The sequence below is a fragment of the Prosopis cineraria genome, unplaced genomic scaffold (assembly GCF_029017545.1).
Source record: "Prosopis cineraria cultivar Desert tree isolate PC_DT_omini unplaced genomic scaffold, ASM2901754v1 PC8, whole genome shotgun sequence".
Taxonomy (NCBI): Eukaryota; Viridiplantae; Streptophyta; class Magnoliopsida; order Fabales; family Fabaceae; genus Prosopis; species Prosopis cineraria.
This window is the reverse complement of record NW_026555339.1, coordinates 29,926,199-29,998,287: the sequence shown is the minus strand read 5'-3', so window position 1 is coordinate 29,998,287 and position 72,089 is coordinate 29,926,199. Positions and strand designations below refer to the sequence as shown.

The window sequence follows — 72,089 nt, the reverse complement described above, 5'->3', positions numbered from 1 at the left end:
AAATTACTTATAAGACAGCCACTAAATGTTTTGTCTTACCTCCAATATAATTAGAGAAAATGATATTTGTTTTTTTTTAATTTTGAATTTTAGTTTTATGCAATTTTTAAAAAGATCTCAAGCCAGAGTTTAAAAATAAAAACTTTATTTTCAAAAATGTTAGTTTTTGTGTAAATTGATTTTAAGTTATAAAAATTATAAAATCAGTTCTAAATAAAATATAAAAGTGTTTATTTCATTTTTTTAAAGAGAAAATTTAAATATTTCAATTTTTAGGGATTAACATAGCTAATCATTAATTTAACAGGTCAAACTATAAGAGTTCAATTCAAGCAAAATAAATAACAAAGACCTAATTTAAAATTGAGAAAACATTATAAAGACTTGCAGATTAATTTTTTTTCTATATATTAATCCTACATGTTTTCTTTGCCACAAATTAATATAATAATAAATAAGAAATTTAGGATTGTATTTTCAAAAGAAATATAGTGTTTAGAAAGTTAATTCTATTCGTGACAAATAAATTAAAAAAAATAGTTGACTGAAACTTAAAACAAAAGAGGTATTACATGATGGCAAAGCAAAATAAATATTGATCAATAGGCGCAAGTGGCAATTAAAATTAAGGAAAAATTACATATAGTTTTTGCAGAGCAAACTTATTTACAAATAAATTCTATAAAATTCAAAAACCATGGCCAAATCCTTTGGGACCTGATTGTAATTTGAAATTAAGGTTAAAAGACAATAATGCCCATATTAAAAATATATTATATTAATCAAATAATTTACAACTATTTCATCAGTAATTTACAACTATCACTTCAACTTTTTACAACTATAACTTCATATATTTAATAATTAAACTAATTATGTATTATTAACAAAGTTTAATATTAATTGTTTACAATCACTGGTTTACAACTATCACATCACATATCCAACAGTTAAAAGGTTTGGATATTTAACGTAAAAAGTTAAAATTATAATTGTAAAAAGGTAAAGTGATAGTTGTAAATTATTTGATTGATGTAATGCATTTTTAATAGGGGCTTTATTGTCTCTACACTCTAATTTCAAATTGCATTCAAGTCCAAGGACTTGGCTGTAATTTTTAAATTTTACAGAACTTATTTATAAATAAATCTACTCTAAGAGACCTAACATAAATTTCCCATTAATTAAAGCCGTTAATAATGACCACAAGGAGATGAAAAAAAAAAAAAAAAGACAAAACAAAATGAAAAGCCGTTCGAAACGGAACTCCGCGCATGGTGAAACTCGATTAGCGCAAGTAGGATTTTATTGTATATTTGGATTCAAATATCAGAAATATATTTTTATTTTTTTTAGGTTAAAGTGTGCTATTAAAACTTTGAAGTTTATACAGTTTCATTTTGGTCTTTTAATTCTATAAAGTGTATTTCCAATTATTTAATCCTAATACTGTGAATTTCATTGAAAAAATTATATTGAAGTTTTAAAAATTGACAGATTAAACATTCTCAAATGTTGATTTATTAAATTTAATTTTTTAAAATAATAATAATTAGCACACAAAATAATCATTTCACACTAATGGTGTTTGGTTTAAAGGACTAAAAATATATTTTATAAAATTAACAGAGCAAATTAAGACCTCATATAAGATTAGAGGACTAAAAGTATATTTTATTTTTTTCTATATTTAATGATTTGCATGAAATATAAAGAGAAACATTTCAAATATAAGATTTTCTCCGGGCAAAGACCCTACGCAAGGATCCCTACATATTATAATTTATTTAGTTAAAAATATAGAAAAATATTTAATTGGGAAGAATATGCAATGGATGAAATTTATACTGAAAATATGAAGAAGGCTTAAAAACCTCTAAGAACAAACGATGAATGCTATAAGAATAACAAAAGAGAGGTGTAGAAAAGTTAAAATCATATATATATATATATATATAGACGTGAGTGGCTTGAAGAGTATGGTAGAAATGAAGTATGAAAGAAGACTATACTTGAGGAGGTGGAGGAGGAGATCATAGTTGTGACTATATCTCTTTGTTAACTTAAAAAAACACGTCATCTCATTCACTAGTATAAAATAAATGAATAAATAACCGTTTCTACACTGCTAATCTATGTCAGTTATGGGCAAAAAAAAAAAAAAACAATTTAGAAAAAAAGATGGGTGGCAAACGCGTGTGTATGATGTGTCTTAACTGATGTAAAAAAAAACATATTCTTCATTATTTTTAAAATTCTTAAAAACTGACATAGAATATCAATGAAACCACATCTTTTGTTAATAAATTAAGCAACGAGGGATGATATATTCTGTGTTGGTTCTCAAGGGTTAATGAGAGCATCCTGGATTCTAAACTATTAGTTAAATAGTATCTTGAAACCTGAACTTTTAAAATGAGCAAAACCTCTCTTTAATTTGTAAATTCCTAACAAATTATCCCCTATCGTTTATCCATACAATGTTGACCGTTACGTAACTCAATTGGCATGCCACATGTCAAGAGGAGATTAATACCACATCAGCCTTTGACTGAGCCACACAAAGTTAAAAATAATGGCAGTTATATGTAAATTAACGGTGGAGGGTAATTTGCTCGAAATATGTAAGTTGAAGAGAGTTTTTACTCATTTTAAAAGTTTAAGGTTTAAGATGCTATTCGAGTAATAATTTAAGATGCTCATCAACCCTCTAAAGAACACCGACATAGAAGAGTTTTATTTCTTCCTCCCGCTTGTTGGTCTCCCTTCATTTTGTAATTTAAAAATGACCATATTTACCCATTTGGTCTATCTTCTTAGTTCTTTTCCATTTTCATCTCTCTTTCCATCGCATTAATTCTCTTCTTCATGTCCCTTATCAAATGACTATTTACAAATAAGGATTAATAACAAGTCCTATTTAAGAAAAAACAAGCCATGTTTCCATTTTAACAACAATTTATTTTATATTGGTCCTTCTCTGTGAATAATTTTTGAGGGGTTCTTGAATGCGATTCTTCCAAAAAAAACACCATATCTTGTGATTTTGGAAACTTGCATGACTACAAGTTGAAACTTGAGAGTATATATCAAAGAAAGTTAATTTGAGCAAGGACAGACAGACAGACACACACCCACACAGAGGGAGGGAGGGAGGGAGGGAAAGAGAGGGAGGGAGGGAGAGAGGGAGTACCCAATGTCTTCCACCTTTCCTGCTAAATGATGTGGTGGGATGACTCTTTATTAACACACATGTAACATCTATCCTTCTTCTTTTTTTAATTTAATTTATGTTTGAAATATTAATTTTTCCATCTTATACGTTTAAAGCTTAAAAGTGTACTATTTAAAGTAGTATATATAACTAAAACTTTAAAATGAGATTAAAAAAATTAAAAATATATGCATTATACATAATTATCGTTTGAAAACTTGAATGACTCTTAAATAATACTTATGTTAAAGAGAGGTATTTAACTTTAATCCAAAATATGTTATTTAGTTGTCAATTATTACGTGGATAGATGGGAATGAAATTTTAAAAATAGAAAGTAGATATGTGCATGTTATGAAAATGTTAATTTCAAGGGAGGTTTATATATATATTTATATAAAATAAAGAAAGATCTTTGTAATTAAGATAAAATAGAGGAAAGACTAGTGTATTTTACTCTAAATATATTTCAATTGACGAAAATATATAACACACACAACGAAAAAGAGAATATAATAGTCAAAATATATACTAACCTTCCTTGCCAGATTCCTGTACTGTTGACTGATGCCTTTTTTTTTCCCCCCTCTTCTTTTTATAGAAGAACAATCCACCAAATAGAAAACTAAAATGAACAATCCAAGCACGAATCTATATATAGTACAAACTGCGACCAAAAAAGAAGGGAACTTCAATAATCATCGCATACATAACAAGTATAAGAAAATGAGCATATATAAGATAATGATATTGCCAATCTCCCCTTTTTTAATTTTAAAGAAGATCAAATCAATTAGAGAAGAAAAATGAAATTAAGAATTTTGATTAAATGGGGTCTTTTAAGAAATACTTTAGGGTTAATATAAAACAAAATAAAGTTAAAAGACTAAAATTAGTCTTGCTGTAAAGTTAAATGATCGAAGATATATTTTTTCTAAGACTTTATTATACATACTGCATTTTTATTAATTTAACCTTAGAATCTGTCATGCTTTGTCTTTGACAATAGAAAGTTGTATAGATATGACATTAAAAAAATATGTTTTTTAATTTTTTAATTTTTTTGAAAAAAATAGTAGAGATAAATTAAAATGAAAATTGATGGTAAATAAAAGGATAAATTTAGCAATAATGAATCGTAAAATTCGCAGATTCAAAATTAATCATTATGAGATTTACAACTAACTAGATGGATGACATATTTTTTTTTTAAAACAAAACATGCATGTACTTGTTCACCAAATTTTTTTATTTTTTTAAAATATATACTTTTAGATTTGTTTTTAAGTTTTTATTTGAAAAAATAGTAGAGATAAATTAAACTGAAGAACGATATAAGAATAATAACTAAATGAAAATGAGTTACAGGTAGTTTTATTTATTTTTTAAAAGAAAAGGATTTGAATTTTCGACGATTGATGACACCCCATACCCACTCTTGTGGGCTTAAGCTGGATTCAAGTGGCTGATTTTGGCCATTTCAAATTATGAATCTTATTCTCAAAATATTTGTATATCACATAATTTTGTCAATTTATTAATAGACAAACATTTGGTTATAACACACACACAAATGAATTTTTAGAATAGACAAATAAAAAATAAAATCGTCAGTGAAATTTACTTTCTAATTTTGAATTTTAGTTCTCACACCCTAAAATATAAGAGTGACTAGCATGAGATATATGCAGAAACATACTTCCTTAAAACCTCAGTTAAGAAAAATTCTAAATTAATACATCTAACACACTATTGGCATGCTTATATGTATGTAATTTTACTTTTCCGATAGATCAAAATTTCAAACTTCTTGTAAAAATTTCTACAACAGCTCCCTAAAAGTAGGATCTCTTGAAATCTCTATAACAAAAATTCTTACAATATGCATCCAGCATTATGGAGCTTTGCTCCTCTATAACAGATAGGCAATAAAACAAAAAAATTATAATCTTAACTATAGTTGTCACACTCGAAAATGCAACTAGGACGTCGGGCGAGAGCGGGGGTTTTTGACCTTCAGAAAGAAGACCAGATTAAATGAGTCACCACTAAAATTTTAAGAAAAAAATCTTGGAAAACCGTTTAAAGGAGATAATGATGGTTTGCGAAATCAAAAAATAAGTTCAAGAGTCGATTGAGTATGGGAAAGATGTTAGGCACCCCACAACAACCTGTTCGTGAGAATAGTTACTTGAAGTTTGTTGTACTAAATTAATATGGCTTTACAATTATTTTAATTATCCCTTTCTTATTCACGTGTTTTAAAAACATATATGATTATAATTAAGTGAGAAATATTCATTTATTTACAAGGGACGACTTGACTTAGAATTAAATTTTAAAGCCTACATACCCTATGATGGAGATCAAAGTCTATATAGTTGGGGATAAAGATTAGTGTCAATAGTTTTCTTTATGATTTTTATGAAAAGAGAAAGTTAAATGAAAATAATTTATCAATTGCAAACAAAACAATTTTCTAAAATGTGGGTTGGTGTGTTTTAATTTGCAAAAATAATTTAGCTTCACTTTCTTACTCCCATTTTATATTTTGAAAATGTTTTCGTTGTTATACTTTCTCTTACTTTGGAGATTTCCTTTGTCAACATAAAAAAAAAGTAATTTTAAAATATTTTTTTATTTAATATGCCTATGGAGACTTATTGTCACTTGTGGACATACAATGGACCTTAATGCCTTTTAAAATGATGTTTCCCTTATAATACGAAGTCTTAAATTATTTACTAAATGTTTTATTTTAACATTTTTCTCATGTTATATATTAAAAAATTATTCAATAGACATTCAATATACCTATGGAGACTTATTGTCACTCATGACAGTAGAATGAATTTGATGTATATGGTGACTCAACATTACTCATGGTAGAAAAAGGTGAGGTAAAAATAAATAAATAATTATTTATTATTTAATTGCATATCATGATTTAATTTATTTATTATTATATTTATTTCCTGTGAGTATGATCATTGTTATTGTTAAAAGATAAAAAACATAGATAAATAATAACAATAGTTTATTATTATTTTTTAAAAAAGATTTTATTATATTTTAAAAAGAATTATCATTTGATTACTATTTAATCCATTTGATTCACTATTAGCCAAAAAAAAAGGGTTTGAAATAAACTATTTTTTAGATAGTAAATCCTTGAAGATGATTTTAAACCAACTCCTATGCCAGTTTATTATTAGTCACAGTTTATTGATTAGTATCTAAATATCTATAATGACTTGGTGCCCTCGTAGAAAGGAAAAATGAAGAACTTGCATTCCCACTTCTCAAATTTTTTTTTTGACGTTCATTTTTTAAAAAAATTATGATAAATAAAGAATCAAAAATATTCTTGATATACAAACGTAAAATATAATCAATATTAGTACACGTGAAGATTTAATATCTCTCATAGCCCATTAAGTATAGACCTAAATGCTCATGGGGACTTAATGTCCCTCATGGCAAAAATCTAAAATAAATAAGTAAATGACCACTAAGATATAGTTAAAAGATAAAATAATTACCCTAAAAAAAGAAATTATCATCTCTACAATGTTCAAGAGAAGGAAAAGATTATGACTTTTGACAAAATGGTCAAATTATTTCATTCATCCTTATATGTTAGCTTGTCCAATATTTTTTATGATTTTAGTTTTCATACTAGACATAGTCACAATAGAGTTAATAGTTACTTAAGAGAAACTCAACCATTTAGAAATAACAAAAGGTCAAGATTTTGAATCTTTCCACTAGGTTACACATTTTTTCACACCATGAAGAAAATCTGAAAATTCTTTAACCATGATCACAAAGAGGATTCCATCACACCATTTACCAAATGAAAGAGAAAAGAAAACAAAACAAAACAAAATAAGCTTTCATGTTCAGCAAATTCGTGCAAGAGTATCATATAATCAGTCACAACAAGAAACGTCCTTATGAGGCTAAAACATGGATAGGTCCCATGGCTCTCAAGTTCATAAAATCAAGACCTGGGTTCAAGAAAATCACATTCCCTTGTAACATAAAGCAGAGTAAGAGGATTTCCAGAATTAATTCTGTATTCTTGATCAAAATAAGACTGTTGCTTTAAGATGGTAAACCAAAACATGATTTTAACAAGGCAATATCCACAACATAATCTCAAAATTTCCTCATACAGCAACCCAATGTGTAGCAAGAAGCAAGTTTATATATGATTAAATTACAAAGGGAAAAATTTATTGCGAGCAAAAAATAGAAAACCAACCAGAAATCATGAACCCAAAAATTTCCCACTCTATCTGTTTTTTTTTTTTTTCTCCTTTGCTAAGACAACCCCCAAAATTCAAGTTCTTAAGAATAAATGGCAACAGAGAGACAGAGGAGCCACAGAACAAATGAAAAAAAAAATGTAATCTTACTAGCCACAGAACAAATTTCCCTATCTACACTTGATTTCTACCTCTCCTTCCCTTAGCCTTCCAATCCTCGCCTACTCTCTTAAATCGCTCCTTCTCTCTGAATCGTCTCCTCTTTTTTTTCTTTTTTTGACCTCTCACCATCTCTACTGGTGATCCCTCCTAAAAATTTGCCAGATCTCCCCCCTAAAAAATCCTCTCCTCAAACTCTTGGTCCAGTCCTTTTATAGATGTTGAGTGTGATTAATAAATCTAAAATCTTACCAGATTCAGCTTTAGAAGTTTGTGTGGGAAATGGAAAAACTGATTGCATGCTCTGCTCTTCCTCGTGTGGCCGAAAGGCTTTAAGGCTGCTTTCCGCGTTTCTGGGTTTCTCCTTCTGCTTTTCATGCGTGTGCCTTCGTATCTTTTGCTCTCTGCTTCCATTGCTTCTGACTTTTCTTTCTTCTCTACTTTGTTTCTTGTCTGTTGTGTGCTCAGACGAGTCTGCTCTCTCTATCACTTTTGCTCTGCATTTCGTGACTGGCGTGTGTTCTTCTCCTTCTTCTTTTCTGCTGGGTTTTCGTCTGGTCTTCCCTTCTCGCGTGTCTGGCCAAAAGTTGTTGTCTCCTTTTTGTTCCTCTGTTCCCTCTCTGTGCACGCGAGTGATCTCCTTTTCTTCTTCTTGCCGTGAAAGGCAATTTAGGGCTGGCTGATTCATCATTTCACCCGCCCATTTATTTTTTATTTTTTATCTTTTTTATTAATCAAATTAAGAGAGAGAGAGAGAAATTTAATTTTGAAATATATATTTATTATTATTTTTTATGAAAAAAAATAAAAGTTAAAAAGTTAACTCTCAAAAGTTGATTCCCAATATTTTTGGATAGATGGGATAATTTAGGAGAGATTTTTTAAAGATTTAAGCAAGATTTTTTTTTAGATTTTGTTAGATTATTATTATTATTATTATTATTAAAAATATAATTCTAAAAAGGATTAAATTTTGTTTTTATATTTTTATATATTTTTTTGGTTATTTTAATGAACTAAAAGAAATAAAATCTTAACCAACAAAATATTATCTAGGTTAAATTAAAATTAAACCCTATTAATTAAATTTTTTTTATTTTGAAAATATAACCCTAAAAAGAATAGCATTCATTTTTGTATTTTTATATTTTTTTTGAATTTATTATTATTTTTGTTAAATTTAAAAAATGTTTGGACAACATACAGTGTTTACAATAGTCAATGTGGAGTACTCTAAATCATATTTCCAAACATACTACATGAATTTTAGAATTTACATAAAAAGAAAAATATTCTCATAACTAGTCTACTAGTCAATTCAACAATGAACCGATCAAAGGTCAACAAGGGGTACCATGTTAGCTATGCTATTTGAGACTAACAAAATACTTTTCAGTCAATAACGTTCCAACAATAACATTTTGTAAAATTAAAATGAATAAAATATAACTACATAAATTAAATGAGAAGGCAATTCAATGTAAACAAATTCATAAACTTGGAATAAAAGTTCTCTATAACCTCAATAACAAGAACATTTAAATCTAAAATGACAAAACAGCTTTAATTTTTGATCTTAATATTTCAAAATGATTAAATAAATAAATAAGAATAACAATATTTACTAAATTAAAAACCATTACGTATGAAATCACCAATTAATTAAAATTCATCTAGTTTTGGGGAATTTATCAAAACAATTTACAAACAAGAACACATGGTCCATGAGAGTAAATAACTAAATATGACTTATGCCACCAAGACAAATGTGGATGCATAGTCTACAATGGTAAGTGACTAAATGCAGCATGAGCTATGAAAATGAACGTGGGCACATATTTCACAAGAGTAATACTAGCCAAACACAGCTTAAGCTACAAAACAAGCATAAACACATAGTCTATGAGGGTAATGCTAACCAAACACGACCTGAAGCCACAAAATCAAACGTACATACAAGACCCACAAATAACAAACGTGAATGTGATACACACGAATATCAAACATGAGTACTATGCCCACGAACACCAAACTAGCTAGGTTTTAGTCATGGCGTACTAAGGGCTAATGAAACTGCTATTAGAAACTAACATTATATATAAAGTCCCCTTCAAATACATTTTCAACGATGTGAGAAATTCATCACTATAAAAATATAGTTCTCATTGTCAAAGTCAAACTCGCATGAATTATTTTGAACATTAAAAACTTGCCAAAATAAAATTTCATAACTAATGTCCATGGTTGGCATTTACTGAGTAACCCAAAAATAACTAGAGTTGATAAAAATAATCTCATAAATTTTGAAAGTATCCTTCATAAGGAAAAACACATACACATGCCATAATTCAAATATCCTTCAACATCTCTTTATAATTTTTCAAGATAAAAATAATTTAATTAATAGAGTATTAAATATGTAATATAATTGTTATTAAATGATCTATGTAAAACAAAATATTTTGGGAAAAGAATGTTATTTATAAATTAGTTGAGACACTATCCACTTACCTGAAGGGTTTCAAAATATAACTTGCTTTCAAACCAATCTTCTTGCAACATACTTGGCCTTTAATTTCCTAATGCCCAAATAATTCTATAGTCATTTTCCTATGTACACTTTACAACCCAAAATCTATAGTCCAAATTAATTCAAAGGAGCATAAAAAATAAATTTTAACTCCAGCATTTTTTTTAAACATTGCATCAATTATTACATAGATATTTTAAAGACTAACATATTAATAGCAATTTAGCTCATGAATTATCAATCAAGATACCTATTCCAAAAATCTTTACTTTCAGCCTCAATTTCCATTATAAAGTGTGTTTTATAATATTTTAACTAACAATAATACAACCATCACAAGCATCTTGCCATTATATGTTAGATTCCTCTAATAAGTATTTCAACAAACAATTTGCAAGCACTGTTGTTTAAACCATGATACCAAGCCCTCTTCTCTTCTAATCTCCTTATCATATATAAAAGGGTTTTATTAGATTTTCTACACTTTCAATAAACTTCCTTCTAATCTTAACACAACATAGTCAATCCAAATAATTCAAAGCTTCCCCAAACATCATATTGTATATCAGAGTTTTTCATATGACTTTCTCCATAACTAAATACTCCATTAAAATGCAATTTCTTATTAAACTTTTTGTCAAGATATCAAATGTACATTATTTCCAAATCCTACAATAAAGCTTTTTAGCATTCGAATTCTTGTCCAATAATTTATCAACAGCCATACCATCCTCAAGAATTTAAATAGTTACATATTAACTTCATAATCAAACTCCTTTGCAACCTTCAAGTTAAGTTCATGGACCAATAATACCCAAAATAAACATACTTCTCAAAAAAAAATTAATGAAATTTTAGAAGAATACAAAATCAAACAAAGCTTCTTCTAACCAGAATTTTGTCAAACACCTTTCTTGCATTAATCCTTAAACTCAAGCCAAACTTCTTCCTCCTCAATTCCAGCCCCAAGAATTTTTACAATAAAGTTATTTGAAGTAATGAAACATCCCAAATCTCATTTCTTCAACTAAAAATCTGTTTTAAGCTCAATGAAAAGCCATATTCACATTTATCTTCGTCAGTAACAGCCCCAAACAATCATACTAAAATTACCTAAAAGAAATGTTCTCATACACTCCAATCTTCGGCCACTTGAACACAGATAGATTCAACACTAGCAAATAAGAGAGGAAAATCAACTTACCAACTGAGCACTCGAAGAATGGAGGAAGAGAATACAGCCACGCTAGAATAATGGCGTCGCAGATTGGAAAGACTTGGGGCGGCAAGCTCGAACTGCACAAAGAGATGAGAGGAAAATCGGTGCAAAAGTGCAGAACAGGGGAAGATGATGGATTGTACCTTGTCTGAACCCCTTTGCGACGGCAAACTCACGGCATCACGACTCCCACGCCAGCGACCGACTAGGAACAGAGAAGGAAAGAGAAGAAATCAGAGATGACAGAGGGAGAGGGCGGAGGATGATTTTTCAGATCGGGGGTGCAAAACTATAGGGCAACGAACTTCTCTTGCTCCCATACAGTCCAGGTCGAGGAAGGAAGAAGGAGATTCCGAAAATCTCATGGCTACCGGCGACGCACAGAAAGGAAGGCGGAGAAGGCACGATCTTTGTCTCACTCTCTCTCTCTTTCAACCATGAACGAAGTGAAGGAGGGAAAAGAAAATCTTAAGCCGTTGGTTTAAGATTAAAAAATAAATAATTTTTAAATAGTTTAAAAATTTTATAAAAAAATATTATTTTATGCTTGATTATAATAATAATAAATAATTATTAGTTTATCTTTTTAAATTTTATGATATTTTTCTTAATTTTTGTTTTATAAAAATGATATATTATTATATCATTTTAAAATTTTATAATATCTTTACATACCATGTATTTTTAAAATAGTTTTTTCATTCATCGCATTAAATTATTTTTAAAAGTTATTTAAAGTAACTTCTTAAAGTAATTAAAAATTTAATTTTTTTTATTTTTGATTATTTTCAAAAGTTTAAACAAATATAATAAAAATTTACAAAAGAGATTCTTTTCAAAAAATAAGTGATTTTTTTTTTCTAAAATAAGTTAAAACAGACGAGCCCTAAATCTACCTCTCTCTCTTTTCTTTGTTTTTTTTTTTTGTTACAGGAGGGCAAAAATGGAAATTTTGCGTGGATGAAGCAAAAATCATAATGTTCATTTTGGCACCACTAGAATTCGAATACAGCACCTGTTAAGCAAGGACCAAGAAGAAGTCCACTAAACCACCAACACATCCGGTGTTTTTTTATTTTCGCTAGCATTTAATAAAATATAAAATAAATCTATGTCATTATTCATTCTAACTTTATAATTATATTTCAGGGTTATTACACCAGTTTTGTGAAACTTCCATCTATATATGTCATACAAGTTATAACCATTTTATCATTCTTCATGGGTGGAGCTATTGAAATTAATCAAAGTACAATAAGGGTGCAAAGTTTGGAGATGGAGTTCATGCGAGAGGTATTGATTCTACAGTTTGGAAAGATATTTTTCTGTGTGGCATCATAGGTAGGGTATATGGATTAGAAATGTGAAGAGTAGAATCATTAGGTTAAGATTAGGAATGGTTGGCGAGTGGTTTGGTTTTAGCCAATGAAGCAACCAAGGAGATTCCTGATGAATTAAGAAGATGGAAAGTTAGGGATGCTGTGGTTGATAATGAATGGTGGAATTGGGATGTGCTAAAGGAATTTTTGTCGGATGAAGTTTGAACATGCTATACTCCATTTTTCCGCCTGTGAGGAGCATTTAGCAGATTTAGCGTATAGGTGTGAAAGGGTATGCAGACTATGACTAAGGGTTAGAGGATGTTGAGTGAGGATTCTTAGGGGTAGAAGGACTTATTTTGGAGATGTATTTAGCTGTGGCCAGTAATTGAAAGAATTAATTTTTTTTTTGTGGCTTGTAGTGTTGGAATATTTATGAAATATATATATATATATATTATGAATTTGCATTAATTAGATATTAAGCTTAAACACATTGGTCTTTATGATCTTGTGTAGATCGTGATAGGTGGAACACACAAGTAAGTTCAATGGGTAAAGGTTCAACTTACAACCCTATAGTAGTTAGTTATTATCTATCTCTTAACTAACTGAGTCAAGGATAATGTGAGATTTTATTAATTAATTAATTAATTATTAAGGTAGTTATTGATGTGATCCATATAAAGTGATTAGTCGATAACTAATACACACAACTCTTTTTCATTCTCTCCATTATCTTTGCACTCATTGGAAAACTACAGGAAAATCTAGTAGGTTTGAGTTTTGATTTGGGCCTGGGCATGCATGTGTGGAATGATTCGTTTGGGAAAGTGGATAGGGTTTATTAGGCTAATATTATGGGTGTTTAAGTTTGAGAGGGGTTATAAGTAGGCTTCTGTTGGGTTTTTGTTTGTTTCTTTTTGGGCTTCGGCCCCATATTCTACCAAAAGAGTTTTTTTTTTCTTTTCAAATTATATTTATGGTTGAAATATAATTTGAAATTTGTTGGATGAGATCTCCATGATCCAAAAAATTTTAAATTATGTGTACACACACACACATATATGTTAATAACTGTTTGGACTAAAATGTGAATTTTGCAACAAGTCCTACTATTTTGATTAAAAATAGAAATTTTGGCCTGAGCCCACCTAGACTTCTAGAAGAGAGGTGATTGCTAAGGTAGACCTATTATGTGGAAGACTGGAAATGGAGGAAGTTATGAAGGAAACTATAGGTATTGGCCATAAAAAAGTGGAAGGTTGAATCATGGAAAAGCTAACACTTTGTGCCTATAAAAGGGAAGTAAGCCACGCTCTTTGGACCTCTTCAATCTCTTCAACAACTCCAATTCCAATCAACTAAGAAATATTCCAATTGCCTCAAACTTTAGTTTGACCACACTAGACACTTCCTTTTCAGCAAGATCAACAAAGTTCCCTCAGATCACCATGCATTTAATAGAGAGTAGTGAGTTCTCCAATAATCAATAGAGTGCCAGCTAATATCAGAACAGTAGTTACAGCACTTAAGTGATTTTCTACCACCATGTAAGTCTCGCATTTTGCTCCATGTTTATTTCTTCACTTCCATTATTTGTAAGCATTTGCATATGGGGAAATTGTAGTAAAGGATCTCAGGAAATCACCATTTGATTTAGAGGTAAGTTTTTTTCATTATTTGAGGACACACTCCTCTGTCATGTCTACACACCACAAACAATAACTTTTTCATTTTCAATGAAGAGTAACACAAAATAGTTTTAAATTTATATTAAATTATAGAAAAATATTTTAATTAACTTCAAAAATATAAAAATAAAATAACAAAAGTTGAATATTTTAGATAAGACATGCACGCCCAAATGCCCCAGTATTGGCAGAGGTCAAGAACAAGAAACAAGAAGTGTAAATTAAATATATTGCATATGACAAATATATAACATATATATGCACAACAAAAAAGAAATATAGCAGCGAAAACATATATATACTAACCTTTCTTGCAAGATTTCAATACTTTTGAATGAAGTCCTTTCCCCCCTTAGAAGAACAATCCACCAAATGGAAAACTAATTATAAAATAAAGAATCCAAACACAAACCAATCAGGTTATGGTACAAACTGCAAACAAAGCAAAAGAAAAAATTAAGAAGGGACTTCAATAATAATCATACTACATATGCATAACAAGTATTAGAAGATTAAATCCATTAGCGGAGGAAAAAATGAAATTAAGAATGCTTGATTTTGAAGCATATTTTAGGAAAATGTCAATTTGTCCTATTCACCATGTTTCATAACTAATTTTTCACAAAATGATTCATCTTTTTCTTGTTCTTTGTGTGCACAGAGTAAACTCTGCTAATTTTGGGATTCAAATCTTCAACCACTTAGTTAAGTGACAAAAGCCTTTATCACTCACATCAACTTGAATTGATATTATTCCATCGATCATCTTTTATGAAAAATGAAACAGATTGTTGAATTGATTTATATGCTAGTTGAGACCCTAAACATGTATTTTTTCAAACCATGCCAACTGCTCTTCGAAAAGAAGTATTAAATTTGAGGATTATTACTTATTATCAAGTCATGTCAACTAGCAGAAGAGTATTCAACCACCATGGCACCGTGTGATGAGATTAAACTGGTCCACTCTTCAACTTTCTTCAAAACTAAATATAAATTGCAAATGAAAGATGAAATTAACAGTAAGATGGACAAAATCAAAACATATAATAATTACCTTCTTTTGTATACCAAAAAAAAAATAATTACCTTCCTTTTTTTTCTTTGAGTTTCAACATCGTTTGATAGTATCTTGGATGGTGAAGTCTCCCTTTTGTTTTTGTTTTCCTTTAAATTTTTTGTTAATTTGCAAGAGGTCGACACAAAGCAATCAGAGGAGCAAAAGCAACAATGAAGACTCTAAATCTAAACAAATCAAAGCACATAAACTGCAATGTAAAAGGATAAACTTGGCAATAAGATAGCGTAATTTGGATTCAAAACAACTATGACATATAGTTACAGCAAATTTTTACAAGTATGATAAATAAATTATTTATCATACAGTACCATATATAGTGGAATTAATATTTCCCTTTATCTCTCTAAATATTGGTATATATAGAGAGAGATCAAGAATAAGAGTGAAAGCAAAAGAAAGATAAAACAATGTATTTCACAATGTGTTTAATACTATGATGAATGTGAAAGATAAACCAAAATAATGAGAAAGCTAGGTTAGATTTTCCTTTATATTGTCAACATCCTTATAATGGAGCTACATATAGATTTAATATGGAACAAAAGCGAGCAGTGTGTGAGTGGGTAAAAAGTCTACAGCTTCCTGATGGTTATGGATCAAACTTGGGATGTTGTGTTGACTTGAAAAGTTGCATGTTGGTTGGAATGAAGAGTCATGATTGTCATGTTTTCATGGAAAGACTATTACCAATAGTGTGCACTGGGTTGCTACCCTTAGTATGTGATCCTATAATAGAGTTAAGTCATTTTTTTTCATGATCTTTACGTGCCTACATTACATATAAATAACCTAAAAATAATGAGGAAAACATTCCCATTATTTTGTGCAAACTTGAGAATATATTTCTTCCAGGTTTTTTTGATGTCATTGAGCATTTACCTGTTCACTTGAGTTATAAAGCTATAGTCGGTGGCCCTATACAATACAGGTGAATGTATCCATTTGGAAGGTTTTTATACACATTAAAGAGAAAGGTAAAGAATAAGGCTCATGTTGAAGGTTCTATTTGTGAAGCGTACATTCTTGAAGAAACTTCTACATTTTGCTCTTATTATTTTGAGGAACATGTTCAATCAAGAACTAAGAGAGTTCCTTGTAATGATGATGGTGGGGAGCATGATAATTATCCTCTTATCTCCATCTTCAATTATCCTGGCCAACCACATGGAAAAACAACACTCTTACCCTAGAGGAGGAATATGCAATAATCTTGTATGTTCTTCTTAATTGTCTTGAAGTTAAACCTATATCACATTGTAATTTCCTATTTGACTCAACATATAATTTTTCTAAGGCTAATCTTATTTTTTGTGTTATATAGCATTTATGTCAACAAATTGCTTTATATGGATCATACTTTATCAAATGAGAAGGTGGATAAGTGTATATCTTCCAAATTTCCTACGTGGTTCAAAGATTATGTAAGTTTGTGTCAATGACTTTCTATGAGATCATATTTTATAAAATCATACTAATTTAGATATTTTATTTGAAATAGATTTTCAATCCTCAAAATAATATACAAGATGAGTTATTGATTTCTTTGGCTTGGGGTCTTATGAGGCCAGCAAAAATATTTCATCAATGGTCAGTAAATGGATACAAGTTTCGTACTAATGTATGGGCAAAAGGGAGAAAGACCACTAATAGTGGAGTTATGGTTAAGGGAAGTAATCATGGTCAACTTGAATCCTCTTACTTTGGTGTCTTAAAGGAGACAATACAATTACAGTTCATTGGAAAACCATTCAAGTTTTTAACAATCTTTAAATGTAAATGGTTTGATTCTAGTTCAAGAGGAACTCGAGTTTCTCCTAAATATGGTACTGTTGAGGTAAATGCGAAAAGAACATACAAAGGGGATGATCCGTTTATTCTTGCATAACAAGCTCAACAAGTGTATTTTACATCACATCCAAAATTAATTATTGCTAAGAAAAATTGGCTTGTTGTTATTAGAACCAAAGCGAGGAATAGAGTTGATAATATTGATAATAAAAATGAAGATACACCATTTATTTCAAGATGACACCAATTGACAAGTCCAATTAATTGAGTATGAACATGATAAATAATATTTATAAGATAATATAGGTGAGAGTGAAGAATTTGATAATGCACTATCATGTGAGAATGAAGAGGATATTGATGATCATTCACAATCAAGTGATGAAAATTTGAATGAACATATACTGCTTACTGATTTATCTGAGATAGAAGAAGATCCTCCTTCTGATTATTATTTAGCTAGTGATTGATTATAATTAGTAAATAAATTGTTATTATGTTGTTTATTATGCTTGTTAGTTAGTTTGTTATTATAAAATTTTATTTTATTTAGTTATCTACTTATTTATTTATTTAATTAACTTTAGATGATGTCTTCTCAAAAAGACATAGCGGTATCTAAGAAGAAGAAGAAGGCAAAGACAATGAAATCATCACAATCTCAATCACTTGCTGGTTTTTTAATACCTCAGACACAGCCATTGATAGAACACATTTGTTACCCACTTTTATTTGTCAATTAGGACCATTTTATTAATGATTTATCACCTTCAAGTGCACACATTACATTAGATTTGGAACTTTGCCTAAGTTTCTAAGATCAGTGCACTAGGGGCATTTTGGTCCAAAAAATGAACTTTTGAGAAAATGTACAAGAAAAATTGACAAAGTGAATTTTATGTCCAGTTGATGAATGGTGAAATTATATTTTTAAAATTCATTTTAGTTTGGGAGTAATTAAATAAAAAAGTTAACACTTTCTTAAGTGTCTTAGTTTGTCCTAGTTTTTGGTTTACCTTTGTGTGAAAATTTTTATATAATTTTGTGCAGCCTGAAACTTGGTTGATTTAATAAATTCTCCCTTCTAAATATGAATTTAATTCTGGACATGAATTAGATTTTATTATATCATATGCTATTTAATTGAATTATGTGATTTATGTGACATAGGTGGCATGTGACTTGTGCATCAATTGGGCAATTGAGGTCAACACTCCTTGAGGTCAATGGCTGATGGTTTGCACGTGAATTATGATTATTTTGAGGGATTAAATTAGCTAAAATGATGTGGATGACACATGGGAAATTAGGCACACATTGGAATCATCAACAAACCAATAGAAAGTTGCCACCTTGCAAGTGTGACAAGGCTCCCATTTACATTTTAATTTCTTTTTCCTTATTTTAATTAAGCTTCAGCTGATGGGAGACACCAAGGAGCACGCCATTTTAAGTCCCAAATGGGATCCAACACATATCTCATTCATCTTCCACATTCTCTCTCTCTTGTTCATAGTGTTCTTCATTTTCTCTCTTTTGTTCTTCATTTTCCAGCACCCTAACCTCCATTTTCAGCCACCAAACCTCCACAAAACTCATACCATTCTTCTCCTCTCTTCATTTTTGTTCCATCCCTTCCATTTTCACAAGGATTGAAGCTCATTTCCATCATTCAAGAGCTATGGAGTTTGGCCTTCACAAGCAATCACTAGGGTTCTTGAAGATGAAGATTGGCTAAGTTTCTTTATGGAATCCTAGAGAGATGAAGATGGAGGATGAGTCTTGAGCTTCAAATTGGCTAAGTTCTTTTGTTTCCTATCCTCTTCTCTTTTTACTAGATGGTTAGATTCCTTAATCTAGGGTTTAATCATCTTAGCTTATAAATTCTAATTTGAATTTGATGTTGATGTAAAGAGAGAGGATTGTTTCATTTAATTTCTTCCTTGGACAGCCATGACTGAATTTTGCCACTCTTTGTTTGGCACATAATCTTGTGTTTTTCAATTAGTGAATATCTTGTGTTAATATTGCATAATCTTGTGGTGTTAATGCTTGTGTTGTTGAGTAGCTTGACATAATCTTGTGGTTGCTCAATTTATGTGTTTCACCATGGCTGTTGAGAGAGAATTTTGAGTGAATCACTTGGCTAATGTCATCACCAATTGGTTAATTGAACTAGGGACTTTAATCTAAGACCTAGGGAGGTTAGCTAATTAGGTTAATTGACTTAGGATAATTTTCTTAAGTCATGACAGCTTTAGTCAAGAGGAAAGGGAAGCTAAACTTAGCCTAATCATGAGAAGATAATGAGTCCAAAATCAACTAATCTCTAGGGTTCCATTATTGTGAAAAGGGAAGTTCATTTCACTCACTTTCACTAGCATTTTAATTACTTGCACATTAGGTAATTAGTTTAGATAATTAGCTAGGTAACTAAATTCCTACAAACTTTAGTTGATTTATTTCACTAGATAACTTTCAATTAGACTTAAAACCATTCCTTGGGAGATAACCTAGGGTTGGCCCTATATTGCATTAGGGTTAGCTTTAGTGTAATTTTGAGGATAAGCGACTAATTTCCTATCAGCCATCACTACCTAATATACAGCCATCACTACCTTATACACGACCATCACTACTTGAGACACATCCTTTGCCACCCCAATCACCATTGGTCACACAATTACCACGAACTCAGTCGTAAGTTGCTAGCAATCGATCACTAAGATCCGAGGTTGATTCTTCTAGATTGAGTACAGATATAGCTAGCTTGTCCAATCAAACATATGATGCTGGGTCTAGATTAAGTAATGGTTGCCTGGTGAATCGTCCTGAGGGTAATGAGGTGTAAGTATCTTTTATTGAAATTTTTATGTTATCATTTGTTACTTGTTATATACTAATTCTTATTTTTTTTGTAGGTTACTTCCTTCAGTTGAATCAGTGTCAATCTTATCTAGAATAATCCATTCAAAGTATGAGAGTAGATGGCCTACATTTAGTAAAGTCCCAAAAAATGTTAAAAAAATTATGGTTTAATGAATTCAAAGTGAGCTAATTTACTAATTCTTTACAACTTATTAATACAAATATTTTATTTTATAGTACTGGACATTTTCATGTTTTTATATGTAGCTAAGATGTACTTGGGACCCAACTTTAGATAGTGATGTTCATAAAATATGGAAGAAGAAATGTAGTGGGGTGATCCACTCCTCTTTAAGGGACATTCGAATTGGTAAAACAAAAGGTGAATGGTTAATGCCTGGACCTCGAAAGGAGCTTGAAAAATATTAGGAAAGTGATGAATTTAAAGCCAAATTTTAGAAAAAAAAATCAAGTAGCTAACACAGGAGGATGTGTGCATAGAGGTGGACGAATAACATTTGCAGAGCATAGAAGAAGAATGGTGAGAATTATTCAAATATGTATGTATTTTTTCATTCTTTAATTATTGAGTTAATCCTATCATTTTTTATAAATCATATAGGATGTTGAATTGGGAAGGCCTTGTGAATATCCTGAGGTTTTCAGGAAAATTCGATATGATGAGGAAAAAGGTTGGGTTGGAAAGAGAGCTATTGACACTTACGTAAGTTATTTAAGTCTTTATTATTTTCTTTTTTTTTATTTTTAGGCATACATTTTAACATTATTTTGTTTTAATGCAAAATGAGTTTGAGCGATTAAAAGAATGTCAAGAATCTGATGCTAGTATTTTTGATTCTACTTTATGGCTTTAGGTGGTTAGGGGAAAAATAAGAGGAGTCGAGTTTATGGGCTTGGAACACAAGCAGGGCTTCTTAATTCTAATGGAACTCAATGTGCCAATACATATGGTGAGATTGCACTCTTAAAGAAACAACTAGAAGAACAGAAAAATTTTTATGAGGATAGATTTGAAAAGTGATAGACCCCATGGCACGGGTGACATAGCATTAATGGCAACGAAACTTGAGGATGGTAATCATGAGCATGGTGACATAGAAGGAGCCCAATACTTCCAATCCAACGTACCTAAAGACCCATTACAACATATTGGAGGTCCAATGATAAGAGCCCAAACTAAAGCCATAAAGCAAGCCTTGTTCAGTCTTGTGCAAGAAGTTTAAGAGCTTGGAGAGCATTGGGGCACTCCTCTCAAGCCCAAAGGAGAGCATCTATACATGTATAATGTATTTAAGATCCAAACTCATAAAGAGTCAAGCCCAAGAGATGCAGACCTTAGCCCAATGCAAGGAAGACTACAAGTTGAGCCTCTTGCAAGCAAGGAGGCATGAAACCCTAGTGAAGAAGTCAAGGGTGGTGTGATTTTAAATACTTTATGATCCCTTGATTGTCTCCTAAATTATTTCCTATTTTAATGGTCCTTTGATTTGATTTCCTATTTTGAGTCTAGTCAAAGGTTAGAATTAATTATAGTATTAATTTCTAAATTTTATAATCTCATAATTTTAGGATCACATCTCTTAAATTATATGGCTGAATATTTTATCATTATTTTATATTATTTTTCCTTTTAGTATTAGGAAATTAGGGTTTTAATTTTAGGAAATATTCTTTTCTATGAGCCTATATAAATTAGGCATGCTCCCTCTTGTAAACAACACAGAAGTTGAATGAAATTATTTATTTTAGAGTTTATAACTCTTGTGAGCCTTAGTGATTTGTGATGGCATCCCGTGTGAGAAACAGACGTGATCAAGAGCGTGATCAACTCTTTTGGTGTCTTTGAAGGTTGAGGTTCTTAGAGGCAGGTGCTCTAGAGGATCTTCTCCTTGATCATTATACTATTGTTTACTTCATATCTTTCTTTATTTTCGTCATAAATTTCGTCTCTTTCTTTTTGTTCTTGTGTTTTTGTTGTGTCAGGGTTCTGTCCCTAAACTAGCATGATTCTGCTTCCGCGTCCCTTATCAAAAAGGTTGTTGAATCTTTGCAAGTAAGGGAGGAAGAATTTCAAGCTAGGGAAGAAAGAAGGGAGGAAGAATTTCAAGCTAGGGAAGAAAGAATGGATCAAAAATAGGCAATGATTATGGCACGGATAAGCAAATTTGAAAAAGGTGGTCCTTCTAAAACCAATGATGAGGAGGGTTTTGGTGATTTGGAGAATGACTCACAAGAAGATGGTTCTAATGATAAAGAGGATGATGAGTTTAGTAAGAATGAATTTATGTGATTTCATGTTTTATGTGTTATGACTTTTATTGCATAGTATTATGACTTTTATTGCATAGTATTATGAACTTTGCTATAAACATTATAATATAATACAATTTTTTGATGGTTCAATTGTGACATATGTGCTTATATGTCAACTTTTTTTAGTTGTTGTCTGTTATTTGAGAAATATTTTAACAGGTTTATAATAGAATTTTTAAATCATCAAATAAACAATGATAATTATAGAGTTCTCACAAAATTTCTTGTAATAAAACTCTGTGAGAATAAATTTCTCACAAAAATTAATTCATCAAATTAGTGAGAAAAACAATTAAACAAACTATTAGCATTTTTCACGATGTATTGTTATGAGAGTAGTTCTCATGGATGTTGTATATAAGAATTTGTCTTACATTTCTCTCAACATTATTTTAAAAGAAATTCTCTCAGCTTTATTATGCATGAGAATTTCTCACAGAATATTATCATAGGAAATTCTCACAACATCCTTATATGAGAGAATTTCTCACGCCAATAATATGTGAGAAGTTGTCACAAATTTATATTAAAATAAATACTCTCACAAAGTTTCCACAAGAACTTCTCACAGATTTCTTCTCAGTAAGAACTTCTTATGGATAAGGACATGACAAATGGTTCTTACGGTTCCATTCGTGTGAAATGTTTTTTCCTTCGATAGGTTTAGTGATGAACCTTTTAGCGTGAGAAATGCTGTGAGAAAATTATTTCTCATGGAAATTTAAGTGATTTCTTACGAATTTATGCCGCAAGAAAAACATTGTTTTGTTGTTGTGGAACCTAATTCAACAGTCTAAGATGAGTTTGGATGGGCTTCACAGGAGTAAGAGGATCCAAAGGCCCACTTGGAAGTTATAGACCCTTGAAGATGAGGATGAGAATATATAAGGCATTATGAGAAAAGAAGGCATGGTTTTTATGATTTGAACTTTTCCTCTGACATTATCTCTCTTCTCTCTAAGTAGATTATTTTTGCAACTTTCTTGCTTTTCTATTACATATTGTGGCTGTGTTAACCTAGTGCATGTACTCACATGAAGTAATACAAAATATAGAAATAATCATTCCTATCTCTTCCATTTCTATTTGTTTATTTTGAGCTTATAATTGTGACTGTGACATCTTTGGTGCTTCCATTGAGAGACGAAAATGACAGAGAACACTAGACTGAAAGAATTACAGGGAGATATAAAGAAAGCTTTCGAGTTCATAGAAGCCACATCAGAGCGCTTTGACAAGATTGAAGGATTCTTGTAAACTTTGGCAAAGTCTATTGAAGGGATGAACAAAAGAGAAGATGGCATGCCATGATCTTCTTTTGTATCACAGATTCCAATTGTTCAACCTATAAATCAGTTTCCTCTTTCATTCTCAAAGTAGGTGAAGGTTGATTTCCCTCACTTTAACAGTACTAAACCCTTGGAATGGATTTTTCATGCAAAGCAGTACTTTAAGTTTTATGATACAACTAAGGAGTAGAAAATGGTTTTGGCTGGGATTCATATGGTAGGTCTAGCTATCCCTTGGTTTCAGATGATGCAAAAATATCTTCAAATCCTAACTTGGAAGGCTCTAGTAAAGGCGGTCAAAGAATATTTTGGGCCAACTAGATATGAGAGTACTAGAGCTCAACTCTTCAAACTCACTTAACGTGAGATGTATAATGACTACGTGAAAGAGTTCATGACTCTCGCTAATAGATCGGAGGACATGACAGAAAGGTCCCTTATTGATTGCTTCATTGGTGGGTTAAAAACGGAGGTACAACGAGACATCACTTCGCAGATTCCAACTTCTCTATTGAAGGCTGTAACTCTAGGTAGATTATTTATAGAAAAGGAGACTATAGTGGCCCTGTCGAGGCTCCAAACAACATATTCTCCATCTCCTACTACTGGAGGCATGAAAACACCACCGTTAATAGGAATTTCAATGAGTTCATCAGTTAAGGGTACTCTACCACCATTGCTACCCACTCCCAGCCGACCACACATTCACTGTATAACTCCAACAGAAATGAAAATTTGAAGGGGAAGGGCCTATGTTATTTTTATGATGATAAATTCACTCCCTCTCACAAGTGTAGCAAGAAACAGTTGATGATGCTAGTCAGAGAAGATGAAATTGATGAAATAGTAAATACTAATCTAGAAACCAATATAGAAGAAATTTCAACTCTGCACCACTTGTCATTATGTGCATATCACGGTTCGACAAGGATAGCTACTATTTAATTCAGTGGATCGATTCATGGAACTAAGGTACAAGTGCTATTAGACGGTGAAAGCTCCAACAATTTCATACATCTATAAATTGTTGAACATCTGAGTATAGTGGTTAAGCCATTTCCAATATTACATGTGTTAGTTGGGACAAGACAGTTAATGACAAGTCAAGGATATATCAGGAAGTTTCCTGTGCAGATTAGCAAACACACTTTGAAGTTTCCAGTATTCATCTTACCCGTCACTGGAGTCAATGTTGTCATTAGAGTTGCTTGGTTGGAGACACTGGGTCTGCATATGGCGAATTATAGCACCTCTACGATCTAATTTGTGGATAAGGGTTAACTCATTACTCTTAATGGGTTCAAAACTACTCCAATGCATTCGGCCTAATTACACCAATTTGCCTATATAGTGAAAATAGAATACATGGCTGAATTATTTTAGGTCCAACCTTTGGATCTAAGTGAAACTGAAGAAAGAAAAAATACATTAAGGAATGACACCCCACATGAGATGGCCCAATTATTAATGCAATTTCAATATGTGTTTGAACAACCTCATGGACTTCCTCCAAAACATGGGCATGCACATCGAATTACCTTATAACAAGGGTAGGGTCTTGTAAAAGTTAGGCCCTATAACTACCTTTTTAGCCAAAAGTCTAAGATCAAGAGACAAGTAAAAGAGCTTCTGCTTGAAGGATTTATTCAACCTAGCAATAGTCTATTTCAACACCTATCTTGTTAGTTAAGAAAAAAGATAGTACCTGGAGATTTTGTGTTGATTATAGAGCACTAAATGCTGTCACTATAAAGGATTCATTTCCTATGCCTACGATTGGTGAATTATTAGATAAACTTAAGGGATCTGTGTATTATTCCAAACTAGACATAAGAGCAAGCTATCATTAGATATTAATAGAACTAGAGGATAGAGAGAAGATGGCTTTTTGAACACAGCAAGGCTTGTATGAATGGTTAGTGATGCCCTTTGGACTTACTAATGCCCCTGTAACATTCCAATCCATTATGAACAAGTTTTTTCAACCATATTTGTGCCACTTTGTACTCATTTTTTAACAACATATTGTTTTATAGTTTATCATGGAAGGAATACTTGCACCATGTTAGATTGGTACTATAAAGGCTAGCCGAATGCTACTTTTATGCTAAATTATCAAAATGCTCCTTTGGACAAACTAAGGTTGATTACTTGGGTCATGTTGTTTCCAAAGCTAGTGTTGAAATTGATTATTTAAAGGTACAAGTCATTCAAGTATGGCCCGTGCCAACAACTGTCACTCAACTATGGGGTTTCTCTGGGCTTGGATATTATAGAAGGTTCATCAAGTAGTATGCTAACGTAGCTGCCCCATTGACTAAATTACTGTAGAAGGATGCTTTTACTTGGTCTCTTGAAGCTCAGAAATCTTTTGAACAATTGAAGCAAGCAGTTTCACAAGCCCCTGTGTTGGCATTACTAGACTTTAATTCACCATTTATCCTGGGGACTGATGCATCTAGAGGTGAAATTGGTGCAATGTTGGGTTAGCATGGACATTCTATTTCCTTCTTTTCAAATAAACTATCTTCAAGGATGCAAGCCAAGTCTGTCTATAATTGTGAACTTTATGCCATTACTGAATCTGTGGTTAAGTTTTGCCATTATTTATTTGGCAATCCTTTATCATATAGACCGATCATACTAGCTTGTGGCATATCTTGGATCAATAAGTTCATACACCTAAACAAGAAGCTTGTCTACTAAAGTTTATGGGGTATAGATTTTCGATAGAGTGCAAACCTGGGATCCACAACTAGGCTGTATATGCATTATTTCATGTCTTTTTATTTACTCTGTCTCAAGTGCAATTTATCTTCATGAATGAAGTATATGAGGCTGTATGTGCCTCTCCTCAGATTCAGGTAGTCAAAGCTTAGCTTCAAAGGGATCCTTTAGGATCAACGCACTATAGAATCATACAGGAAGATGTTCTATGGAAGGAACAACTTGTGATACCCACAACAACACTGAACTTATCACCAAAATTCTCTCCAAGTTTCATGCATTAGTTGTGGGTGGTCATGCAGGTTATTTTCAAACTTTCAAGAGGGTGGCTTCATTATTTTATTGGACTAATATGAGAAGGGACATCAAACATTTTGTGCAGCAATGTAACATATGCTAGTAAGCTAAGGTGAGTCAATTACAACCTGCTGGATTATTGAGCCCTTTACCTATTCCTCACCATGTCTAGGAAGAGATAGCTATAGACTTTATTATAGGTCTTCCACCAAAGAATGGCTACTCGGTGATATTTGTTGTGGTTGATAAACTCTCAAAATATGTACACTTGATCCCTCTTAAGTCTAATTATTCTAGTCGAATAATGGCAGAAGCATTTCTTCAAAATGTCGTCAAACTCTATAGAATTCTGAAGACAATTATCTCAGGTCGTGATCGTGCTTTTACTAGTTCTTTTTGGAGACACCTAGAAAGACTTCAAGGCACTCAAGTACTTATGAATTCAGCATATCACCCTTAAACAAATGGTCAGTCAGAGGCCATGAATTGCTATGTGGAAATGTACCTCTGATGCTTTATTTTAGAACACCTCCAATAATGGTTAGACTATTTAGATTTAGTAGAGCTATGGTACAATACATCATATTACCATTATATCGGTATGATACCATTTAAGATCATTTACGATTGGGATCTTCCTCCCCTACTCCTACACACAACCACAAAGGATACACCTCTTGATTTACATCAGTTATTACAAACCGTGATGCACTTCTAGAAACTCTAAGACATAACTTGGAGAAGGCACAGGCTCGAATTAAGAAGTTTGCTAACTTCAAATGTTCTGAAGTCCACTTTGAAGTTGGTGAAATGGTCTTCGTTAAGCTGCAACCTTACCAACAACACTTCATGGAGTTGCGTTGTTTTCAGAAACTTGCAATGCGTTACTTCAGACGTTTCAAGATTATTGACAAGATTGGATCTGTGGCTTACAAACTTGAGCTTCCTCCCGATGCCAAGATTCATCTAATTTTTCATGTTTCTTTATTGAAAAAATGCTATAGAGAGTGTTAACCAATTTTGAATCCTTTACCCACAATCACTCATCTAAAGGGGATGATCATACAGCCACTTGATGTCCTAGAAACTTGCTTGGTGCAACTATAAGGTGCATGGGTTTTATAAGTTAGACTTGCATGGGAGGGTACTGTAGAACCAACATAGGAATTTTATGATGAGATGCTGTGTATCTACCCACACTTTGACCTTGAGGGCAAGGTCAAACTCAAAAGGGTGGGCAATGTCATGGCCCAACCAATAAATGAGACAAATGGACTTGAGATGCAAAAGGAAACATAAAAAATGAACCCAATTCAACATTCTGAGATGAGTTTGGACAGGCTTTGTAAGAGCAAGAGGATCCGAAGGCCCACTTGGAAGCTACAGACCCTTGAAGATGAGAATATATAAGGCACTATGAGGAGGAGAGAAGGCGTGGTTGTTATGATTTGAACTTTTCCTCTAACATTATCTCTCTTCTCTCTGGGTAGATTATTTCTGCAACTTTCTTGCTTTTCTGTTACATATTGTGGCTGTGTTAACATAGTGCCTGTACTCACATGAAGTAATACAAAATATAGAAATAATCAGTCCCATCTCTTCCATTTCTGTTTGTTTATTTTGAGCTTATAATTGTGACTGTGACATAGATCAGTTGTAATATAGTCTGAGTGAGTGCCAATGAAGTGGATGATGCTGAGTATGGAATCCTAGTGGGATAAGAATATAATACACTTGAATACCATGTAACAAATGAAATATTAGGGTGGATCATATTAATGTTAATACCAGCTAGGATTCAGAATAGAAATTTGTAATTTATGATGAACCTTATAGATAATATATATATATATATATATGATGGAAAAAAGCATGATGCTAGGGTGCATATAGTTCACATGTACAACTACTAAAAATCATTATCAATAATAGTATAGATCATCCATCAAACAAAACGTCAAATTTATCCATACAATAATTAGAGTTTGATAAACTTTGTCCTGTTATTTAGTTGAATATAGGGAAATATTATTGGTCCATATCATATGCATTATGGTTCACTCATTTTAGTCTTTAAAGAGGCAAATGAAATAACAAAGCACAAAGTAAACACACCTAAATTCCATGGGGTCTATCCTTTGAACTTATTATTTCTCTTAATTCCTTCATCTTCATCATCAATTTCTTGCGATCTTCTAATAGACCTAACCATCAAGAATCAATTGCTTCAAACGTACTTTGTGCCATCTCCAACTGTCTTCTTGCCACTGCAAGCCCCTCTTCAGCTTCTACTCTTTGCCTTCGAACTTGCTCTAAGGCAATGTCATGTCTCAAGCTCCACCTTTATGACTTGAATTTTGTATTCAGCTACCAAGACATCGGACATGTCCACACCAAAAACTCTTACCCGAATTGAATCAACCCATTCTTTGTTCAAGCCAAGAAATGTTACTTCACGTAAGTTAGCCTCTAAGGTTGACTTTTCCAATGTTGTAATGCTACATGGAGTCTTAGTAGCTAGCATGACCAAAATGTCAACAAGCACTCTGTAGTAGAGAGATGTTATTCGATTGGTAAGGTGCTTATGAGATAGCACTTGTTGAGGATATTGCTTGAGTGCTTGTGTAAGTAAAGCCATTTCACAAATCCTTGATATAGGAGCAGAAGGGCAAGAATCTTCATTTTGTGTTTCTATTACTATCAAGAAAGTTAGCAGAGTAATGCTTAAAGAAAAAGTGTAAAGTTATCAAGTAAGGAGACACACTTACGATGATAGAGAGAAGGAATAGCAACGGGGATAGTTGTTTTTATGGGATTCTCTGATTTATATTCCTTTTGAGCACTAGAATCTTTTGCTTCTTTAGTATCCTGCATCAAATGAAAAAAAAATTGCAAGTTTCTTCATTTGATTCTCTATTTTAAAATGAATTATTGTTTACAACTATCTTAAGAAAGTTCAAAAGACATACAAGTGCTCCAATGAATTTTGAGTCAAATGGAGTTGTCTCTGGTGATGTGTATGTAGCACTAACATTATCAACAATGTCTTTCACTGCTTCCTTATTACTCCACATCAATAATATGTCATAATCATTTTTCAGAATACTTCAATTTCTATAGATAGAAAAGGGTGACAAACTTAATTGTACATAATCTTTTCCTGAGAGATTACTAATTAAGTGAACTGCTGTCATGACATCATCTTTTGCATAATTCTTTCAAGACCTTGTTTCATTGTATCTTTGGTGCTCTAGGTAATATAAAAGTAGGAAGAAATAAGTTGCAATTTTACATACCGCATTAATGCAAGAATACTACCATTAGATTTTGCAACTTTGTGAAAGAAACTAAAAACAATGTATATTGCGTAGTTCTATTTTTCCATGCATGTTCAAAAACCAAGAATCTAAAGGTATGTTGTTTATTCATTGAATGTTCATGAACCATTAAAAAAACAAATACAAGAGCGTGATGCCATTTTATTCACCTCAGAATTTGTTGAAATTGTAGCCATTGATAACAGTGGAGCATATAATCTAATAGGCCGTTTCTCTGTATTTAAGCACTAAATAACATAAAAAATCATAAAATTTATTTGATGAAAAACTTCAGTGACTCATAGAATATAATTTATCTCCTTATTCAATAATCAATTCTCCTATACCGCTTTACGTGATATTTAAGTCTTTTAGTTTAATAAAAGAAATAATCTCAGCAATTCAAAAATTAAGCCATCTAATATATTTTCTTTGGTGAAACTTCTATAAAAAAATATATATTTGTGACTACTACTAATGTGAAAGTTCATAAACATGGGTAAATTGGAAATCTTGTGGCATTTGTATGCTATTTGCTTACTATTTTAAAGTTATTGATAAGCTCTGTAAAATTTTATGTGATTGTTTTAGCATTATAATTCCCATAATCATAATAAGCACAAGTGACAACCATGCAGCTACATCAGATTCTATATTAATTTTTGTTTTTTTACCAAAAAGATTCTATATTAAGAAGAATAATGCATTTACTTGTGCAATCATGGATGATGCTCTAAATTGCTTCATTAACTTTAGGTCAGTTGATTGAATTGCCATTATAGCTTCGTCTGTTGCAACATTCCTTTTAGAGCCTTGTTCATGTGTTTCTTTCGTACTAGAAACCTAAAAATCAAGACAAAAGTTTCTCATTCACTGATTGTTCTCTTCCAATAATATTATAAAGTTCTACGTACATTGGGATCATAAAGTATACCTTTGTTTGATGAGGAAGATGAATTCTGATTTCACTTTTTCCTTCTCTACAAGTAAATTGATCTGTCAAATTTGGCTTATTCATTGCTTGTTCATCCTCTTCCTATCATACCAAGTAAAAATGTACTTAAAAAGTTACTCAAATCCATTTAAAACTTCATAACAACATGTTCTTCCAAGTTTTTCATATGGTGAGATTCCATTTTGGACACTAAATATGTGAAGATACAACATGCGGCACTATTGTAACTCAATTTCACTTAGTTTAATAATATATTAATGGCAACCATGTAAATTAATGAAAAGAATTATAATTATTTAGGTCTAAAAACTATACTAAAAAATTAAAAAAAATAACAAAATGCATTGTAAAGGACTAGATTAATAAAAAATTTAAAATAAAATTTGAGTGTAAAGTTGTTCTCATTTAGTTTTATATGCATGTCAAATTATCAAAATATTTTACACGTTAGATTAATTTAAGAGTAAATTTGTGTTTTAAAACTTAAAGGACTTATAATATTGTAATTTGAAAAACATAAGGAACCAATTAAATTGATAATATAATACAAACTTGAAGACAAAAAATTTTATCATCCCCAATATCTTAAATCAAATCTTCACTGAATTAAATTAGGTGGTTTTTGTTGGTAATTTTGAAGTAATTACAACTATACTTTGCCAACCTCCTTCGGAATTTCTTTATGAATTGGAGTGATACTTAAGAATATAATAAATAATTGAGTGGTTCACTAGGGCAGCAATTCATTAATTCATTGATCTTACTTATCCAATATTCAATTATTTTCAAAGAAACAATTTAAATGTATAAATAACAAAAATATAGATGTAATTAATGGTTTTAACACGAACACTACAAATAAACTTACATTTGCCGATGGACTTGATGGGGATCCTTCTGCTTGTGAACTAATTGAGGAAGCATCTATTTTATCTTTCATAGGTGTAGTTTCTTTAGGAATACTTTCAATTCTATTCTGTACAAATACAGCAGGGACATGTAAGTTGATCATTTAATTAAAACCCTTTGATCCTTCAATCTTTTTTAAAAAGAGAGAGTATATAACAGTTGTCATTTCTTTCAATATTCCGACAATGCTTGTAGGTCAGCCATTTTGTGGTTGTCATACAAAAAATGTCAGTTTTAACTTTTACAACCTCTAATTTTGATGAAGTTGTAGCCACTGATAAACCTGAAGTAAGGACCATAGGAATAGCTTCTTTTCCTGTTTCTGAGCTCTGGGTAACATAAACAGAATAAAATTTGTGCAATCAAACAAGTTCATGAATTCATGCAATGTAAATTATCTTTGTATACTCTAATTGACTAATTATTCTTCCAACAATGTTTGCATATAGAAATGGTCTCTTCAAAAGAAATTAAAGAATAAACACAAAAATTTCACCTCAAAATCAGATGGGGTTGTTGCTGGTAACTTTGAATTAGGAATTACTTTTCCAACTTCCTTCTCTGTTTCCTTATAACTCTGAATTGCACTAAAAGTAGTCATTCCTCCTAGTTCCTGTTGGTTTGCCATGATTGTGTCTCTTCCTGATTTTTGTCTTCAACAAATCCTAAAACATGCAATGAGTATAGAAAATGGTACAACTTTTAGTCATTTAATTAGTATAATGCTAATCCTTTATTTAGAAAAGGGCATAAGATACACTAGCCAATATATTTTTATGAATGGATATATTTGCAAAATGAGAGTTAGTATTTAAGTTTTCATGTATAAAAACATGCTTTAAGTTTAAATTGTGAGCCCTCACTTTTGAATTGATATTTCCACGAAGTAATGATTTTACAAATATTATATATTACTCATTATAATTTTTATTAATAATTTAAAAAAAAAACTATCCGATTAACTTTGCATAATATCATATGCCAAAACAAAATGAAAGCAAGCTTTCTTGGCGAGAGGTTTAAAGCACCGAAAGAATCAGGACATGAATTACACATATACATAAAAAAAGACAGTTTATCCTCAAATTTAAAGATTGAACTATTTTTAAGCTACTGCTTTGCAGGTTTCCTTCTCTGTTTCTTCATAGTTCCAAGTCACACTCAAAGACATAACTAATTAGTTCACTAAGATAGCATCTTTAAGTCGTACATATTTTCTACATCCACAATTTAATTCCTTTTCAAACGACAATGAGACCTATAAATAACAAAAATAAAGTTCCAACAGGATATAAAGTCTAGAATATTTGTTGTTAGTAAAACAAAGGATGCAGAAAAAGAAAAAGAAAACAAAATAGTTTTTTGAAATTGGACTTTAAGTTCACAAATTCCACCAAATTCAAATTCAAGTGACAATAAGTAAATTTGTTTTTCTTATTGAAATTGGATAACTCTGAAGCAAGGAGTAAACATCAAAGGGGATATATAAGCTACTCCCTATGATCAAGTCATTAACAAGTTTTGTCAAATAACATGTGTAACTATTTTTGCACCATTCTCAAATAAGAGATAAAGGAGCTTGGAGATGTCATTTTGATCAGTTTTGACTCTGAAGCCGTAGCTATTCCCACAACTTCTTTCATTGCTTCTATGCTATGACTAAATCATTAATGATAGCACTTGTTTAATAAAGAAACTTCATCAATTGATTTAACTAGATTTTGCCTTGGTTGTTAATGGATCAACTGTTATATACCAAATATAAGTATGTATAGAAGAATTAGTCTAACATACCTTATAGTTTTAACGAATCCATTAAAAAAAAAAAACTTGCAAGTTTTTCACGTGATGGGACGTGTGTGTGTGTGTAAAGAGGTAAGAAATTCCATTTTGATCACCTGAAAAGAAGATGAAGTTGCTGCCGCTAACTTTGAAGCAGGATCAGAATCAACTACTTTGATAATATCCTTCTTTGTTTCTTCATCAAGAACTGAGGTAGCAACCATTCTAGTTTTCTCATTTGAAGTGTCTTTTGGAAGGCTTTTAGCAACATTCTAGGAAAGTACCAAAAGATATGTAAGCGTCAAGTTGTTTAATTAAAATTCTTAGATCCTTTAATATTTGGTGAAGAGTTCAAATAAACAATAATCATCTTTTCTCTGATTGATTTTCTTCTTGATTCCAACAGCATCAAATCCTAAAAGAAGCAATGAATAGAGAAAAAGGTACATGTTTCGCAGAAGATGAGATCTCTTGTTGGAGAGGAGTGATTAATTCTGAAGATGAGTTTCTTATTGCCAACTCAACTACCATATTTGCTACCACTATATCCTCTCAGAAAGGACCTTCTTGAACTTTTTTTCTTATTATGGGATCCATACTCTGAACAACACATCATAGCAATTACTAAGATATCATATTTTGTATTGATGAAACTTAAGAATAAATAGTTTTTCTATGCTATAATATACATCATCATCAAATGGTATATTGGTTTTATGAGAAGCTTTAATGGTGGATCTTGTTTCTGCAAGATCCTCATGTTGGAGCTGCGTAGTCGAATTGTTTGTTTCGCGTTCATCGTCAAACTCCTATTGGCAATATTAAATAATTAGCAGAAAATCATTTGACTAATTTGAGATGGAACTTCTTTTTATGTTGAAATTACTTAAATAATCTATAAACTTACATCTACACATGTCCTTCTCAATTGTGATTCAGCTGCTGAAGTTTCTGATGCATGTTTCTCTAAAGATGGAGCAGGATCTTTAGCTTGAACTTCCATTAATGTTTCTTCCTTAATCTACAATATCAAAAAGATACATTTTATCCATGGATAAATTTTGCTAGATTTTTTATGTGTGCATAAGTCTAGAACATTCAACTCAACGACATTCTTACATATTGCAACCATTGTTTTTCTTTTTTCCAAATTTTCAATAATTAACGTTAGATCTCAGAATGAGTTGAGGTAAGTTATCATATGCTAGCTTCATCAAATATAGCAGCTTGTTAATCAAACATTTTGGTTAAAACTATTCATAGTACATATTAATGATATAAGAAAATAGTCCAAGTCATGCGGCATATTCCTTTATTTGTTCTGTTTGGTACCTTCAAGTTCAACAAAATGCCCCTGTTCTTTCTTATGTTCCAATTAATAAACACTACTAAAATCATTGTTCTATTCCACATCTTCTATTAAAATTAGCTTCCTTTTCTTGCTTTAAATAATATATATGAATTATTGAATTAAATCTCTATCTGCAAGTACGTAGGTAAAAGGAATGAAAGCTTTTTCAATAATGTTTAATTTTCATTTCTTCCAAAGATTTTTTTTTCAACCATCACAAGAAATAAACAAATTAGATGTGTAAAATATGTTTATGAAAGAGTTTGATTCATTACTCTATCCATCCCTATAAATAGGGTATTTTCAAAAAACTTGTTTTATTTTTAAATATAAAAGGTGCCGTGATATTTTTAAATAATTAAATATTTTTGCCCTTATTATTTTGAAGGGGGGAAGAGATACTAACTATATGTTATACTATCACTGTGACATTAATTATAATATTATTAGGGCAAAACTAAAAAATTATTATGGGTTTATGTTTTCAATTAAATAAATTTTTATTAGCATGCAAGATTCATCAGTTAAAAATATTTTATATATAGAAATGAAAGAAGTGGCAAAAGAGAAGACAAAACATTGTTAGTCTATTAAAATTGGAATTTAAGCTCACTAATTCCAGCAAATTTAGATCTGAGTGATCAAAAGTAAAAATTTTCTTTATTCATATAATTATCAGTCAAGCATACCTTTGCTAATTTCGATGATGAACCACTTGTTTCTCCCAAATATGGCACAGCCTGAGCATTATCAGAATTTACAAAGAGTTGCTCCCCTATTTTTACTTGATTTTTTGAATCCAAATTTGAAGGTCCTTCTTGCAGTGGAGCAGTAATTCATGCAATAGATTTTTTGATATTATATTAATTTTAATAGAATATTAATAGTCTTAAACTAACAATTATGAGAAGTGATTTTTTTCAAATTCATACTTCGATATTTGGGACAACGAGCTAGTCTAAGACGTCGCACAGTGTGGAAATTGATCCCACTACAAATAGCAGCAAGCATTGGCAAACTTTTGAGTGTTATTTCCCAAAGATTTGGGAACACATCTTTCAGCACCATGTTCTCTGTATCATTCTGTTTGCATATAAATACTTGCTCTAACTTTAAGGCTTCTTCTATTTCCAATATCAATAACTTTGGAAACATGGAAGGTGTTGAGATGGAGAAAAGGTATTTCAATCTATTACAATTCTTGATCTCAATTCTTCCTAACTCCGGGAAGCAGAGTTGATGCAAATGATCCTTAGCACTCTCTTGAATGATGTCAACTAATTCATTACAATCACTTATTCTTAATGAAGATAATTGTGGGAGGCTTTTTGATATTGAGACAGAGAAGATTGCTTCTAGCTTGTCACACCCTTTGATTGTTAGTTCGGAAAGATTGTGGAGGCTCAAAATATATCTGGGACCCTTGCATATATGCCTCAACTCACTCAGATTTTCGAAAATCATTTTTTCTAGGCTTGATGTCACCGAACCTTCAATTTCCACTGCCAAATTAAGAACATCTTCTACATTAGAGTTGCTTACTTTAAGAAATGTCAACTTCTGCATATCCCTGATAATTTTCATCAAGTCCTAATAAAAATATATCAATTCAAAATATTTCAGTATAAATTCAAATTATTAAAATATTTATGCATGAAAATTTAGTACTTGCATGTCTCGACGTGACAAATTTTTATCTAAGAACATATGTTCTTGATGTCCAAGTTTAAATGCCAAGTAATCCGTTGTCATAAAAAGAAAAATTCCAAGAAAAAGAATCAAATAAACATAGAAAATGCATATTATAGAACAATAAGTCACTCAAATGCGTGTTACCTTTGGAGCTTTCACATTCAATTGTATTCCTTGTAAATAAGCCATCAAATCTATAAAACATCTTCTGCTAAACTTTTGACCCCCTAAACGAAATGTTCGTAGAGATGACAATCTATATGATATTTCTTTGCCCAAATATTGTTGATCATTATTGGTACACCTTCAAGTATCAGTTCTTCCAAAGCAGGGAGATCAATATGATGCTCATCACTTTCATTCTCATTTGATAAATAATCTTCATCATAACATTTCCCAAAAATGTATTTCAACTCAGCAGCTTCCCAGATTTTCAAATGTTTTAATTTTTGAAGACCACCAAAAAGAGAGAAAGGAAATATAAACTCCAGCTTGTTGCACTCACAGATTTCTAGATGCTCCAGTTTTGGGAAAGTAGAACTATAGTTCATTTGATGATGACCATTAAAATCTTCTTCAACAACATTAACTAATTTCTCACAGTGCCTTATAACCAACTTGGACAACTGTGATAGGCTTCCACATGTTGAGACAGAGAACACAATTTTTAACTTTTTGTTTCCCTCAATTTTTATTTTTTTTAGATTGCAGAAGTTGAGAAATTATTGGGTGCCGACACTTGGGTTGAGTGGTTTGTCAACATTAACAATCTCTTGTACTTCAAATTCCTTTGCTGCTTCACTTGCGACATCTTCCATATGCTCTTTACTTTCCTATAAGTTTACTGATTGATAGAAATGTAAATTTAACATTCTACTTTAGTGAAATTCAATAACAATGCAAATTAAATTCAGTATCATCATATTTTAACCCAAAAAAAAAGATTAATATACAAAATACACTCATTTACAAATATCAAATATTATTAACATTAAAAAAATTATCTAATGATACAACAATATCCAACTAACTTTCCAATATTTAGTCAGGTGATTTGTTTCACAAAAACCATTCTTAATTTATCAATGAAAATTTGTATGATATTGCATGTGTTGATATTAATCAATAAATAGAGAACCTGATACACACACACACCCCCCATAGTCAAATAATTTTTAAATATAAAAATGATTTTTGACATAAATTAATCTATTGACTTGTATATATGCAAAGAAATTATTTTTGAATAAATTCTATATATTTAATGTTGTTATATTTTGTGAGTGTGAGATATACACACTCACCCAGTCACACACAAAACAGCAGCAAACACACTCTACTTTGTGAAGTATTTTAAATTTGAAATCTATGTAAATATAAAGCTAGATCACTTCAATATAAATTTGTTGTTTTGAAAATGTTTAATATTTGTTAACAACCGTTCATTATATAAGAATATTAGTGAAAATTCAACATCTCACTTTAGTGAAATTCAATAATAGTGCAAATTCAATATTGCCATATTTTAACAAAAAAGATAAATAAACACAATACGTTTACAAATATCCAAATAATATTAATATTATTAAAATTATCTAATGATATAACAATATTCAAAAACTAACTTTTCAATATCTAGTGTAAAGATTTTGACATGGCATATGATGTTTTGTCATGAAGGGTATATTCTTATATATATATATATATATATATTATCCATGAAAAAATTTCATATATTGCATGTGTTGGCATGAGTTAATATTTATAGAGAACCAATATATATATATATATATATATATAATATCATAGTCAAATAATTATAAAAATTTAAATCAATTTATATATTAAAATAATTATTTTGACATAAATTTATACACGTGCATATATAGGAAAATCTTTTTGAAGTAGTTCTATATATTGAGCCAAAAAATATTTTATTTAAATTTAAACTTGAAATCTGTATAAAGATAAAAGTGGATCACTTTGAAGGCCTTTACTGTTTTGAGAATGTTTAAATAATTTTTAAACAATCATTCATTGTATAAAATATTCAGAATCATCTTCAACCACATTCAGCTTGTTGCAATTCCAGATTGTTATTAGATGCTTCAGCTTTTGGGAAATGGAGCTATATGGTTCACTTGATGATGATCATTAGAATCATCTTCAACCACACTAAATAGTTCCACAGTGATCTGCTATATACTAGTAGAATAACTACGGTAGGTTTCTGCCTGTAGAGAAAGAGAACACGCAGTCCTCAACTTTTTGTTTTCCTTTACTCCTTCACTTGTCACATCTTCCATATTCTTCCTAATTTCCTTTTAAGTTTTAAAAAAGGCGATTCAACATCACACCATAGTAAATCATGTCCTCATATGTTCATATTTTAACCAAAAAGGCACATTTACAAATATCCAAATTAACTTTTCAATGTAGGGAGTTTGACATGACAGATGTTTTTTTGTCTAGAAAAGTATATTATTATATTATGTATAAAAAAAATTATGATATTGAATGTTTTGACATAGACTGCAATGCGCTTAATTCAAATTAATTATATATAAAAGTTCAAGACTGAAATTGTAAGAGAGAATAAATAGAACAATACATTTTCGCAACAGAAGATAGAACAAGATTGACACACTAAAACAACAAGTTAAAAAATGTTACTAAGGAAAAAAAAAATGTTAAAAGTGTTATTACCTTTGGTGCTTCCATAATCTGTTGAGATGTGCATTCTTTACAATCATTGATGTCCAACCACTCCAACATGAATGTTGCAGTAATGGATACACTGAACAATGACTTTAATTTTGAACATTCCCAAAGTGTCATCTGCCTTATATTTTGTAGGCTTAATGGTTGTTTTATAAGACACTCAGCTGTATGAAATATTTCAGTCCTTTTGCTTGATGCACATAATTCCTATACAACCAATCACTTAGTAAAAGCATGATCCTTATATTCAACTTATATAATTATTTTCTTTCTATCATTTAGTCCTACATCTCAATAAAAAAATCTGATTAAAAGCATCAATGAACCAAAGGATATATTGGATCGTAAAATACATGAAATACAAAATAAATATGTCAATAATAATGTATTATACATTTTCATTTATAAGATTTGGGGCATTTATGATGTAATTTACAAGGCGTTAAATTAATGAGATACCCCTTGGACTTAAACATTTGCACCCATGCTAGTAGTCAAATAATAAAAAAAAATGAAAAATGTCAAAATATAATCAAGAAGTGATTAACTAAAATCTTTATCCAAGTTAATGATTTTCCCATTATTACTTTATTTAAGTTTGAAATTTTTTAAACTATCCAAACAAAGAATTTTAAATATTTAAATTTGTAATGTGAAATTTGTAATTTAAAATCTAAATTCAAATCCACCAATCCCAACACTATCTATTTGTAGCATACTACTTCAGCACTAGCAAACCCAGAGGTAAAAAAAAAAAAATTCCTGGATAGATGTCCAATTTCAACTAAAAAATAACGGCATCTAAGTATGAGTAAACTTATTTAAATATTCAAAATAGTTGATATAAAATTGAGACTTTGAACCAATTACAGATGAAATTAAGAATTTTGATGTAAACGAGATGGTTTAGTTCGACTTAGGGTATCAACTAAAATAATTTAAAAGAAAACTAATACTCAAAAAGAGCATAATTTATGTTTTTATATTGTGTGTGTGTGTAACAACCCAAGACGAAATCAAATGAGATGCAGGGTATCTACTAAAATATTTACTTTGTTACAAATATATTTAAAGACTTTCAAAAAAAATATTTAAAGACCTTTCCATTATAAAGGGACAGTAAAGTCAAAAAATTACTTAGTGGGGCAAAATCTACACGTAAATGCTAAATTTAAAAAACATATTATTTTAATTATTAATTAAATCACTATAAAGCAATAATGTATTGAAACTAAATGCAAAAGAAACAATGCATAAAATTATAATAGCAAAAGAATAAAAAGAATTAAGATTCATTTTTGCCACTAAACTATTTTTATAAGAACACCCAATGTCCTAAACTATTTATTGTAGCAATATTAACCTTGAAGTAATTAAATCATATAGCAATGTTACCCCCAACATTAAATGGGCAAATATTGACAGTTAACTTTATTGAGTTAGACTTAATATCAGGGTAACATTGCTACACTTTAATTATTTCAAAGGCAACATTGTTACGAATTAAGTTAAACTTAGCTTATTTTTTAATTAGCAAAGTTAACTGTCAATGTTTTCCACTTAATGTCAATGGCAACATGGATACAATTTAATAACTTCAAAGGCGACATTTCTATGATAAAGAGTTTAGAGCATTAGGTGCTCCTACAAAAATAATACATGGACATTAAAGAATGTATGACTTAGGGAAAACTTTATATACTTAGCCTAATATACTTAAGGTGCTTATTTTTAACTAAATCAAGACATGTGTAGCTTTTATAGATTAATTTTTCCACAACAAATTCTTATTATTAATATTATTAACACATTAAGGTTCACATGTCTTTATTTAATTGGATAACAATATATTAAGTATATAACTAAGTAGATAAATCTAGCCATGTTTGTTATTGCTTGTTAGAGAATAACGGGGCAAATATTTTAATTAAGCTACTTTGAAAACTAATCTGTCTCACAGAATTTATTAATATTTAACATCTTTTTAGTGTATATATTTCAGATTTGGGTCATTAAATAGGGAACGTATAAAATACTTGCAGAGCTATATATAATTTCTTACTTTGCAAACAATCATATTCTAACACGTGGATCATTCTTGCTCTATTATTATTGAATTATTTTTTCAAAATATCAATAATGAGTGTTATAAATAAAGATCTAAAATAATTTCTTTAAATATCTTGATTATTTTTTTTAAAAAAAAAGTTCCCCCCCCCACTGTTATGATCCTGGATCTGTCACTCCATCCCACATTAGTCTCATGTAATTTGTGTAGTTTTCACCAATAGTTTGTGCTAGTTCACCAAGCTAAAATTTAATAATGACACCAAAGACAGACAATGAATGATATTGATATCAAGTTTTCCGATGAAAAGTGCACAAATTGTTGTTTTATTTTAGTAATAATTTAAAATAAAATGAATATCCATCTTAGGAAAAAACACAACGGAATTATTTTTAGGTAAATGTGTATTTTTTTTTTCTTGAAGTATTCTCCAAGGGGCACCTAGCACCTTGAAATATTGGTTAAAGCAATTTTAACCTTAAAATAATTAAAACATAACACTTTTTCCCTTTTCGTTCAATTCATTGATAGTCAACATTGAAAATTTGACGACAAGAGCAAAAATAATCCATTTTAATTACTTTAAGGATAAAATTGCTTCAATCTATAGTTTAAAGTACTGGGTACTTATCAGAGAATACTTCAAGAATAAAAATACACCTTTACCTTTATTTTTTTGGCCATTGAAAAGATGAAGGAGTTCCACAACTCACTTATTCAGCCATCACAATTGATAGAGATCTAATGAATTACCAATGACCCACCACTTAACATCGTTCATCCAAGCGTTAAAGAAAAATCAATTGGCTAGTGCGTTTTTTATGTACTTAAGGAAAAAATAAATTCCTAAACAAAATGCATTCCAAAAATTGTATTTCAACTAACAAATTAAACTATTTCCTTCTAAATTATGGTAGTAGTTTATTTATCAAGGGCAATAGAGAGTTTAACGAACTCATTCCTAGCATTTTGCTTAACTATTAGCTATACAAATCTGACAATAAAAAAAGCCACGATAAATAAAAAAAATATGACCTATCATTCTTATCTCCCCATTTCTCTAAAAGCTTCTAAAACTTCTTTGTAACTTTAAAAATATTAAATCATTTCAATAAAATCAATCAATTGAGAATAGTTCTATCATTATATCTCCCCTCTAGATCTACATGCCTTAAAAGAGAAAAATATACCATTCAAGTAGCATAGTCTAAAATGAAAGTTTTGTTAATCAAATATCACTTTTGCCAAAAAAAAATTATAAAGCATAAACATAAATGTTGAACAAAGAGAACAAGATTAGAGTAGCATACCTGTGAGATTGTGTTGGGTTTTAGTGTGGCATTAGAAACTACAATATTAGTATCTTTAGTTGGGGCCCCAAAACAACACCCATAAGCCCATGAGAAGGCACTTCTTTTACTTGAGCTTTCATCTTTATTCTTTGAATCTTCTTTCAAAACTTCAAGTGGCCTTGGCATACATTTATTGCATTTCCTCAAATATGCTAATGAAACTCGGTACTTCATCAAGACTCACTTTTATTAGTGAAGGGAGTATAGTTTCTTGTAGTGAAACTTGATCTATATCTCCATATTCACCAAATATGTATTTTGGATTCTCACAACCCCTTACCCCTAAATCTTCCAACTTGGGAAGGTCTTTAGGTAGGAATGACAACACCATTTCTAGTTTGTCACATACTTGAATTTGAAGAGATTTTAACTTTGGAAACAATAATCCATAACTCTTTTCATTATCAACATCAACTATTTCTTCTCCCAACCTACTACATGAAATTAAACTTTGTAGCTCCCCATACCTATAAATGTGTAATTCTTCCAATTGCACTAGACTTTGAGCAATAGAGTGTCGAAAAATTGATGGTTGGAACTTTGGGCATTCTTGCAATCCCAAGACCTTTAAATGAGGTAGTTTGAGACTTTCATCTAAGAATATATTGTCTAGTTTCTTACACTTCCTTAACCTCAAAACCTGCAACTTATTGAGAAAGCTAGAAGACACATCACCTTGATATAATTCTTTTACATCTACACCATCCAAATGTAACTCAACCAAGTCAGAAAAGGCTAGCACATTAGAATAATAATGATTCTTTCTAGCATCAATAAGGCACTCAATGTCAGCCCATTCATACAAATAAAACTTATTCAAATTATTCATGTGTTCATCTTTCATAGGAATAATGTCAGGGACTAGACATTTCTATCCTCTTTGCCCAATTTTCCCTAATTCAAGAACTTCTGCTCTTCCCACTAAGTACTTTAACATGGCTTCTAATATTAAATTTTCAATGAGTTCTAGTTTAAAGCAATTTGACATGCCATCATCATCATCAACAAAACATTCAAAACCAGGCAAAGCAATAGAATACACTTGCCAAGCAATTTCATCATCAATTTCTTTGTCATCCCCTGCTTTCAATATTTGACATTGGTATTCTCAACAAAGTATAATTCTTCCAATTGTGAGCATCTTCCAATCACTTCAACTAGATTGTTGTTTTCAATTTCACATTTTCTTAAACCCAACAATCTTAACTTCTTTATTTCCCTAATTTCCTTTGGTAATTCAAATATTAAACAATTTTTTAGCTCAAGAGTCTCAAGACTTTGCAAATTTTTCAAAATAGAGATGTCACCTAGTTTCCAACCAACAAGGATGAGAGTTCAGATATTCTTTAATGAAAGAAGCAATTGTATTGATAGATTAAAACACACCATAGGTTCATCATAAAGCATATACAAAATTCTAAGGTCATCCATTTCACTAAATATTGCAGATGAATCTTTCACCTTAACTTCTCCTTTTATCCAAAGTATCAAATTCTCAAGGTTTGCACCATTAACACAATTGGGAAAGTCATTATTACTCCAAAACAAAAATTTCAAGTTTGGCTTTAATTTTGTCTTTGGATTAATGATCACTTGCACGTCATTGTTTGCTATCCATAAGGCCACTTCACGAACTAAGTCATGCATCTTCACACAACTTTTTTTAGGCTCTAATAACAAAGAAGATTTAACAAGGTCATTTTTTACAGGAATCACTTTTCTTCTTGCAAAAGAGTAGTTGTCAACTTCCCCAAAAAGGCCCAATCCTACACCAAGTTTGCTTAAAAGGTATATAGAAATTTCATAATCCTCTAGAAAGAGAGAGCATAACAAGAGGAGTTTTTGGGCTTCAACCCCAAGATAATTATAGCTTAACTCCAAACTTCTATAAACCTTTTCCAAGTCTTGATGAACATTTAGCAATGGCCCAGAATTTTTCAAGGTTTTCAAAGCAATATTCTTCCAATCTCATAGATTCTAGCCTTTCAATGTTATTGCTACTGCCACAATTGCAAGTGGTAGTCCTCCACACTCCTTCACAATTTCTTTTGCTACATCCAATTTGGAAGAATAATCACTTTCTAATCCAACATGTTCCATGAAAAGATTCAATGCATCCACTTCATTCAATATTTGTAGTGCAACTATTTTTTGGCATCTCATTACTTCACAAACTTTAGTATCACGTGTGGTTATCAAAACACAACAATTCTTATGATCACAACCATCAGGAATCCCTATGCCTCTAAGATCCAGCTCTTCCCAAATATCATCTAGTATATTATAAGTATCTTCCCTTTATTATCAACAATTCTTTTCCACAAGTCCTGTGAGTGTTTTCCTTCCTTTCCTTCCTCTAATGGCAAATCTAATTGCATTGCAATGTTTTGTTGAATCTTCTTGATATTTAGAGGATTAGACACAACTATGAAGATGACTTTTTGAAATGCTTTGGATTCTTCAACTTGTTTTCCTACTTGTGTAGCAAGTATAGTTTTACCTGTGCCTCCTAAACCTTACAATCCAATCATGTAAGAATTTCCATTCTCCAATGCTTCAACCAATTCTTTGGATTTTGACTTTCTACTTTCAAAATCGATAAAATTTTTTGAAATAATGGAGCTTATGCCTAGATGTTTAGCTGGATGTGCCACTTTATCAAATTTACAACTTTCAATGAGATTTGTGGCATCAATCATCTTGTTTGCCAACATCTTCCCTTATTGATATTGCCAAATACAATTAGGACAACAACTGTAAAACCATTTCTTCTTTGTTTTTGTATCTATTTGAATGACACCATTAGCTTTATCTATCCACTACTGAACTTCAGCAAAAACTTTATTCTCATTTCTTTTTCTGGCATCTTCAATATTCTCTAGCAATGTGTTTTGTTTTGCTTCCATTGGTTCTTTTTCTACTCAAAGCTCTCAGCATGAGTCTTGAAGCAACATAAGTAGTTAGCTTCCTTAAGTGTTGCATCAATAAATCTTTGGACAAGATTTGTTGCAACACTTTCCCCGGTGGTTGTCATCTAATATGAATAAGAGAATGTTACCATTAATTGAGAGTCATTATAATATTGAAAGTAAGCAAATGTTTTTTTTTTAAAGGTGACAAGAGTACTCTATTATTTTGCATTTTTATTTATAGATTTATAAGTAACATGGACAAGAGAGTTCTACCTTCAAGAGTACATGTACATCTTTCCTCAAAAAAAAAAAAAGAGAGTATATGTACATCATTCCAGTAAGAAAAGTAAAAAAAAGAAAAGATTTTTTTCTTTTTTTAAAGGCGGCTAGAGTACTCCATCATTTTTGCAATTTTTATTTATACTAATGTTTCTTGATCGAAATTTTGATATTTAATAATGCACACATGAAAAATTCACTTGAATTAAAATTTTACTATTTTTGCATTGCATAATTCCTTTTTTCCCCTTTTTGTTTGAACCCAATATCTAATATTTCAAGACATTAAATGTACTTTATTATTATAATTTTATGATGAATAAATAAGATAAGGTAATGAATTTTTTTTATATGTTTAATATTTTCTATATATGTGATTTCATTTTTAAAATTAACTAGATATATGGTTTTTAATGTTACTTCCTTTTATAATACATAATACTAATTATATATTATATTTCATATCGTTAAATTTATTTCCTTATTTAATTCAATTTAAAAGTAATGATAAATGTACATATTTTATTAGTTTATTGTTTACATAGCTGCTTACACATTGCTAGATACTGGATTTGCTTATTTTTATAAAGCAATGGATATGTCTATACAAACCTATGAAGCAATGGATTTGTTGAAAAATGAAAAGAAACACGGCCAAAATAATATTAAATTTTTCACTTTAAATGAAGAATGATACAAAATAATTTTAATTTTATAATTAGTAAATTATTCAAAAAAATAGTTTAACTTTAAAAGGATAAAAACATTGAAATTTAATAATTAAGATATCACATACACGCCTGTATTGATCAAATTTGGCAGAGGTCATGAACAAGAAAGGTGTAAAAAAACATTCCATGTGACAAATATTGTGATATTAAGCAAAACAAAACAAAAAACACTTAAAAAACAAAGAAACAGCCCAATTAGAACTAGAGTTGTTTATGGAGTCCTCCTTCCAATTGGCCCATGCATCTTCATCCCGATTATGTTAGCATAGGTCATTCCCATCTTGAACATAATGGGATAGGGACAAAAATGATGTTTGGATAGGACAGTGTACAAGTTGAGCATCAAGACATCCCATCCCCTCTAGAATATATTCATATATTAATTTTAATTTATTTTTTATAGATGATAAACTAATTTTATTTTTTAAAAGTTAATTTTCTTTTTTTTCATTTATCTACTATTTTATTGGACTAAATTACATTTTCAAAAAGGAACAATTGGTATCCTACCATTTTGAAAAGCACAAAGTTGTCCCAACATTTTTTAAAAATGGACAAATTTTTCTTGTCGTGATAGAATGTCTACATTGACCATTAATCTTTGTTATTTGACAAGCATATTTTGCCACATCTAATGTGGCTATTTTAAAAATTTAAAAATAAAAATAAAAATTGAAACACCTAGGAGGACAATGTTCTTCTTCATCATTCTTCTAGAATTGGATTGCACAATATGGTCTGTTGATGTTCTTCTCCCTTTCACTGCTCTCCTTCCACACCTTCTTCCTCCATTAAAGTCAAACAATTTCTTCCTCTTCCTTCTTCATCGACAATGGCCCCCAATTTTTCTAGATCTATTGATAACCACCACGAACGCCACAGATTGCCGAGGAGGAAGATTGAAATCTCCATCAAGCTTCTCACCTTTATCATGGTTCAACAATGGAGCCTAGGAAGGGGCATACTATCAAAGAGAAGAAGCTTTAGTCACAAATTGGATTCCTCTCTCTTGTAGAAGATTTAATCAAACAAATTGGATAGTGGTTGCAACAATAATCACCCATGGTAAGTTTGTAGAAATAGGTGACCCTCCTCTTCTTGGCATCCAACCCAAAGGTAAAGAAACACCACCGCCCTCTATTCTTTCTCCCACTTTCTATGCTGGATTGCTTCCACTAGATCTAATATTCTCAAACCCTTTCTCTCTCTCGCCCTTGGTCTTGTTTCTAGTTTTTGGTTTTTGTGAATGAATTTGATGAGGATTGGGTTTTGGGCTTGTGTGTCAAATGAATTGAGTTTGCCTGACCTTCTTCTCCCTTTCACTTGCTGAGATCACCCATTCACCCCCTTCTGGGTTGGACAGGAGATGGTGAAGAAGCAAAAGGAGGAACAAGAGTCAATCTTGCTGTCAACTTGATGTTGGAGGGGTTGAATAGGAGAGAAATCACTGAGAAGAGTGAGGTTTTGAAGATTGAAGGATGGGAAATTGAGGGCCATATGTAGGAAGACGATTCTTCCAATTCTGGCATTGTTTTAAAGCATTTTCAAAAATGTTATTTTCAAATTTTTGGGGTTCAAAATCTTGGTCGAAGGAACTATTTGTCTAATGTTTATGGAGTTATTGATGTTCTTGTTCGGTTTCTAGCTTCTGGGTTTGTGAATGAATTGATGAGAATCGGGTTTTGGGTTTGTGAGATTCTTGGTTTGTTTAATCTGTAGCTATGTTTTGGGTTTGTGAGATTATTCTTTGTTTGTTTGATCTGTAGCTCTGTTCTAGATTTGTGAGATTGTTCTCTGACTATTCTTGGTTTTTTTTTTATTGTTTAGATAATATTTGGAACATAGATTCAAGGTCAATGTAATTGGGGAAGAAGGAATGAAGAAGAAAAAAGAATTGAATAAAAAATATTAAAAATGGGTCCCATTTTTACATATGGACCTCCATGTGGCCATGGTCAAAACTAAAAGTTAACAGTCAACACAGTCAAACCATCAAGGGCAAAATTGTTTGATTTTGAAAAACACCAAGACAATATTGTGCATTTAATAACATTAGAATATCAATTGCACCTTTTTGAAAATGTTCAGGATAGAGTTATACTTTAACCCTATTTTATTACTTGTGATTTATGGTTGTTTATTGTGTTGTTTGGATTTCAAGAAGTTATAAAATTGGGTTAAAGGTATTTTTGCCACTAAAATATTCACTCAAAAGAATATGGTATACTAAACTTTTATGTGGTGTAATTCCCCCCTTCAACTTTTGAAAATAATGCATTGAGCACCTTGTTATTAAAAAAGTTAACTTTGATCATTAATTGATCGAAAAATTACAAAATAAAGCCTAAAAATTACATAAAAGAGCATATAGAATTATAAATAATTATCCTATAAAAAATTAATGTCAATTAAGTTCTTAAAATAATGATTAGTTAAAATCATATTCTGGCCTTTTACGTGGGTGAGAAATAACATTAGTATCATGTTATTCATATGAAATTTAGGGGATGTAATTGATATTAATTTTTTTATAAAGTACGTATGTGTTATTTATGGGTCCTTTTCTTTAATTTTTAAGGCCCATTCCTACAATTCTAAAATCAACTAATGATCAAAGTTAACTTTTTTAACGATAGATTGCTCAATTTTTCATTTCAAAAGTTGAAGGTAAAAATTGCATCATATAGAAGTTTAGGATACTAGATTCTCTTAACTGAATAGTTTAGGGGCAAAAATGCCTTTTAACCCTATATAATTTGATAAATATGGTGTTGGATTTAAGTTATGTTATTAGTCTGCTATAGTTATGTTTTTTTCTCTCTTTATAGGATTCATGTTTGCTATTAGTTCTCTAGCAAGTGTATTTCAATATAATTTAAGGTAATACATTGATTTTTGAGTTCATATACAAGATAATATATTTTATGTTAAATTTACAAAAATTCTGGTTATTTTATACTTTCAGGAAGTTGTTGAGTGGTGATACTTACTAAATAGATTTTTCTTGCAGAAACATGAAAAGAAAAATGCTTGGTTATTTATAATTTGAAAACATGGATATTGTCATGTAATTACTTTTAATTCACTCTCCTTTTAATATAAAAAATGTTAATTTTATATTAATTAAATCTTACGTTTTCTTTTTCTGGTTTCATTATTTTTCTTCTATCCAAATTGGATGGAACCACCTTTAGAATGAGACAAGACATAAGACTAAAATCTATTTCCGGCCAATTTTTAGGATGTGGCATGGGACAGGGCCATCCTAATCCTAGTCCTGCCCACACACGTTCCTAGTTAAAACTTGTACTAATATTTTTGAGAGACCTTTTTTTTATTATTTGTATGTATTTTTCTATTGAAAGTAGTCTTGTTCGAGACATTATTGAACATTAAATGATTTTTTTTAGAGATTTTAATGTTGTTAAATGATACATCATAGGATAATCTCTCTTTTTTGGCCCAAAAAAAAAAATCTCTCCCCCATCTTCTTTTTTCGTTTTAATGAAAAATCAAGGAAGAATGACAAATAAATCTCTCTAAAATAGGAAAATGATAATTTAGTCTTGTGATAATGCCATCTGAGTCCCAAGGGACATAATTGTCATCAAAGTTTTTAATGAAATGACAAAAATACTCCTTAATTTAAAAAGTGCAACATGGTTTTTTCGTTTACAACTTTAGTTTTGAAATTCACAACTCTAGTTTAACAAATGATTAAAGTAGTTTGGGCATTCACAACTTTCTCTTACCATTTTTTTCAATCAGCAAAGTACAATAAATTTTTTTTTCACAATTTTGATTCTAAAATTCACAAGTCTGGTTCATAAAATGACTGAAATGGTTTAGAGTTTCACAACTTTTTGTCACCATTTTTCTTTACTTTTTTTTTGAATTAAGGGATATTTTTATCATTTTATCAAAAAATTTAATGACAATTAGGTCTTTTAGGATTTAGAAGGCATTATCATATTTTGTGAGACTAAATTTTTATTTTCCTATTTTGGAGGAATTGATTTGTCATTCTTCCAAAAATCAACCAAGGAAAAACTAAAATGAATAATTCAAACACAAACCAACTAAGGCAAATCATTTATCAACTTTCTAAGTATATATGCATGATTGATTGCAATAAATCAGCCCTAAATACGAAACAGATGAAAAATAACTGACGACACATATGGGAATTAGAACGCATTTGTTTTAAGTTTGTTTTTTTTCAATTATTTTTGAAAAATTTCAGCATGTTGCTTAAATTTTTTAAAATAATCAGAAGCTGAAAAAAATACATTTAGGTTTATTTTGAGAAGCTATCTTAAAAATAATTAGATGTGGGTGGATGAGTGAAACTTTTAAAAAATATAGAGATACCAAAAATATCATAAAAATTTGAAAATACATAATAAACTATTTTTATGAATGATGATACAAAGATTTCATAAAATCAAAAATTAAATATATAATAAATTATTTTATTTTTTAGCCAAATAGAAGAAAGTTCCTTCTGATCTATTTATTTAATTTTAACCATAAGTTGTTTCTTATAAATACACCCAGAAGTAATATAATATTAGTACACATAATATCCAAATGTGAAGAGAGATGTGATGGTATGCATACATGACACGTAATTCTAATAATTTAAAATTAAAACTAAAATGTGTGCGATTAATAAATTAGTTGTTAATATGCTAGGTGATTCAAATTTCAAGTGTGCTTTATAACACCAGTAGAAAATTAAATTTTATATAATTAATATTACAATCTTCAACATGAAAATAACAAGTTTTTTTGGATTAATTTTAATCATAATTATAAGCAGTAAATTCCGTCGACAGAGTACATCTCCCACGAAATTCTTAGAAAAATGTGTAAATCTTTTCCAAGAATATGTCGCTGATGCCAATTTTAATGAAACAATTTCACTGAAGACCTTTGGATCAAAGATAATAAGAAAAAGAATCCTTTTTCTGAAACTTTACTACAAGTTTATGGCACTGAATTGAAATAAAAATTTTCTAACAAATAACAAGATTGTCCCTATTGGAAGAAAAAGAAATTTAACAAGAAAAAAAAAACAAAACTATAAATACATAAGTTATAAACAAATAAAGTAAGCAATAAACAACAGTTTAAAGAGTAATGAATAACATACAGTAAGGATACAAACAAGTCATTCTAACATAAAAACAACACTCAGAATCAATTCAAATGAAAGTGTTGTGAAGTAGGGCAATAAATAACAATCTAAATAGTCATAAATCACATACATTAGGGACACAAACAAGACATACAAACATAAAAACAACATTTAAATTTATTTAAGTGGAAGTATTATAATGAACAATTGAAGTAGGGCAATAAATTATTATTTGAAGAGTATTAAACAACATACAATGGGGATATAAATAAGTTGTGAAAGAGATTTTTAATAGGGACAATCTTGTCATTTTTCAAATAATTTTAATTTCAATTCAGTACCCTAGATTTGTAATAAAATTTAAGACTTTAAAGGTTCTCTTTTTTATTATCCTTGGTCTAGGGTCAGTAATGAAATTGTTCTAATTTTAATTCATAACAAGTTTTTTTTTTTTGTTAATATTGTCTTACACACGTTTGAAAGACACAGCACATCATGAAAGTAGTGAATAGTGATGTATATATGCCCAATAAAAAGCAAACACTGTCAAAACTTATACCAACCTTTATTCAATTTATTGAATCATGTCATCATGCCTTTGATAGTTTTTTTATTTGGAAAATGAAGAATTCACACACGTACAAACCGATCAGAGTCAGCAAGCTAGACAAAGGAGAGGGCACATATGTTAGAAAAAGGAAATTGCGTGTATATAAAAAAGTGAAAGTGTATAAAAAAGGGGGGAAAAAAGCAAATTCCTTGTGTTATAATTAGAACTAGCTAATTATATCTTTCTCTTTCTACATAAAATTTCATTTTAATATTTTAATTTAAAAAATATATTTTTATCTTGTAATCCCAATACCATTAGTTTTATTTTTGAATTAAAATTTAAATATTGATAAAATATTTTCAAATATTGAAATATTAAGTTGATTTTTTTTAAAATAAGAATAATTGACATGAAAAGTCATCCTTTGAGACTAATAGTACTAAAGTTATAAGACTAAAAAGATACCTTTATAAAATTAAGAAATCAAATTAAAACATGTTATATAAAGTTATAGAGGATGATAGGTGATTTTCCATTAGTTCACCCTCTAATAAAATAATATTTTCCTAATCATTTTTTTCTGTTCTTTTCTTTTCCATTATTTCCTTTTAGAAACTAAAATTTCACAATCAGCTTTGTCTAACTGATTTAATTTCTAATGTGTGACTACTAAATTTTTTTAAAAAAGTCATAAGATGTATTTAAATTTTTTTATTGATTGAAATGAGTTTAAATGAATCGTTAGCAGTTGTTTTGAGGGCTAAGGGTTATTGTTGTCTTTAAACTATACATAAAATATTACAAATGACTTTAAACTCAATTATTGGTTAATCATATCCCTCAACTTAACGCACTTAATGCCCTTAGTCAGTTCATCAATGGGTCCCGCTATTTTTAAGTATTTTTTTATCAAGTCAAGGTCATTTTTGCCCCTTAACTCAAATAGTTTATAATAAAATATTAAAAATATAATGTGAGGCCCACCAATGATTAACTAACGGCAAGAAAATGACAAGATGATAAAAAAGAAAATGTTTAAAATTAAGAGACAAAATTGACTCATAGTTGAGTTTATGAGTATTTGTTACCTTTCATATACAATTCAGGAACAAAATTGACCCTCAACCCTTGTTTTAATTTAGTGTTCTAACATATTGAATTGTGGCACTTTATTGAGGATTGTAGTGAAACCGTAGATGGAGTTTGGGAGTTGATGTAGGATTATAATATTCCATTCCAGTAGTGATTGAAATGTGTTTTGATGGAATATTTAAGTTTGTTTAAAGTTAAGTTGAAGTTCTATGAAGGATTGATTTGGAGTTTAATATTGGAGTTCACATATTGTTATGCTGGGTGATGGGCAGGGGAAAAATAAAATGGTACGAGATGTAAGTAAGTGGCGTGCGGATACAGATGAAAGTGACACAACAGACAGCCGCGTTAACTTTTTATTTGTGCGATTCTTGCAGTAATGATGCAGTTACAGTTGCATCCCATTATGAAATTTTCTTTTCTTTTCTATCTTTTCATTACTTTCTGGGAAAAAAGTTGAAAGTTTGATTACAGATATGAAGAGAATTGAGAAATTCTGGAACACAGTACCATGTCATTTTATTCATTTTATTGAAAAAATATTTTCTAACAAACGAATATTTGAAAATTAATTTATACGTGAACTCACATTAATTATTTTACTAATTTGTTAAGACAGGTTAATTGATGTTCAATTTTGTTATGTGATATTGTGGTTAACGTGATAGAATAAGCTACATGACCTCCTCCTCACAACACGTTCTCATTCCATGCTCATCACAATAATGAGTGTTTATTATTAAGGTATGCTATAAAAGTTAAACATTGGATCTCGAATGAATGGCAACAAATACCACTGATATATTAAAGTGGAATGGTAGTGTGTTTGCATTCATTATCTTCATGTTCTGTGAAGGGGGAAAAAAATAGCTACTTTAAACCATTTGCAATACACATATTAATATATGCCAAAAATTGACACAATAACATCCAGCATGGAAATCAATAAATTAGAGCCTGTTTGGTTTCTATTTTCATTTTTTGTTTTTAAAAACTGTTTTATAATTCAGTTTTCAAAAAAAATTTTCAAAACAAAATAAAATAAGAATTTGTTTGGTTATGCTAATTAAAAAAAATTTTAAAATTAAAAAGGGACTAATAGTGATGGATATAAGCAGTTAATGGTAGTGATTAATAATATAAATTGGTCAAGATAACTATAATTTTCAATAATAAAATGTAATGTGTTTTTTTTAACTGAAAAATGTAATGTGTTTTAAAAACAAGAAAAATTAAATTAAAACAACATAAAGTTGTTACTATTTTTTTGTTTTTAGAAACAAAAAATGAAAACATTTTTAAAAATAATTAAATGAAAAACACTTATCCAAATAAATTTTTAAATTTTTCTGTTTTCAAAAACAAAAAATAATTTTTGAAAATAGAAAACAAGCAGGCTGTTAATGACTCAATTAGTTCTTAAAATATTACGACTTTTAATTTTAATTTAATCTTTCATGATAAAAATATATCAATCTAAATTTAGAAAAGTCATTTAATTTTTTAAATTTATTAGTCCTGTAAAAATAAGCCTGTCTCTTCAACAAACAAAGACTCTTTTAACAGACCAAATTTCCAGCAGAGAAACAAACAATAGACAATTATCATTAATTCCTTCTACAGAAACTAGACAACAAAATTTTTACGCAAGAAAAATAAAATCACTTTTTAGGGGAGGGGAGTTACTGCATTGCCTTTACTTATTAATTGTATTGTAATCTGGAGGGATTGAAAGAAATCATACCTTGCGGTCTCTCTTCTTGTAGCTGGGGGGTAGAGATAGAGCAAGGAAATACTGGAATTACAGATCTGATGATATCTGCATATAAATGAAAGTGAAGAAAATTATATAAATTAAGAGATTTGAAAATTAACAACATAACAAAAATAATATAGTTTAATAGTTTTGCTATTTTTCTACTCCCTATTTTCTTCTTACTTTCGCTCCCATCCAAATCAAGACTTAGTGTTTCACACTATTAATACCTCCATGCATTTATCAATTAATTAATATTTCAGCAAGCTAATTGAACAATGGTTAAGGTGACCAGATCAACCGTCTCGTTTCAAGAAAAATAAACAAAGATCCAAAATTTATTCTCAAAAACAATTCAAGAAAATGGACGCAATACCCTCCTTAGTAAGAGAATGTAGAAACGGATAACGTTTTTTTAAAAGAAAAAGAAACCTATTACCGAAATTAAAAAAAAAAAAAAAAACAGACAAAGACTTTATCAGAAACACGCAATATTTTCATGGTGGCTACTTTGACCACGGGAATATGAAGTCATCTAGATGACTAGATCTGTTTTGTTCTTCATAACGAATAATTTAGATGCATGTAAAGTCATTCTCATAAAACTTGGTCGAAGCAGAAGCTAAATGGTAACCAGAGAGTAATAAAAATAAGCAGAAAAAGATGATAGATTTACTCAGAGATAGGGAAGAAACCATGGTGAATGATTGAGAAAAACAAAGAGTATAGTATGCATTCATAACTTATGATATACTAAACAATTGATCTCAAATGAATGGCAACAAATACCACTAATATATTAAAAAAACCATTTTTCATTAAATAAAAACATGTGGGACTGCATTGCTTTTGCTATTGTTAGTTCTCATGTAATTTGAAGGAATTAAAAGAAAGCATACCTTGCGGTTGTTGGTATCCCTTCTCAATGCTGGAGATAGAGTAAAGGACGCAGTGGGATTACAGAGGAGATGATCTCTACAAATAAATGAAAGTGAAAATGAATTATATAAATTAAGAGAGATTCGGTAATTAAAGAATAAACCTATTACTCTAAAAAAAAACAGACAAAAACGTTACAAGAAGCATAAAATACATTAATGTTGGCTACTTCGACCACAGGAATTTGAAGTCGTCTAGATCTCTGTTTAATTTGTTGTTTTTCATATATAACGAATAATTTTGATGCATGTGAACAGGTCGAAGCACAGAATAATAATAAGCCGAAAAAGATGAGAGATTTTCTGAGAGAAACAAAGGATTTGGTGTTGATGAAGAGAAATGAAGCTCCATACCTTGCTGTGTGTCTCTCTAATGAAGTCGCAGATTGTTGAAGTTGCAGATCCAAAAACTGTACCAAAAGACGAAGATGGTAAAATGGGAAGGGAAAAAAGATGATGATGAAGACTGAAGCGTGTCAAACCGTAACTTGAAAAATTTGGTGAGTGATGGGTAATTTATGATTCGAATAAGTTAAAGTGACTGAACCCTAGGGTGGGCACATTCTCCGCTCACTTAGGAAAATTATATATAATGTGTATGAAATTTTCAATTTTATACTTTAATATTTTCAACACTAAATCCATTTTATTATTTTTCTAAACTTGAGTCTAAATTTTTACCTCAAAATCCAGTAATATAAAAAATCTATATAATTTATGTTTTAATTATTAAATTATTTTTAAAACTATTAATTTTTTTAAAAGAAAATTACCCCCATAACTTAGGGTCCTAACTCTACTATTGACTTGTTAGATTAGAAATTGCTGGAAGTTAGTTTTGGATAGAATAAATTAACCCTAGAAGTTAGCTTTGGGAAGTTAAGCTTTCTTGTGATAGAAGGGTTGAGGTAACTAAATAACTTTCTCTAGTTTATTATCTCTTGTAACTGTTTCAGAGTATGAATATTATTAGATGGAAATGTTTTAGAATGCGCGTACATGTTAAATGAATGTTTTAATGCATGAAAGTGATTTTAAAAGAATTGGGTTTATTAATTGCATAATTTTGTAATTTTACAAAGGGTTATATATATACCTATATTTCTATATATATATATATGTATGCATGTATGTATGTATGTAAAGAGGTGATTGTATAAGAGTATGATCATAAGGTTGGAAATTCACCTATAAAGAGAAGTAGTAAAAGATCATATGACATTATTCTCCTTAGTACCCGATGAAGTGCAGTATTGGAGAATTGTATCTCCTTAGTACCTTTTGAGATACAGTGTTGGACATTATCTACTTAGCGCTTATTGAGTTGTAGTATTGGAGATCTGGGCCCCTTAGCATCTGTGATGCAATCTGTGATGCGGTGTTGGAGCCAACGACACCCCATTGTATGTAATGGGGGAAACTATAGTCCAAAAGTGAGATATAATGCCTTTGGCTAGGTGATTCTACCATTGAAGGTCAGCTTAGGAACAATGAGTGTGTGTGTTAGTCTAAGGCAAGCCTATGGTTTTGAGTCGGGGTAACTTGGAGGTTTGGATGATAGTGATCATGCTATTAATGGTTAACTATTGTGAAAATGCTTATGAAAGTGGTGGCATATGATTTAATGAAGTGAACTATAGTGAAAGTTATGTTACATGCTATGTTTAATTGTAATTTATGTTATACTTGCTTATAGTTATAGGAGATAATTGGGAGTAGAGATTTATTCTGTTACTGAGATTATTATCTTACCCCATGGTTATATTTTTTATAAGACATAGTAGTGATTAAGGCAAATGGAAAGATTTAGAGCCAACTTAGTGTTAATAAAGCCATACATCTCAGAGTTTTATGTAATGAACTCAAACTAGTATGAATATTGTAAATATAAGTTGCCATAAGATTTACATGCATGTTTTGGATGGTTATAAGTTGTGAATTGTTGAAATTGTTGAGATTTGTAGTGATCGTATAAATCTTAGCCCTTATGTAGAAATATATGGTGAAATGAATAACAGAGCCTAAGATTTAGTTGTGATTATGTTGTGAATATTTTAGTGGTGAATGTGTGATAAATGAAATGGATTATTGCCCAAATACTATATTGTGGTGATATTTTGGAAAAGTTTATATTTGTGAAAATGGGCTGTTAAATGGCCAAATTTTAATTTGTATGTGTATATGATATAAAATGTGGTCAATCAGGTGTGAAAGGTCCTTTTAGACTTAGTTTAAGGCCTAAGAAGGTTTAATGACATAATGTGAGTGATTTGAGAGTTTGAGTGCAATTAATTTTTAGAAAAAGTAATTTTTTGCACCCGGGTGTTTAAATTTTGATTGGACTGTTAAATCGTGTCCAAATATCCCATTAACTAGCTTATGAAATAAACTTCGTGTGAACGCTTAAATCACTATAATCAGACATCATATGTAAAAATGGTGCATGCCGGAAGTTCGGCCTGCGTGAACTATCATATGACAACAGCAAATATTGTCAAATGTGCACCACGATGCATGGTACAGATAGGGTCAGCTCGTGGCTCTGTACCACATGCCATGGCACATGCCCTATTATCAGACTATGTATCTCTGTTTGAATGGCATGTATTGAATGTGATGAATGCAAGAATGTCTTTCATTGTGCAACGATTATTATGTATTAAATTTTATGTGATTATGATGTTTTTGGAAACCAAGTCTGGGTCTCAAGCTTTTGCAGACAAAGTTTTTGAATTACGATTTGGTTTGGGAGTGGTGATTATGTTAATTCTCTCCTTATATCATGTTGATAAAAGGGGAGGGTTACAATTGAAATGTGTGAAATTAATTGAAATGCAAGTATGGCGTGGAATATTTAAAAATCAAATATTATGTTTTGTGGAGTTCAATAACTTGATGTGTGTAAAATTCAATGAAATAGTAGTTGTGAAGTTCAATAACATATTTTATGTGAAATAACTTTTATGGAATTCAATGATGTAATGCTTGTGGAGTTCAATAAATGTGTATAGTGAGGAGTCTGATGATAAATAAAGTGGAGTGCAATGACTTGGTTATGTGAATTTTATGTGATGTACATTCATTACTTGAGTACAATGATGATATTATGCATGCCTTGAGCATTGAGTATTTGCATGTCGTGAAATATTGCATCGATATGCTTTGCATGATCATAAGAGGTGGGAGTTCACTAGGAAAAGGAGTACAGAGTTAAAATTCACATGGTAAGACTACCATTAGAGCTCAATGGTTTGCTTGGATTTGTTTATACTCATCATCCCACTTGTTCGATGAGGGACTATCCCACTTGTTTGATGAGGGACTCAAACCTAATTAGCTTTTCCACTTTTTCGACGAGCAAGCTAGTTGAGAAAGAATGACACCTTATAGTGTGAGAATTGCAGGAATATATGGCCCATAATTGAGTTAGGCAACCTTGGCGATGTAGCCTCTCACGCATGAATAGCTAATATAGTCTTATTTCATAGATAATCGCAAAGTGTTGTAGCCTATGATTTTGTGTCAGAGGCATAAAGAGGATATAAGGGAGGTGTGATCATGCATATTATGATAATAAGGGCACATGATTGTCTATGCTGTAACCCTTGTGATGAAAACATATAATTAGTGTTATATTAATCTGAAAATGAGATATTGCTATATTCTCATTTCATGATTATATGCTTGTAATGATGTAAAATGCAAATATATGCTTGAATTTGTTAAATTGACTTGTGAATGAAAATAATTTCCACTTGCATTTAGATTAATTGACGTGCATTAGTATGAGTTAGATAAACTTTAGTTACTAAGTGGTTGTATTCATCCCCTTTCTCTTTAATATTGCAGGAGCTAGCTTATTAGGACAAGATTGAGGGAAACAGTCTGAGGCATACGATTATCATCCTATCTGTAAGCCTCATTTTCATTTTGATTATTATGTGTATAATTTTGCATGATATTGCCAATAAGAAAAATACATGTTATTGGTTTACTTGCACTATTAGATTGTTGAATTAAATTATGTATTTTGAGCCCTAGGATGTATGTGTATTAATTGTGAAATCTAATACATGGCCGAAAATACTATTGCAAGTAGGAAATGAGTGAAAATGGTGATTACTGTAGAATGATATGATGGTTTGTGAATTAAGGCTCCCTTTCTGTTTTTGGTGATTAAGGGGTTGAGCATTAAAAATGTATTTGATGTGTTAAACTTTTTATGTAGTTGTTACACAAGTTTATTATGGTCTATTGACTATGGTCTATGTTGTAAGTTGGGCTCTTAGCACTTGAAATGTGAATTGGGCACCCAAATTGGGCAAGAAGATTGAAAAGAAGTAAGTTTTAAAGTGGGTGTCCAACTTTGATTGGAAAATGATATAATTGTAAAATTAGTGCCATAGCTAGAGCTAGGAAAAAGCTCTTCATAGATATCTAGATTACCTCAATCAAACATCAAGTAGAGAAATTGGGCTCGTTGGAAGTTCTCTCTAATTGCTATCATATGACTACAACAATATTGACAAAATTATGCAACACGTTGCAGTGCATGGCACAAAAACAAATGTGCCACGGCACACGTATAACAAGCTGTGGCACATGTCTATGTTTTTGCACTATTTTATTGTTTTCAACTTTTATGTAAATGCTTTTGAGACTTTCTGGATTCCCATGCTTCCGCTTACTATTTTGACATGTTGAAGAATCTCTGAAAACTTAGGATCCTATCTTGCAAATTTTACAAACTTGGTAATCATATTTGTGTTAATCTTTGATTACCTTAATTTTTGGAGTTAATTAGAGATTAGTATGGGAGACCTTATAGGTTCTCTTAAAACTGTCTAGGTCAAAATGCTCAAGTGGTTCAAATGGTTGAACTAAGCCATTTCATTGAATGGTCAACAATCAGACAGTGTAGTCTGGGTTTCAAAACACTTATTGAATAAAAAAACATTAAAATGAATCCCACTTTCACACATGGACCTCCATGTGGCCAACTATCTAGGCATTTAATGGTCAAAAATAAAAGTTAACAGTTAACACAATCAAACCGTCAAGTTAGGGCAAAATTGTTTGATTTTGAGAAATGTCGAGACAATATTGTGCCTTTAAAAACATTATAGGATACCAATTACATCTTTTTGAATACATCTAGCAGAAGATTTGTATTTTATCCCTATTTTATTACTTGCGATTTGTGGATGTTTATTTGTGTTGTTTGGGTTTCAAAAAGTTATAAAATTGGGTTAAAAGTTATTTTTGCCCCTAAATTATTTGCTCAGGAGAATTTGATGTCCTAAACTTTCATGTGATGTAGTTTCTCACTTCAACTTTTAAAAATAGTGCATTGAGTACCTACTATTAACAAAGTTAACTTTGACCGTTAGTTGACTAAAAAAATTACAAAACAAGGCCTAAAAATTACATAAAAGGGCCCATAAAATTGCAAATGAGTACCCTATAAGAAAATTAATACCGACTAAGTTCTTAAAATAATGGTTGGTCAAAATCATATTCTAGCCTTTTATGTGGGTAAGAAATAACATTAATATGCTGTTATTTATAAGAAATTTAAGGGACTTAATTAATATTAATTTTCTTATAAGGTACTTTGTGTACTTTTATGGGTCCTCTTTTCTATAATTTTTTAATTAGCGCCCTTCCTTCAATTTTAAAGTCAACTAATTATCAAAGTTAACTTTTTTAACGGGAGGGTGCTCAATCCAACATTTTCAAAAATTGAAGGAAAAAATTGCACCGTATAAAAGTTTAGGATATCAAATGCTCCTAAGTGAATAGTTTAGGAACAAAAATACTGTTTAACCCTATATCATTTGATAAATATGGTGTTGAAAAAGTTATGTTTTTAGTCTACTATGGTTATGTTAGGTTTTTTTTCCTCTCTTTATAGGATTTATGTTTGCTATTAGTTCTCTATCAAGTGTACATGTAATTTTAGGTAATATATTGATTATTGAGTTTATATACAAGATAATATATTTTATGTTAAATTTACAAAATTCTCATTATTTTATATTTTGAGGAGGTTGGTGAATGGTGATACTTACCAAATAGATTTTTATTGCAAAAAAGTGAAAATAAAATGCTTGGTTACTTAGAATTTGAAGATTGGATATTGTTATAGTCTAGTTGATTAATTAAATCTTACGTTTCCATTTCTTTTATTTCCACCATCTTTCTTTTATTGGAATTTTCTAATCATGTCCCATCCCAATCCAAAATGGGACGGAACCACCTTTGGTATGGGACAAGACACAGGACTTAAATCTAGTTTTAGCCAATTTTTAGAATGGGCCATGGGATAAGGCTATCCTGATCCCAATCATCCCGATCAAAATTTGTACTAACATTTTTTTAGAGATTTTTTTTTGGTTATCAACAACTATCCTCATATTGGAAACAATCCTGTTCAAGATACTATCAATTACTAAATTATTTTCTAAGATTTTATTATTGTTGAATGATGTATTCATAGGAAAATCTCTCCTTTTTGGCCAAAAAAGAAAAATATTTGCTTCCCCTACTCCGTTTTCTTTTTTCACTTTAATGAAAAATCAAGGGAGAAAAAAAATCCCTGCAAAATAGGAAAATGATAATTTGATCTTGTGAAATGTTATAATGTCATCTAAGTTTTAAGGACCTAATTGTCATTAATGCTTTTGATGAAATGACAAAATTTTTTTTTTAAATTTAAAAAAGTGTAACAAATTTTTTCATTCATAACTTTAGTTTTAAAATTCACAACTCTAATTCAGAAAATAACTAAACTAGCTTTAGGCATTCACAATTTTCTCTTACCATTTTTTTTTCATTCACAACTTTGATTTTGAAATTCAAAAGTCTAGTTTAGTAAATGACTAAAATAGTTTAGATATACAAAACTTTCTCTCACCATTTTTCTCTACTTTCTTAAATTAAGAGGTATTTCTATCATTTTATCAAAAAATTTAATGACAATTAGGTTTATCATATTTTGCAGGACTAAATTATCATTTTTCTATTTCAGAGGGATTTTTTATTTGTCATTCCTCCCAAAAATCAACCAAGAAAAAACTAAAATGAATAATTCAAACACGAACGAACTAAAGCAAATCATTTATCTACTTTGTAAGTGTATGTGCTTGATTGATTACAATAAATCACCCCTAAATATAACACAGATGAAAAATAACTGAATACATATTGGAGAATTAGAACGCTTTTGTTGAAGTTTTTTTCAATTGAAAAATCACTTATTTTTGAAAAATTTTATCATGTTGCTTAAATTTTTTAAATTAATCAGAAGCTGAAAAAATTATATTTAGGTTTATTTTGAGAATCTTCTTTGAGTAGTTTTTAAAAATAATTAGATGTGGGTGGATGAGTGAAACTTTTTTAAAAATATAGAGATACCAGAAAATATCATAAAATTTAAAAATAGATAATAAATTATTTTTATGAATGATGATACACAAAATTTCTGTTTTTTTAAATCTCTACAAAATAAAATACTTTCCACAACTCAACTAAAATAATAAAAAAAGCTATTTATTTTTAAGCCCAGACGACGGCAAATCCAAAACAAAATTGAGAAAAGTAACTAAATAAAGAATATTTCTTCTGATCTATCTATTTAATTTCAACCATAAGATGTTTCTTATAAATACACCCAGAAGTAATATAATATTAGTATCCAAATGCCAGAAGAGAGATGTCGGTGGTGTGCATACATGGTAAGTAATTATAATAATTTAAAGTTAAAATTAAATTTTATGTAATTAATATTATACAACCTTCAACATGAAAATGACAAGTTGTTTTGTTAAATTTTAATTATAAGTATAAGAAATGTGTTCCATCGATAACAGAAAATATCTCCTCCAAAATTTAAAAAAAATGAATAAATCTTTTTTAATTAAATTGTATAGATACAGGAGTTTGAGTTCAAATTATTAATCACTTGTTTAAGTAATAAGAATATCACTCACGTTAATTTTAATTGATAATAACTTTTTTCGTCGTTAATATTGTTCTTCACCCGTTTTGGGCCACATAGCATATGATGACAAGTAGTGAATAGCGATGAATATGTGCCCAGCAAAAATACATTGTAAAAACTTGTACCAATCTTTGTTGAGAGATTTCAACGATCTGTCGAATCATGCGGTCATGCCTTTGATAGTTTTTTAATTTGGAGAATGAAGAATCCACACACGTACGAACCAATCAGAGCCAGCAAACTGGAAAGTAGAGAATGCATGTATATAAGAAAAAGGAAATTACGTGCACCAAAAAGAAAAAAAAGCGAGAGTGTATAAAAAGAAAAAGAAAAAAAAATCACTCATTTTTTTAATAAAATGAAAATTCCTTGTGTTATAATTATAACTAGTTATATCTTTATCTTCTTTTATAATAACATTATTTTTTTTCTGGAACAAATATATTATTCTCTTAATTCAAGACAAAAGTATATATTTAGTTTTTAATTTCATATATATATATAATTTTATTTTGATATTTTAATTTTAACAAATATATTTTTTGTCCTGTAAACTTCACATCATTAATTTTATTTCTGAAATTAAACTTCCAAATATTGATAAAATATTTTTATATATTCAATATTAAGTTGATTTTTTTAACATAACAATAATTGACATAAAATCATCATTTGAGACTAACAGTACAGTACTAAGGTTATGAGATTAAAAAGATATTTTATAAAATTAAGAGACCAAACTAAAACATATTATATAAAGTTATGGAGGATGAAAGGTGATTTTTCCATTAATTCACCCTCTAATAAAATAAAATTTTCCCAATAGTTTTTTCTCTTCTTTTCTTCTCCATCGTTTCCTTTTCAAAGCTAAAATTTCATAATCAGCTTTGTCTAAGGGATTTAATTTCTAATGTATGACTACTAAATTTTTCTAAAAAAGTCATAAGATATATTAGTAAAAAGGTTTAAGAATCTGAATTGAACATGAATATTCAAACAGATTTGACTACTAAATCTTCTCTGTCTTAAGTATTAAATTTTCAACGTGACAACTAATTTCTTCAAAAAAAAAACCTGTAACATCCCAAATTTGATTTATCACTTTTAATATGAATTTGTAGCCTTAATTGTGACCAGGAAATGGTTAATTGGGAACAAATAAAGTGGGTATTGTGCTGATTGGGCCTAGGAATTTGGGAGAAAATCCATAAAATCCGCCATAAACATGTAAAAATCTGCATAAATGTATATCACAAAATAGGAAAAGAGGGAGAAAGGAAAGGGTGGTGAAGACGAAAGAGCCCTATTACGGTTGAAAAATTTTGGGCTTGGGATGCTTTTAAAGCTTCCAAACCTCACTACAAAAAAATTGACTTTTAATGACGACAAAAGTCATCGTTGAAAGCTAAAAAGTCATCACTGAAAGTTTTCAGCGGTGATAAAAAGTCGCCACAATATCACTGCAAAAGTTCTTGTCACTAATTCTATCTGTGGTGACATTTAGTTGAGAATCGACGGCAACAAATGTTGCCGTGGAAAAGAAAATTTGTCGCTACAGAAAGATAGTCATCACTGAAAGTTGAGAATAGGTGGCAACAAAAGTTGCCACGAAAACCATATATCAATGGCGACAAAATGTTAAGTATCAGCGGTGACATTTATCGCTGAAGAAACTATCAATCAGCAGCAACTTTTTTGTCGCCGCTAAAAAGTAATGTTGGTTTTACCAACCACGTGTTGCCACCTTAGCCCTCCACGTGTCGCACCTCACCTCCTCTTTTGTGTCTCACCATTTTGCCACTGTGCTGGAATGAACCTACAGTCTATTACTACACAATTAAATATATATATATATATATATATATTATTAAACTATACAAACACACACACATATATATTAAATATTAAATATTATAAAATCTCATTACTATCATTAAATACTTCAACTTAATTATTTTAATTTATTCAAATTGCAAATGATATTATTTATTTTGTCTAAAGTGAACTATAAATATAGTTGATACAATATCATTTGCATTATTTATTTTAATTTTTTTACTTCTTGAGGCTATTATATTATTTATTTTAATGTTCATATTTATAATTATAATATTTATAATTATTTTAATGTAGATAATTATACATTAGTTCACAATTATTTATTTTTCCAGCTAGTTTTATTTAAAATTTTATTTTTACTTTTAATTAACAATAATTCTTAAGTAATGTAATTGGGTTTTTTTTACATTACACTTTACTTTTTTAATTAGTTTTCATTTTTAAATTATAATTTTGTAAGAAAATTATACACTATATTATCTAATTTTGTTTTATATTTATGTCGCAAGATAGCATCAAATAATAAAAGGAAAAAAGAAAAATGACAATTAAAAATCTTATAAGACTATTAATTACAATTAAATGTTAAATTATTGAAATCTCAATAATGGACTATGGTTCTTACTTGAAATTAAAAACATATGAGTTTATAAAATTGTCTTTGAGTACCTAAATTATACTATTATGGGTTGGAGTTATTGCTAATCTCAGTTAGGAAAATGATGACCTATATTTAGAAATAGGATTAATAATAGTCTTAACCCATAATAGTAATTTCAAGGGTCTCACGCATAACACTTGGGATCTTGATTTTTTCAATTGAGAATAACAATAGTACCAACTCATAATAATAACTTCAATATGTTCTTTCTTGATTTTTTAAGTGGTTTGCCTCACTTTTGGTAAATTTTTAAGTGACTATCATATATTTATAAGTGCCTTTCGAAAGTTTCACAATAGTAAATTTTAGTTTTATACTAGGAAACAATCTATTCCCAAGCATGGATCCTAATTTTTTCAACTAAAATTAACAATAGTCCCAATCCATCATAATAATTTCAGTAGTGTCATTTCTTTTATTTTCCATGTTTAATTTTGTAAACTCACATATTTTTTTTAATTCCAAGTAAAAATCATGGCCATTATTGATATTTTAATAATTCATGGTCCCTAATTATAATTAATAATCTTAGGGATCCTCAATTGTCATTTTTCATAAAAAAATACAATTTATTTCATTGTTTGAATCCTTATTAAAAATGTTGAGCTTATGCTTAGAATTGGGAAAAGAAGCCATCTACATGTTGTGAGCTAGCCCTTGATAGGTGTGGGTAGAAAAAGTTAAATATATGAAAATGAAGGAAAGAGAAAATAACATCATTAAAAACACTTTCTGTTCTCAAAACCAATTAACTAAATTGGCCTTAATAGTTGTATTGAATCAAACCAAACATTACTTGATAATAAAAAGTGATGTAAAATAATATAGTTTGGCTTAATTCTTTGCTCCGACTTATTAGTATTAAATAATACCTTAACCTTATCTTAAAATAATTTCATTATTTTAAAATTATAATTTAACCATAAAATATATTAAATGAAAACTCATTATGTTATTTTATATATTTATTATAAAATTACAATAATGCAATAAAATTAATGTCTTAAAAATTTAAATATTAGATTAAACAAAAATATAAAATATTGTTGAAAATATAAAATAAAACTTTCAACGACAACATTTAATTTTGCCGCTAAAAGTCCACAAAAGGTTGCCATTGAAAGTCTTACTTTCAGTTTTCAGTGGTGACTTTATGGTGTTGCCGCTGATTGTCAACTTTCAGCAGTGACTTTTATGTCGCAACTGAAACTTATAAGATATTTATTATAATATTATTTTTTAAGAAATTATAATATATTTTAAAATATGTTGACAATTAGTGACGACTCTAAAAAGTCACCGCTGATTGTCAATTTTCAACAATGACTTCTATATCGCCGCTGAAACTTAGACCTTTGACAACGACATATACTTGTTGCTGCTGAAAGTTTGACAATCGACGGCAACTATTTATTATCGCCGCAGATAGTTACCCTTTCAGCGGTGACTTTTTTTGTCGCCACAGACTGTTAATTTTCAGCGGTTACTTTTTAGAATTGCCACTGAAAGTTTTTTTTTTTTTTCGTAGTGCCTTAAGGTAATTAAGCTTTCCTAACTTGATTCCTACCTTTCGATCTTCAATTTTTGTGGGTTTAGTGATGAAAATGATGGGTTGATGGTGGAATTCGAAATATTTAAATTTTTTATTGATTGAAATGAGTTTAATTGAATTGTTAGGAGTTGTTTTACTGTTCTAACATTCAGCGTTGTGGCACTTCATTGATTGGTATTGTTAATTGTAGTGAAACCCTGGATGGAATATTATAGCTTTGGGAGTTGATGTACCATTATGATAAATTTCCACTGATTAAATTGTGTTTTGATGGTATAGTTAAGTTTGTTTAAAGTTTAAATTGAATTTCTATCTGATTGATTTGGAGTTCAGTATTGGACTTCACATATGGGTATGTTGCGTATTGAACCATACAACTTCAAAAATTAGGTGATGTGATGGGTAATTTATGATTGTAATGGACTAGTTCGATTAGGAATTGGTGGAATTTGGCTTGGGTAGAGGTGAATTAATACTAGAAGTCAGATTTTATTTGGGATGTTGAATTTCTAAAGTTAGCTTGAATAGACTCCTCTAATATTTAATTGGAGAGAATTGTCAGAAATTATGTATATTTACATTATTTGCGAAAGATGGCTAGCATGTGAGAGCATTCAAGGTTTGATATTTGTTAAGCTAAGGAGTGAGGTAAATTTGATTATATCTTTCACATACACACTTAAAAATCATGCGTTGAGTAATACTTGAATAACTGTGTTGAGGTCGGTTTTTATGTTTTTATTAATAAAACCTGGTTAGCATGCTTGTATACCTTAAAACCTGTTGTTGTTTATGAATGAATTGATGAAAAGAGAATTTTGGACTAAGTGATTTATGAAAGTACATCAATTCTCGATCATGGTTTGCATGTGTATGTTTGAATAACCTTTAGTTCCTGAAATATGAGATCTCATGGTTATATATAAATATATATATATATATATATATGGTAAGCATGGGTGGAGCGAGTCTTTTAATGGCTTGTAGAATGTTCCACATTCATTGAGTAAGTAGATTTAGACCATTCACCGAATCCAAATTTGCATATTATGATTACTATTGATATTTCTTTGAGATAGCAGTGTTATTTTAGAATTTTAAAGTATTATTCATTGCATATATATATATTATAACACTGTTTAGAATTGTAAAATTTGTTTACTTTACAACAAAAATAAGTTATTATTTTTCTTAAAAATATACTACTAACCTTTAAAACATAATAGGAATAGCAATTCTCGTAAAATTTAGTTGTAATTTTGGATGATAAGAATTAATTTCAATTTTTCAAAGACTTTATAAATTTCAATTGATTTTGATCATAGTTATTAAAACTAACCTCGCCAATAAAAAAAATTCAAATTCAAAAGCCATACATATAGCCATAGATCAAAATTCATAATTTAATAAATGCCACAAGGAAAAACGATCACTTTACCTGAAAATGGCGTGCAATTAAATTTATTTCTGGACCTGAAGAAATTCAACTATTTGGAAGCAAAGAAGTACATGGGAATATGACTGAAGCCTATCTGCCATAAATATAAAAAGTTATTTGAAATAAGATTAGTGTTTGAAATTTAACAAAAGGCAAACTACAAACAAGTCTGATATAAGAAATTTATTTACAAATAAGTTCTACAAATTTTTTAAAATATACTCAAGTCCCATATGACTTGGTTGTAATTAATTGGCCAAGTAAAATGACGCAAATGACTCCCATCTCCTTGATCAACATTGACTGACCACTAGTTATTATTGATTGGTGGCCGATGGTCATTAACAAGTCAAAAATATTTTTATTAAAATATTAATAATTCAAAATTTACAAGTTAAGCATCAAGTAAATATTCAATATTTACAAGTAAAAGTTTTAACATTTATAATCGACCTCTTACAGTATTAAGATTTGTAAATTAAGATGTTTAACTTGTAAATTTGTGAGGTCAATAACCGGCACCAGTCAGTCAATGCCAATCAAAGGGTGGGAGTCAATCCAAGGGCATTGGTGTCATTTTACATGATAAATTAATTTTATATAACCAAGTCCTATGGGACTTGAGTATATTATTTACAAATTTATGGGACTTATTTGAAAATAAGTACTTTATATATGATCTATTTGTAATTTTCCAATTAACAAAATGATGCTTTACAGAAATAAGATCACACTTTGCCTCAAAATGGTATGCATGCAATTCAAGTTAGCCAACTGTTTGGAAGCAAGAAAATTGGAGAAGCCAACCTGCCATGAACATGCATGGAGATATCACCGCACACAAACTGTGATAAAGAAGAAACTTCAGGAAAGATAACAAATATGAGACCGATAGTGAAATTACTGATTACTGTATCTAATTTTTTCATTTTCATTTTTTTTTTGTGAAATTTGATTAACAAAAGCAATCAGGGGAACAAGATGCTTTTGAAGTAACTTGTATAAATAAGCTAAGTATGGTCCGTCGCAATAATAATAATACAAAAATGTACAATATTTTATCCATTAATTAACTTTGTATAACATTTCAGTTCTCTTATTTTATTCATGTAAAAAGAAAAGTTTCCTTATTTAATAAAGTAACTTTAATGGGAAACCAAAATGAAATCTTGCAACAACCATTCCAAATAAGATTTAAGCACTTCAAATCTTTTATATCAATGAGAACTCAATCCAAACCCCATAGATGACATAGATCTTCACATTTATCTAGCAAGAAAAAAAATCAAAAATATAGTCATGATTTTATGGAAAATCAATTATGAAGGAATATTTTAGGAGGAAGAGAAAGAAGGGTTCCTGAAACCGCGTGAGTGAGTGTTTGGAAGCCAAGAGATTGGAGATGTGGCATATGACACTGATGAGCCTAACAAGAATCAATAACAAAGAGACATGAGAGAGAGTGAGTTAGAGAGAGAGAGAACACAAAAATGGAGAGAGATTTACTAGGGGTGGTGTGCTCGAGAAGAAGCAGAACGATAATTGAGTGACAAACAGCAAATTTTAGGAGAAGAAGAATAGCTGTGTAGAGGACCAATACAACACAATGACCGGCCAGTCAAACTAATCAGACAAGGAACTGGGCAGCGGTCCGGTTTGGTTAAGACCATTAAACTGGCCAGTAATCGAACCGGTCAAAGGTCGGTAAACTGATCAATGAATCAGAAAAAGCAGAAAAAGCGACCGGCTTGGTGAGTTGGGCTGTTTGAGAGAATAGATCTGAAAAAAGAAAGGGGAATCGCCGGAAGAAGCCCGAAAGAAGATAGAGATAAAGAAAAGAGAGATTCACAGGGAAAATTTCAAAAGAAGACATTTTGTAGCAAATAAATACCTTAAACGCTCTTTTTCATTGACAAAACTACCAGATCCACTCTAGCTTTCAAACGGAATGAAGTCTGGAGCATTATAGTGAAAATTCCCAGCGGAGAGAGAGAGAGAGAGCAAGAAGTGGAGAGATAAATATGTTAGGTGATTCAGATCTCAAGTGTCGTTTTGGTTCTATTGTACAAGTTGCGATATTTATATAATCTTCCTTGGCAAGAAAATTATAGTAAATCAATGCGATCGATGTTGTGCACCTTGATATCCTTAGTATAAAATATTATATTCATTTCTTATTGGTATTGACCTTCATTATAAGGAAATATTTTATTCCTTTGTAATTAGTTTATTCAAATATTTTATACTCCTCTTCTCCAT

At 30.1% G+C, this 72,089-nt stretch overlaps 2 protein-coding genes and 2 long non-coding RNA genes across 4 annotated transcripts; all 4 read right to left on the bottom strand.

The window, feature by feature from the left end:
- Nucleotides 1-5,049: 5,049 nt before the first annotated feature.
- LOC129317526 (uncharacterized) lies at nucleotides 5,050-8,332 on the bottom strand. Its single transcript, XM_054961838.1, has 2 exons — nucleotides 7,897-8,332; nucleotides 5,050-5,228 (listed from the first exon to the last, which is right to left on the bottom strand). Exons 1-2 carry the CDS (start codon nucleotides 8,330-8,332, stop codon nucleotides 5,050-5,052), a joined length of 615 nt encoding a protein of 204 aa, XP_054817813.1.
- Nucleotides 8,333-29,113: 20,781 nt separating this feature from the next.
- LOC129317525 (uncharacterized) lies at nucleotides 29,114-36,670 on the bottom strand. The gene is made up of 15 exons (XM_054961837.1): nucleotides 36,037-36,670; nucleotides 35,794-35,918; nucleotides 34,661-34,774; nucleotides 34,443-34,562; nucleotides 33,870-34,025; nucleotides 32,468-32,584; nucleotides 32,220-32,300; nucleotides 31,931-32,038; nucleotides 31,042-31,143; nucleotides 30,819-30,950; nucleotides 30,278-30,355; nucleotides 30,087-30,163; nucleotides 29,760-29,856; nucleotides 29,559-29,658; nucleotides 29,114-29,487 (listed from the first exon to the last, which is right to left on the bottom strand). Exons 1-15 carry the CDS (start codon nucleotides 36,668-36,670, stop codon nucleotides 29,114-29,116), a joined length of 2,415 nt encoding a protein of 804 aa, XP_054817812.1.
- Nucleotides 36,671-55,399: 18,729 nt separating this feature from the next.
- Nucleotides 55,400-56,733, bottom strand: LOC129317978 (uncharacterized). The gene is made up of 3 exons (XR_008595128.1): nucleotides 56,693-56,733; nucleotides 56,300-56,375; nucleotides 55,400-55,463 (listed from the first exon to the last, which is right to left on the bottom strand). It is a non-coding gene; the product is annotated as an uncharacterized LOC129317978 (long non-coding RNA).
- An 8,799-nt stretch (nucleotides 56,734-65,532) lies between these two features.
- Nucleotides 65,533-71,867, bottom strand: LOC129317773 (uncharacterized). The gene is made up of 4 exons (XR_008595041.1): nucleotides 71,722-71,867; nucleotides 70,638-70,675; nucleotides 69,831-69,924; nucleotides 65,533-66,163 (listed from the first exon to the last, which is right to left on the bottom strand). It is a non-coding gene; the product is annotated as an uncharacterized LOC129317773 (long non-coding RNA).
- Nucleotides 71,868-72,089: the final 222 nt, after the last annotated feature.

Coding starts and splice junctions, on each gene's coding strand:
- LOC129317526 (XM_054961838.1), bottom strand. CDS start 8,332: ATGAATCAGCCAGCCCTAAATTGCCTTTCACGGCAAGAAGAAGAAAAG. Junction 5,229..7,896: donor AACTTCTAAAGCTGAATCTG/GTAAGATTTTAG, acceptor TTCTTTCTGAAG/GTCAAAAACCCCCGCTCTCG.
- LOC129317525 (XM_054961837.1), bottom strand. CDS start 36,670: ATGCAGAAGTTGACATTTCTTAAAGTAAGCAACTCTAATGTAGAAGAT. Junction 35,919..36,036: donor TCGTTGTCCCAAATATCGAA/GTATGAATTTGA, acceptor CACTGCAAGAAG/GACCTTCAAATTTGGATTCA. Junction 29,488..29,558: donor TATTCCTTCTCTCTATCATC/GTAAGTGTGTCT, acceptor CTTTCTTGATAG/TAATAGAAACACAAAATGAA.